At 39.3% G+C, this 72,089-nt stretch overlaps 2 protein-coding genes across 3 annotated transcripts in view; both read right to left on the reverse strand.

The window, feature by feature from the left end:
* dhx36 (DEAH (Asp-Glu-Ala-His) box polypeptide 36) overlaps nucleotides 1-17,032 on the reverse strand; it is a 29,882-nt gene extending 12,850 nt beyond the window's left edge. Inside the window, exons 1-12 of the mRNA XM_042775040.1 lie at nucleotides 16,542-17,032; nucleotides 16,096-16,235; nucleotides 15,746-15,983; nucleotides 15,624-15,662; nucleotides 15,285-15,455; nucleotides 14,765-14,844; nucleotides 8,460-8,534; nucleotides 6,680-6,846; nucleotides 6,256-6,337; nucleotides 5,361-5,501; nucleotides 4,958-5,063; nucleotides 58-145 (exon numbers count right to left, since the gene is read on the reverse strand). Of these exons, the coding sequence (XP_042630974.1) occupies nucleotides 58-145; nucleotides 4,958-5,063; nucleotides 5,361-5,501; nucleotides 6,256-6,337; nucleotides 6,680-6,846; nucleotides 8,460-8,534; nucleotides 14,765-14,844; nucleotides 15,285-15,455; nucleotides 15,624-15,662; nucleotides 15,746-15,983; nucleotides 16,096-16,235; nucleotides 16,542-16,820 (1,606 nt within the window). The 5' untranslated portion in view covers nucleotides 16,821-17,032. The remainder of the gene's footprint in view (nucleotides 1-57; nucleotides 146-4,957; nucleotides 5,064-5,360; nucleotides 5,502-6,255; nucleotides 6,338-6,679; nucleotides 6,847-8,459; nucleotides 8,535-14,764; nucleotides 14,845-15,284; nucleotides 15,456-15,623; nucleotides 15,663-15,745; nucleotides 15,984-16,095; nucleotides 16,236-16,541) is intronic.
* Nucleotides 17,033-28,390: 11,358 nt separating this feature from the next.
* LOC109079129 (probable G-protein coupled receptor 149) lies at nucleotides 28,391-55,192 on the reverse strand. 2 transcript variants are annotated; one of them, XM_042775042.1, is made up of 5 exons: nucleotides 54,603-55,192; nucleotides 53,794-54,524; nucleotides 52,843-53,026; nucleotides 52,144-52,583; nucleotides 28,391-31,362 (listed from the first exon to the last, which is right to left on the reverse strand). In XM_042775042.1, the coding sequence occupies exons 1-5, from the start codon at nucleotides 54,730-54,732 to the stop codon at nucleotides 30,754-30,756; spliced, it is 2,094 nt and encodes a 697-aa protein (XP_042630976.1). In that variant the 5' UTR covers nucleotides 54,733-55,192; the 3' UTR covers nucleotides 28,391-30,753. The 2 variants fall into 2 exon arrangements, with proteins under 2 accessions (XP_042630976.1, XP_042630975.1); XM_042775041.1 differs by having other exon boundaries at nucleotides 53,794-55,191.
* Between the last annotated feature and the right edge of the window lie 16,897 nt (nucleotides 55,193-72,089).

Below are 72,089 nucleotides of genomic sequence, written 5' to 3' on the forward strand. Positions count from 1 at the left end.
AAATGTGTCTACATATTACAAACAGGGGCTAAGTGACTAAGAGACTGAAACATCTACCTGACTTAAAAATCTGGTCAGCCATGAGCAAATCATTCAGGGTGCTGATGTTGTCCCATCCAGGCAGAAACACCAGAATCGCTCCATTCTGTAACACAAAGCAACGTCAATGTGTCTACAATTGCACATACTTTCTTTTTTCAGAAGTTCAAAAAGTTTGGAATCAGTAAGATTTTTTGAAAGAAATTAATTAAATTGATCAAAAGTTACAGTAATGACATTAATAATGTGAAGATTTTTATTTTGAATAAACACTACTGTTCTAATAACTTTTCTATTAGTCAAAGAATCCTAAAAAGTATCACAGTTTCCACTAAAATATTAAGCACAACTGTCTTCAACAAATGGTTTTTTTTTTCTTTCTTTAACATTAATTTGTTCGTTTAATCATCTTATCACTTATAATACTCATTTAACCCATTCATATACTAATTTCTTTGATTCATTCATTGATCAGTCATTTGTATTATATTATTAGATTTAATATTATTTTTACTTTGTTATTTAATCTTATGATGGTTATTATGGTTTTTGAAGGGATATTTGTCCTCGAGTAAGAGATAAGAGAATGTCTTCATTTCAAAGTATGTCTGATAATGTTGTCAAGCAGTAATTTTCTTGTGGTGTTTCTATTGCTTGTGGTGTAATAACACTTGTATTTATGCTGGTCAGACGAAGTCTGAGAACTGAAACATTTACAACCTTATTTAATACTCTGTCTTTCTGCTCTTTCCTGAATGATTTCTAAATGATCATGTGACACTCAAGAATGAAATAATGGCTGCTGAAAATAAAGCTTTGTTAACACAGGAAAGAGTTACATTTTATATTTTGACAAAATGTACACTTTTTTTTTTATAGATGTTATAGTTATTTTAAACTGTAATAATATTTTAAGATATTACTGTTTTTACTGTATTTTTGATCAAATAAATGTAGCCTTTGTTAGCAAATGAGACTTTCAAAAGCATTAAGAACAAAAACTTACCAACCACATAACAACTACTAGAATACCCTGTCGACCACACAGCATGGCACTAAAGTATAAACCAATACACTCGCAACTGCATAACACCACCTTGGCAGGCACCCACAATATCCTAGCATCCCATGAGCACCGCAGCTATTCGTGTCATGCAATTGTTAACAGCTTAATCACTCCAACCACACAGACTTGGTTGCACGCAAAGACACCATTAATGAACTCACAATAATGAAGTCTTTTCATTTTATGTCGTTAGGCAAGTTCAAGAAAATTTCTGACAGTTCTTAAATAACCACAAGCACAAATTACATTCCCACACTGTGATCTGAGGGGTAATTTCCGTCCTAAAAATTGAGCCGCCTACAAAAGTCAGATAAAATGAATCAAATCTATTACGTTAGCAAAAGAGATCTGAGAGGTTACCCTCATAAAAATGCAGTGTGCGTTGATGGAGGGGAGGAGGGAGATAAAACATGAAGTGTTCCCAGGCGGCCCTGGTTCTATATTTAACACCCTAGCAACGTCACAGCAAGGGTACATGACAAATTAAACAGAATCTACTTACTCTTGCAATGTGGGCATGAACATAAGCATGTCACCGGTTGTGCATGCCAACAGAAAACGGTGCGTGTATGTATGTGAATGCGTTTCAGAGCAATCTGTGACCCAGAATCCTCTGTGTAGAGCAACAAACCTGACATTAAAATGTCAAATATTCCCAAATGTTATGGTTAATTAAGAATACGTAATCTCCCTGTTCCACTGTGACATCCAGGACTGTGACACTGATGATGCAAGTGGCACTTTCTAAAAACAACTTGTTCTTCATCTTCCTCTCCCAAACAAAAAGAGCAGACATAAACAGAGACTTTGAGGCAAATGTGATGGGACTATTTCATACTTCATGATACAGATTGGGTTATTTGCCTGCCATTTTAGGGGTTACGCTGTCAGCCCAGACCTTATTTCTTCTTAGACACATAAATTCTTGTCTTTAAGGTAAGTGAAGAGCCAGTCAGAAGATAGTGAAGTCAACAAGGGTGCTTAATCTCCAGACATCATTAATTAAATCTGCTTTTGATCTGTAATTTGATGGTTTGACTTCTTAATTAGCCGATCACAATATTTTCCTCCTCTCTCTCTCTTGCTGCACTCTTCTAGTAAGGGTCAGAGGACTTTTTTCATACAGCAATTATGTTCTTAGGTTTTTGACTGCATAACTCTAGGAAAAAGTGTCTGCCATCAAGACAAACCAGTTCAGGGTCTGTGTGTTCTCTACAGCTCTATACTTGTTTGGACAGTTTGCAACTTTTTAATGACAGCACAGTAAGGAGGAAATGATGAGAAGAAGAGAGAATGAGAGACGATGCAAGCCAGATTCAAGCTTAGTTCACAAACAATGGCACCAATGTGGCATAGAACATGTACTTTGTATAATATGTACATGTACCACTAGGCCACATCTCCAGCTGATTAAATCTGGAGAATGAGCTACAATAACAAGTACAATTATCAAACTATAGGAATTACATACTAAATGTTTTACAAAGGACTCTTAGGAACAAATAGAGATTTTGATTTGTTGTTAAATGTTGTTAAAATTAAATAAATCAATAAATCTAAAATATTTAAATTAAAAATACACTAATCAGCCACAACATTAAAACTACTGACAGGTGAAGTAAATAGCAGTGATTGTACTGTTACAGTAGACACCTGTCAAAGGGTGGGATATATTAGGGGGCAAGTAAACAGTCAGTTCTTGAATTTCATGTGTTGGAAGCAGGATAAATTGGCAAGCAAAAAGATCTGAGTGACTTTGACAAGGGCAAAATAGGACAACTTCTGAACTGGCATCAGTGTCATTGATGAACGTGGGGATCGAGGCAGTGTTATGGGAAACCTTGGTCCTGGCATTCATATGGATGCTACTTTGACATCTACCTAAAGATTGTTGCAGATTACAGACACCGCTTCATAGCACTGATGTTCTCTGATGGCACCCACAGCTTGCTGCACTGCAAAAATAGTTCAGGAATGGTTTAAGGAAAATTACAAGGTGTTGTCATGGCCTCCAAATTTAAAATTTTTATATGATGTGCTTAGTCCAGCACATTCCATACAACCTGACAAACCTGATCCATGGAGGCCTTACCTTGAAACTTGCAGGACTTAAAGGATCTGCTGCTAGTATTTTGGTTCCGGATACCACAGGATACATTCAGAGGTCTTATGTAGTCCGTGCCTCGACACATTATAGAGTTGTTTTGGCAGTACGAAGGGGATCTACATGACATTGGGCAGGTGGCCCAATTCATTTTGTGGCTGATCAGTGTAAATTAACATTTAAAACCATATATTTTATTCCTGCTTAAAATGTAGTTAAATGAAACAATAAAAAAGTAAATTATAACAAATAACTTCTAAAAAATTAAATGCAATTGAAAATCTATTTGCCAGTTGATTTCTTTGACAATTTTTCAAATGCTTTTATTTTATTTAACTACATTTTAAAACACTGAATAATAAATTGACATTTAAAACTTCTTAATTTAAATATGATATTAATTTATTTCATCTAAATGCATTTTAAAACATGAATTAAATGTACAGTTCTACATATGCCTATTAATTTGTACATTTAAAAAAAGGGATTTATTTCCATTTGTATACCTGAATTATTAAATTTATTCATTTATTTTTTTTTAAGTGTCACACCTAGTCCTCCATAGTTATGGCATCACTCCTATTTGATTTTTTATGAAATATATTTTCTGAAGCAAGTTATACATTTATAAATGTAAGAGTCTCAAAAGCAACCCTTATTTATATTTTTTCCCAAGGAAGAAAGATATGAAAGATGAGGTTAGAATACTTCCCTTGCATAATTTCTGATTTATACAACCACTGTCTGTTTTAAATACATATTCATAAATAGGATCATGAAATCTACAGCAATGTCTCAATTTCTCCTTAGTACCCTCTATCTGTTCCCAAAAAATTTTTTTTTTTTAAATAAAGATATTCAAGTGTTTAAAATATATTCCATGACTCTTGCTTATAATACATAGGCTGATTAATATTAAATAGATAGCTGACTGAAGTCTCAAATTTTATAACACATTCACCCTCAAGGACAAGCTGACAAGCTCCCATGGGTCTGCACTGGCTTACGTCACCAAAGCATGACTTGGAGGATAACCACAAGGGCTGACGATGTCATTTGAGACAGTGCCTCAAAGGCACAGCAGCCCATTTAAGTCTAAGGGTTTTAAGTTAAATCATGACTGACATTATAAGTACACCACAGAGAGAAAAATAAAATAAATATGAGCTCTTTCAGGGGTATGAAAGTAGGTTATAATATTTGAGTGTTATTTCTCATATTTGAGGATTCGGACTAATTTTATCCATGCAGAGTATGAATATGTAGTGATATGAAAAGTATGTGAATGTGGTATTGAAAAAGAGAGATACCAAACAGAACTGTCTTTTATCTCCCCCTCTCTGACATATCTCTGCAATCACGTGACACATGTGCCAAATTTTTTCCACATAAAAGAGCTGACTGTAGGAAGAAACTGTCCCAGAATTATAAAGAGAAGCATGGGAAATGGGAGTTCATGTCATGTCAGTTAGAGGAGAGGAGAGGAGAGGAGAGGAGAGGAGAGGAGAGGAGAGGAGAGGAGAGGAGAGGAGAGGAGAGGAGAGGAGAGGAGAGGAGAGGAGAGGAGAGGAGAGGAGAGGAGAGGAAGCTCCGCTAAGCAGCCGTATTAGCACACATTTCATGCCAACATGTTTCTGCTTTATAGGAGACTCACCATCTGTCCCTGATTTGGCCAAGTCACATGGACACACACTCACATACACACCAAAAAAACAAAAACCAGCCAGGTGTACAGGGAAAGCACTCACATCTTCTTTCATCACGATGTGTCTGATCAATGCTACGATAAGCTCCAGGTTGATCTTGTCATCATCATCCATCATCTCCAGCGCATCAATGGTGCTGTCTGAGTACCTGCCAATCACACAGCACACAAACCAAACCACATCAAATCTCACTGACTCAAGCACTGGTAAATATTTGCTTTAAGAATTCACCTTTATAAGCTCCAAGACAAACATCAACACAATCTAACATCAGCCTCACCAATAGTTTTATTTTAAAAATGCACTAACCAACTTTGCCATAGTAGCTGACATGCAGGTTTGTAAATCTAATGCCTCACCGTAAGGTAATTTGTCAAGTAGTTCATTAACTTTAATGTGCTTGTACACTGGGCCACTATGAGATTGTTTATCAAAAAAGACTGACCGATCTCTGAGCGTACGGGCGAAGCATGGCCAGCTCTCGCGGTATTCAGCCTCTTTCTGTTCTTTCTCTGGTCGTACATTCTGGCCGTGCATAAATCCTCTCCTATAGCGAGGTCTGCGGTCCTGATGTTGTGGCTTGAACCTAAAAACCAAAGTTAAATCCTCCAATTAGAAACTCCTACTGCTAAATTCAGTCAGTCAAGTTCACTTTAGTGCATCTACTGCAGTCACTGCGCTACAACATGATGGGAAAATCTAAAATGGAGATACCAGCCTAAAAGAATAATTCACCCAAAAATGCCAATCCAAAAAGACATGGTCAGTACAAAATGTAAAACTGTATGGACAAGAGCCATTTTTTAATTTTTAATTGGCATGTAAACACCTTGGATCAGCTTGAACCATTTAAAACTACTATCTTAAGTTGGTTTTAGCTGGAACCAGCAGTGCAGTGAATTTGGTATAAAATGCACACTAACATTCAGATAATTTGAAATATTATTACCATTTAAAATGACTTTTTTTTCTATTTTAATGTTTAATATGTACTTTATTCCTGTGATGAAATGTTTTCTCAGCAGCCAATGCTTCAGTGTCAAATTATCTTTCAGAAATCACTCTATTAAGCTTATTTGGTGCTCAAGAAACACTTCTTATTATTGTTTTACTGTTGAAACAGTTGCTGCTTAATATTTTCATGGTAATTGTGATCTTTTGATTAATTTGATTAAAATGTTTTACATTATTCAAACATTATAAATGTCTTTACTGTCACTTTTAATCAACTGAAACCTTGCTGCATAAATATATGAATTTCTTTGAATTTCCTGCTGACCCCACATTTAAGAACAACACTGTATTTTGTAAATATTCCACAAAACTGTAAATGAGCTCACCTAAGTAATTCCACCACATCCTCCAGTAAGTACTCTTTCACTGGGTATGTGTATCCAGGAATATGGATCATGGAACAGTTATCTGTAAGAGTAAGAATCTGCCGTCTTCAGTGATACCCATAGAAACATGCATGTTCCTTCTTGCATGGTTGGATTTCCATTAATCTGACCCCCCCCCCCCCCCCCTCCCCTTGAATGCTAAAGCTATTATTCTGGTCATTAACACTATGCTAGTCATACTGTGTTCCTTTGAAGAGTACAGAGAGCTTTATTAGATATTTACATATTATACATGTTATATTATAAACAGATAGTTAAACAAATGCTGCAAAACAGCAGATCAATCAATCAAATATCACCTAGCATGATATTGTCATTTTATTTTCATTATCATTATTTGAAGACGTTATGTTATTTCTCTTACTGAAATATTTGCTGAATTTTTCCGCGTTAAGCGTGGCACTCATGAGGACTACTTTTAGGTCCTCTCGAGCAGTTAACAGGTCCTTCACGATGCTGAGAAGAACATCAGACTGAAGACTCCTCTCATGAATTTCATCCAGGATCAGATGACTTACGCTTGAGAGATATCTGGGGGAAAAAAATCATAATTTCAACACAGGACAGACTTTCCATATTTGTGAATGGGTGAGAAGAACTAACTAGAGCAGAAAATGAGAACGATTCCTGAAGCCCTGATGCTCTGCAGCTACCCACTCATAATCATTGTTAAGCCACACATTCACGGATATCGCAAGAATCGAAAAGAATTTTCATATTAGTTACTTGGTCATAGAGACAGTATTCAAGCCATTCCTGTAAGATTCTGTATGATCAGGGCAATTTTAGAGTCGCAGCTGTTAGTAAACATTGTTGTCAATCCCAAACACTGATTCTGTAAACGTAGTGACAGCATTCAGATCCCTAACAGGCTTTTATCTGGGACTTCTGTGTGTATGAATATGTCAGCAGCAAAACAGAAGGGATCAGAGAATGAAAGAAAAAATAAAAACACGACAGTGCATAATGCGTTTTCCATCTGGGTTGCAGTAAAAGCTGTCTGAGTGGATGAGTCAAGCTTAGAGGCATGGTGAACAGTACTGTAGGCATCTCCCCTCTGCAGCCGCTGAAGCACAGCTGATGTGAATGAGTCAGTCAGTGATACTGAATGTATGTGCAATTATCAGGTTCATATTCATTGCTACGCAGATGACACCCAGCTCTACCTTTCTACCAAACCCAACTCCAAACTCCCACCATCCTCCCTCACCAATTGCCTCCTTGACATAAAATCCTGGTTTACTTCATACTTCCTCAAATTAAACAGTAATAAAACAGAACTACTTCTTGTAGGCACAAGCTCAACATTAAACAAATTTAAGAATTTCTCTAATCTCATTGATAATTCCTTCATCTCCCCCTCCCTTCAGGTCAAAAGTCTGGGTGTCATCTACGATAGCACACTCTCTTTCACCTCTCATGTTAATAATGTTACCCGGTCTGCTTACTTTCATCTTGGAAACATCAACCGTTCACATCTTTCCCTCACGCCTCACTCCACTGCCATTCTCGTTCAAAGTCTAGTCACTTCTCGTTTAGACTATTGTAATTCTCTTCTGTTTGGCCTCCCACATAAAACCCTCCATAAATTACAACTGGTTCAAAACTTAGCTGTCCGTATTATCACTTGCACCCCTTCTATCCATCACATCACCCCCATTTTACAACAGCTTCATTGGCTCCCCATTAATTACCATATTAACTACAAAATAATTTTTAAAGCCATTCATAATCTCGCACCTCCATATCTTCTTGACCTCCTCTATACTGCCACACCCGCTCACATTGTGTTTTGAATTGTATTTTATCTGTTTTTTTGTTTGTTTTTTTACATAAATATTGTGATTGTTTTGTTAATGATGTACTGTGACCTTGAGTGTCAAGAAAGGCACCTATAAATAAAATGCATTATTATTATTATTATTATTATTATTATTATTATTATTAAAGTGAATGAGTGTACCCAACACAAAACATACATACATATAAGTGAATGAGTGTACCCTGCACACCAGCTGTGTCCTGATTAAACACCGGCTCCTCTCACAGGGTAAAGAAAAGTCAAATCAGACAGATAGAGGATGGGGGGGGGGAGGTTATGAAACAGCAGAAGGGAGTGGAGAAAAGAGGTTTAGAACACTTACGGATCTGAGCGGAGCCACTGAAGAATAATGCCCGTCGTACAATACAACACTGAACCTTGTTTCCGTGGTAACCGACTGGAAAGCAGTGCCAGAGGATGAGGGGGGAGAAAAGGAGGAATAAAATAGGAAAAGTCATTTCATTTCGGTTACAATGTTAAAATAAATAAAAAATGTAAAATCATACTACAGACATTAAAAGCAACTCTGTACAATAGTTTGAGATAATGCAATACTTTTAATATAACCGAAATACTAAATATATAAGGCTTAAAGATGCAATAACATATACTATATAAATAAAGATAAATCAATCAATGAATAAATAAATAAATAAATGAATTAAAGTAATCAAAATAAACAAATGAAATGTTTTCAATAATTAATGAAAATAAACAACTGAATGAAATGTATTCAATAAAGAAATTCTAAAAGAGAAAAGAAAAATACAGAATATTCTGGCCACTCTTCTGCAACCTTAAAGCATCTTAATAGTGGTCAATTCAACACATGCCATAAAATATAGTCAAATTTCCTAAGGTCCTCACACAAAACTACTGTATTGCTTCAAAAGACTTTGAAATACAGTAAATGTGTCATATAAACCACATTTGAGATACATTTATAGTGCTTTTGTGAATTTTTCAAAGCTTTGTTGTGATAATTGCATGGAAAAGACTAACACATACTTCAATATGTTTGCTTGTGTTGCACAAAACACACAACATTTGAAAGCCATATTAGTAATCTGAAACAGCACGAGGGTGAACAAAAAAATTATTGAATGATTGAGGTGAACTATCCCTTTAAGAAAAAAAATGTCTCAGGCAAATTATTATTATTATTATTATTAGAACACGGAGCAAACAGGAAAAAAAACAGCTTAATGAGGTTTGTGTCAGTAATTCAAAAAAACAGCTTAATGAGGTTTGTGTCAGTAATTCATATGAATTTTCTATTTTACATAATAACACAGATAACAGTTCATAAGACTTCAGAAGACTGTGCTAAACCTCCTCACCTGCTCCCACAAACTGACACACACCAGACACTCGCATTAGGGAAATAGGGAAAGGTGTCTGGGAGTGCCAAAGGCTTTAGATTGATGTACAAGTGAGGAAGAGCAGGCAAAAAAACACACACACAAAAAAAAATAAACCCGGAAAAATTAGAGGTCCTGCACATACACATCTGTAATTCTCTTCACCTCTCTCCTCCTCAATTTTTTCTCTCACCCTCTGCCCTTCCACCTTATTCTCTCAGGTCCAGTACTCCACACTTCCTCACCACAGCAAGACAAGTTTAATAACCTATTTCTCTTCTCCCCAGCATTCCCATCCACACCTTTTCACATTATCACTCCATCTCTTCTCTTAAACTGAACTGAGCTGGATGATGACATCACTGAATTCAATGATAAACTGCCTTTAACTGAAAATTGAGTGTTTACTATTGTAATTTTGCATTATTGACACACTTTTTTTTCTTATTCAGTACTGTAAAGTGCTTTGACACAATCTGTATTGCTAAAAGCACTAAAAGTGACTTGACTCTTTCGGCACAGCAGAAGCAACCGATTCCCCACTGACTCACTTCTAAGAACCCACCATTCTACCTACTTTTATTCTCTCGCCTTTTGATGACAACTGATGAGCCGAAGTCTTCATTCCCTTCGCTAACTCCTGTTTCACTAATAGTAGGGTCTTTTCTAAATAAATGTGACTGTACTGATGCGTGTTGAAGCATCAAAGTTTTGGAGAAATAGACTTTCATTGGAGGGACAGAAATTTAATTTAAATCTTAAAGGGGTCATATGATGCTGCTAAAAAGAATGTTATTTTGTGTATTTGGTGTAATAAAATGCGTTTATGCGGTTTAAGGTAAAAAAAAAAAAAAAAAAAAAAAAAACACATTACTTTCCACATGCTGTACTTTATTTTTTCTCCTCTATGCCCCGCCTTCTGAAACGCGTCGATTTTTACAAGGCTCATCTCTCTGAAAAGCAAGATGTGCTGTGATTGGCCACCTATCCAGCGAGTTGTGATTGGCCGAATGCCTCAAACGTGATTTCTAGTCTAGATGATTTCTAGTCGTGTTTTCTTTTGGAAGGCAAAAACAAAGTAGTTTCACTTTCTCAAAGTAACAGCTTCACACACCGTGGCCTTAAGTGAGCAGAAGCTGGAGGCCTAGAGTGAGCCCGCGGCCGGCTTGAGTGAGCAGAGGCGGGCGGCTTGAGATCGGTGCGGCAGGCGGATTCTATGAAGAAGTGTACCTTGGTCTAGCAACTACATGTGACGACCCCGGTCTTTCACAGTGAAACACACAGCGTCTATACGACATGGCGGCAACAACAATACTACAACAAGAATAAAAGGTACGCCTTCTTTATTTGCGTGAACATCTGTGTGGCGTTTTGCAAATCTTTCCACATCCTAACGTAGATATGTGGGGGTGTGTTAGAACGAGCCGTTTCAGGGGGGCGTGGACCAGTTAACTTTTATAAAAAAAATATCTCTTTGGATTTGAGACTTTAGTCTTTGCAACTTCACAGATGTTCTTTTTTCACCAAGAGCTTGTAACACTCCAAAGAGAAAGGAACATTTGAAATCGCATCATATGACCCCTTTAACAAATTTCATCAAAAATATTTGTTTTAAAGATGTACAAAAGTCTTATGGTTTCGGAACAACACAATGGTAAGTAAATGATGACATAATTTTAATTTTTTTTCTCTTTAACCCAAAAGTTTAAGAAAAGCAATTGTAATTCTTGCCCAGATGCCACTGATAATAAGAAAAAATTAGGAAAAAAGAACTGAGAGAAGAATAGTTGTGAGATGTTTGGCAGCAAGCTCTAATCAGCCTCCTCTCTTCCCCTTCAGAAGAGCCAATTATCTGCTCTTGGACATGTTCCAGTGACCTCGCTGCTTAATCCACTTTTCTTTCTCGCTTGAATGAAAACACACACACAAAAGAAAAAAAAAAAAACACTAGTCTAAATCTATACTGGGCTGGCACATTTACCCTGCATCTTTCCCTTCCTGACAGGGAGAAATAATATATATAGGCTATGTATATATATAAAAATATTTCAGAACTCAAAACTTGATCCCCTGTCCAAATTAATTAATTAATTAATTGAAACTAAGCTGCATAAATGTCACGCTCAGAAAAACTGGTGAAAACACAAGGATAAATACACACCACTGGAAACATTTTCACATCAACAACACTTCACTAAGTGTTGGTGAACTTGGAGAAAAACACTTTCAAGGAGAAAACTAGGACAGATATTATTACTCCTAAACACAAGATGACAATGCTGTTTTTAGAGTTGGTATTTATTCTAACAATAAGATATGAGGAAAACGCTGTATCTTGGTTGTACCCATCTGAGAGGTATCTCCAATTAGCCTTCTCAAAGTTGAAAAAGTAGATTATTTTAACAAGGTCCCTGATCCTGTCAGTCTGATCTTAACAGCTCAAACAACACATTTTGGCTCAGAACATTTAACAACCCTGTTGTTGGTAGGGGTCGACCGATTATCGGCGTGGCCGATTATCGGCGCCGATATTAAGCATTTTTATTGTTATCGGCATCGGCCATTTTCAAAACCGATTTGCCGAAAAAAACCATTTTATTTTAAAATGCGCGATCTGGCACTGATCCTTCTGCCACCTCAGTCAGAGCGCACCGCTCTGTGGCCTTAGACTAAGCCCCGCCCACACGTCCGTCTGATTTGTTGGGAGTCACGAGCCTGATCAATACGGCTGGCGCGGCTGGAAAATGTTCCGCTCTCACACCGAAAGCACAGGAGCTGCTTCAGTGATCACACATCAATAACTTATCTCTCGAAGGTAAGAATGCAGTAAACGTTCCTGAAGTTGCAATAAATCATACACTGAAGTTGCAAAACACCTAAATATAATCGATTTATGATGACAAAGCGTCGTTCAGTTATTATACTGTGAATTCCCGGTCATATGTCCGTCATTGCAGTGAATGCTTTAAAAGATCATTCGTGCTTTATAGTGAAACTAAAACCTACCGTCTCACCATTCGGCTTAACGTTATATTGTGAAAAGATTATCAACACGAATGAATTCACTCACGTCTGCTGCGGTTTTTTTTTTTTTTGTGTTTCACATAGCTTCACCCCAAAGCTCCGTTCCGTTAGGGGTCGTAGTCAAAAAAAATTGCGCATATTTGGAGAAATATTGCTTTATTCTAACATTTGCAAATAATTTATCATACAGATTCAGAATTACCATTTGCAATTTTGAAGAGCTGAAAGGGCATCAGAGCGCGAGCTTCTGACGCCCTGACGCGACGCGAGCTCCCTATTCCTGATTTAGTTATCTCCGCGGCCCGCGCTCTCTCATTTGACTAATAACCAGGATGGGGGGCAAATTTCCCCCCTTCTGGTCTATGCATCCCTGCCTCTGCTGAATAACTTTTTAGAAGGTGGGGATAAAAAACATCATGCAAACCCGCTCTGACGTCCAGATCTGAATCAAATGATTCGTGATACGCGATCCGGATTTGCAGCGCTTCGAAACAGTGAATCATTTTGCGACGCAATGTTTTAACTGATTCAGAGTTTCAAAAGCTCCGTTGTGTTCTTTGCTCGCTTTCTCTATGTAATTTGTTGTTTGAATAACCGTGGACATTAAATCATTACAATTAATGGGCCTACGTAGGCTTACAATGTTTTTATTAAACTGAGATCACACTAAATACAATTTCCGTCGTATTAAAAACATTTCATAAAATTTTTCAAAAGCATCCCCCCCCCCCTCTGTTTATTTTTACAAATCGCACCCTGCTAATAACCCTATGCTAATAACGTAAATTGTCAATAATCTCACATTGCACGTTTCTGGATGACGCTGTCCTGTATACTTCCTAGTTTGATAAACAGTCAAACAAACATTTTACACATCAAAAAAAAACAAAAAATCACTATTACAATATTTTTGTGTGTGATTTTAATGCAATTCTGGGTTGCAAATAAAATGCTAAATATAACACACACACAAACAATACACACATACATATATATATATAAAGAGAAAAGAGAGAGAGAGAGAGATCCATTATTTGTTCATTTGTTGCTGTTTAAATTTGCTTTTAAGTTTTATTTGTTTTATAGTGATGCTGCTGATGGATGCAATTTTTACTTAGTTTACAGAATGCTGCTGATGGATATGCTTATGTTTGTTGTTATTATTAATATTAATGTTGTTATTATGAACAGTTCTCAGAATTAAAGATGTGTTAAAATAATTTAAAGAGAGTCTTTGTCAGAGGCGTTTTTATTCTAATTTTGACATTAATTTTCATTTTTACACTAGACAACATATCGGTTTCAAAATATTCGGTTATCGGTCTCCTTGATCTGTAATAATCGGTATCGGCCCTGAAAAATGCATATCGGTCGATCCCTAGTTGTTGGACCCAACAGTAAACCTGCAGCCTGTGAGTAAGTGCCGTGACTCATTTCACATGCTAAAAGTCAATCAATAAACAATGTTAACAAAGACTTCTTAAAAGAACAGTAGATAATATAAATAATGCTTTTCTACCCTTCTGAAACACCCAGATTTGAAATCAGAAAATATTATCATCAACACAACACACAATATCAAAAATCAAAATAAACAAAAACTAAAAAACATAATATAAAAAATACAAAAACCTGAAACTGCATTTCATGACCATCATGTGTTTATTCATTAGTTAATCAAGCCAGTGACTTTACAATAAACTTCACACTGTTCCTGTTAATAGAATGAAGACTCTCTTTCATCTATATTCTAATCTATCTATATTTTATATACAGAAAGCGATCAAAGAACATTCGCTTTATAACTGCTGGAGAAGTCCGTTTAAGATTAGCTTGATTCTATCAGTGATTTGATTTCTGCATTTTCACCAAAACTCCTATTGAAATCCATGACACAGTTTACAATGCTCCAAAATCTCTCCAAATCAGCGTAGCACCATTTTGGCAAATCTGAGCAGTATGCAGGCGGCTTACGCTCTTTTGTATCATCCGCGCCAAAACAAAAACATTTTTTTTCTTTATAGAGCCTAAGGCAAACCTAGATAAGAATTTCTGAGGGCACAAAGCATAAATTAGTTAGGTTTCCAGCCAGTTACGAGGGAAAACTTTCTGACAGGCAAAATAATACTTGGGGAAAGAATCTTTCCACCTCTCTGTTAGAAGCTGAGTATAAAAGCACAGCTTCCTTAGAACCAGGATGGTGATTACAAGATTAGGAATGACTCCGATCTGATTCACTCACCACTGCAGACGGATCTGATACCCACAGGACTTCCCCTCTCCCACCGATTCTGCCCGTTCTGCAGCCACCCTCTCTGCAACCTAAGCACAAGTACATCCTCTTAACCTTACACTGTTTTAAAAACAGAAAAATACTTTAGTAGGAACACAAATACTCTATAAAATATGTAGGAAGGGTGGGATAAGCTGTGCTACTTTTTACTTTATGTTTTCCTCTAATCAAAAAATAAAAAAAAAGAAGAGGAAGAAGTTTAATTTTAAATAAATGCTGTTCTTTTGAGCATTCTATTAACCCAAGTTGAAAATGAATCAGAATTTCCACAAAAATATGTATCAGTACAACTGTTTTTCAGAATTGATAATTATAGAAAAAGTTTCCAAATCAGCAGGAATAAAATTACATTCTGAAAAAAAAAATTTAAAATAGAAAACAGTTCTTTTAGATTGTAAAAATAACTTACAATATTACTGTTTTAATTGTGTTTGTGATCAAATGTATGCAGACAGTATCTTGTACTTACAGATATGGCGCTGATACGCCTTGGCTGTGTGCAAACCACCCTGCAGAGAGAGCCCATGCCCCTCTGAATGAAGTCATCAAGGATGAACTGAGTAACCTGGGTGGTCTTCCCACAGCCAGTCTCTCCACTGATTACCAGTACCTGGTTAGCATTGATTAGCCTAACCAGCTCCTACAGTAAGACAAAGACAGAAAAGGGCATGAGAGAACTAAAAACTATAACTTCAGCTAACTATTTTTTCACATTAAAAATAAAGAGTAAAAAAAGATGCAAAATATCATCCATACACATAGAGATACTGTACATGCACAAACAGCAATCACAAAAGGTGACATTTACCTCTCTCATGCCATAGGAAGGCAGCTTCTCTCTGAATTTCTGAAAAAGGAAATGCCACAATAAAGCAAAGTCGTAGGGCAAAAGTGTTTGGGTTTAGTGAAATATATTTCTGTCTGTCTCACCAGCATATCAAGGTATCTAGCATTATCTTTTTTCTTCTGCTTATCTTTCTTTAGCTCCTCATCCAGGGAGGGTATCCGCACAACATCTTGGAATAAGTACTCCAGGTCAGTGTCATTAAGTTCCTCTTTCACACTTGCTCCCAACTCATCCTCATTCTCCTGTTTCTCCTCTTTAGGCTCAATTTTTGGCACTTTTACAATGTTCTGAGGTTCTGGAGGATCATCTCCATCAAAGTAACTGGAAGGCAGACACAATTCTGTTAAATTACCACAATTTTATAATTCTTTGATAGATCTATGATTTCCATGACTATGTGAACCCTGACATGTGTACAATATTGTATTTGCACCTGTGGCCACTGGGCTCCTCCTTCACCCTCCAGTTCTGAGATGTGGAGGGGTGCGGATCTCTGCTTGCATCTCTCTGGACAGAGTTCAGCAGCTGTGTAATGTGCTGCTCTCGTTGTTCATCCATCTGAACAACAGCCCTCTGAAATGACACAAACATTCTCAGACTTTCTCTGTCTTAAAAATCATTTTGATCAAAAGGCTTTTGCTTAAACACTAGAACTAGGAATTGTGCTCAAGAATCAATTTCTTACAAAACTGAACTCTGAATTAAATTCTGAAATTTTGTGTACATATTATTTGCTATAAAAAAGTATTACAAATATCAATATTATGTCAGTCACTAATGTATTTGTAGCTGTCTGACAGCACACTTATAGAACACATTACCAAGTACTCTAATTCAACTAACTTATATTACTTAAAAAATTAACCGCCTCCTACTCACAGATTTCCTCTCTGCCTCAGATCTTTTAATTCCTCCATACTTGGCATACCACAGTCCTATTTCTCGACCCTTCAAATGGGGTGGATGTTTGCCTCTTCCTCCTCCTCCTCCTCTTCGTTCCCCTCCATGTCCCCGCTCTTCCCTTGAGTCCCACTCGGAGTTCCTCGTGTATCCTCCACCTCCACTGGATCCAGCCCCTTCATCCCATCTGGAACCTCCATCTCCGAAACGCCGACCTCCTCCTCTCCGACCACGTCTATTACCATACCCATGATTCATGCCGCTGGACTGATAAAGCACCGGGCAACAATCACATTAACGAGAGCCGCTGCTGTAGTTCTGATGCAGGTTTAAAGATGATAAAGTGTTAAGATTCCACTGAATGTCATTTATTACTCCGTACTACATTCCAACATAACGATATTTTCTCAAATATCTGTACTGTCGTTCATATATGACGAACACGTTTTGGCCGAGGCGACTAATAATGACGTCTTGGTGTGCGATTGGTGCTGGCTGCGCATGCGCAGTAAATCAAAATACCAAGCAGCGCAGCTGTGACATGCTTTTTCCCTCTCATCTCCCAAATCCTAATCAGTTACAGACTTGATGTATATATATATATATATATATATATATAGATATATATATATATATTATACATATATAATATATCTATATATGTATATATATATATACACATATATATACATATATATATATTATATATATATATACACATATATATAATATATATATATATATATATATATATATATATATATAGATCTATATATAAATTCCTGAACCTACACATAGAAGCATGATAAAATGCTAATTTTAGAAGAAAATTTCAAACGGCACTTTTTTGCATCTGAACTCTTCATATTATAAATGTATATATGTATATAACGGCACTTATGAGGCTTATGCATGTATATGTATATCAATATATATATATATATATATATATATGTATATATGTATATATATATATATATATATATATATATATATAATCTATATATATATATATATATATATATATATATATATATATATATATATATATATAGTAATCTTGTCTTGTTTTATTATTATTTCAATTCTTATTCATTTTTTATTTACATTAAGAAAGTTGCTTAATCGAGCATTTAAATATAAAATGAAATAATATTGCTGGTTTCAGCTAGGTTTAACGGGTCTCCCATTCTGACCAGCAGAAAAGTAAGTGATAAAATTAATTACTAATTGCATCATAATACCATCGAAACACTAGAGTTGCATGTTCAACAAAAGGAACAAAGGATGTCCTTTTGTATTGGAAGACCAGTGGCTGCACTCACCCATGTAAGTGACACTCACCCATGTAAGTGACCCATGTAAGTGACTTAGAGACTGAATGCTGCACTCACCCATGTAAGTGACTTAGAGACTGAATGTATTATCCAAGAAGATCACCTCAAACCACATCCTTGAAAAATCCCCAATTTTATCCCACTATCAACTGGCTGCTGGACAGCAAAAATATAAATAATAAAAAAAATAAAACACAAACACCGAAAGGTGCTGTACTCCTAGGAAGGCAATTGCTTGTTTTTTTTTTGCTTTTTTTAGTGTTTGTTTAAGGGCGGAGAGAAGAGGCAGGGATTAACAAAAGCAATGTTTTAACAGAAAGCAAGGAGATTTAGAACCCTGTGCAAACACAGAGTGGAGGACATGGCGAATTCCTTTAAAATATGTATTATCCTCATCACACCCAGAGGAACAAAAAATATATGTTAATATACTGCAAAATATAATGTACGTTCACATATATGGGAAACATCTTCAAGTCAAGTCACCTTATTGTATAGCACTTTAAACAAAACAGATTGTGCTCAGATAAACTTTGATCTTAATTAGCCTAAATGCAAAATGAAGTTAAAGGCAGTTCATCATTGAACCCTGTGAAGTTATTCATCCAGGTTCAGTTGTATCTTGGGGATATCGCGGTGAAATTAAGTTTTCCCTAACTGGAGGCGACAGCGGCAAGGTCCATCGGTGCGGAGGACTTTGGGATCCAGGCTCAGAGCGGGGGTTGCAGTTCTTCCAGACCCTGTCATTCAATTCCAGGCTGCAGTATGTATTAGACCTTTTACATATCACATCAACCCTGTATATGGCTAATATTGAGACAAAAAATATATGTTCAATATACTGCAAAATATAAATGTGAAATATTTTGACATTTAAAAGGGTATATATATGTAATTTGTGGGGTTACCATATATATATATACACATACATACACACAAGTAGTACCATCTTATCACATGTACATCTATATTTTATAAATTACACACAAGTAGTACCATCTTATCACATGTACATCTATATTTTATAAAGTATATTACTGAATATAAAATTATATACACTGTGATAAGTAAATATATTTTCACATTTTACAATAAATGAAAGTGGCAACTCTTTATGAACTATTCAATATATTGTAATATATTTACTCAATATATTATTATGTATATTTTGTAATATAATGTTATATCATTTAATAAATTGATCGTTCATATATTAGTAGCTAAATATATTTTCTTTTCATAAGGGAAGTCTTCATTTTTAAATAAACCTGCACTCACCATTCTCTCTTCTGCACTCTTTGTTGCTCTGTCTGCGCAATGTAGGCTGCCACAAACATACTCGCACATTTTACTTGAATTCAAGAAAGTGTGTAAAGTATCTCCAAGCAAAAATAGCACTGGATATCTGTTTGAAACTAGACGTTTTTGTTGTTGTTTTTTTACTCCAAGGCCCCCACATTGTCCACAACATTCTTCAAATAAAAAGTGCATATTCTTTGTAAAATCTCATTATATTTTAAGATTTTATGAATAGTCTGCCAAAACACTAGCACAGCACAGTTTATGTTTTGTTTTGGATGCTTTTGCCAACTAGACCGACGTACGTTGTTTATTACATCGGAGATGAAATGTCACATCCAAGATGATATCATCGCGCTAATCGGGATCTGGCTAATTTAGTTCTTCAAACGAACCTGTTGTTGATGAGTATGGCTGGATTGAGTTATCTGAGATAATTGCGCGTTCATGGGTTTGTTTTAAAAGGGGTTATATATCGATACTCGAAACCACGATCAGCAATGCAGCGATTGGCTGGCGGCAAGACAGCAATGTAATGACATCAAATAATTAAAAAAACACACTGGACTTTTATAAGGATACAGCCAACAAAACTACATAAATGTTATAATAGATAAATATAATGTGCACTGTTTTTTATTTTATTTACATTTTTTTTTACATAATTCCCAATTATTTATATTCACAGTCTCTAATATTTGTACAGGCTTAACTTTTTTTTAATGTAGTAATTAGCGGTTCATTTAATTTTATATTTTAACAGATTTGTTACATGACAGCATTAATTCAAGTTTCTTAAGGGTCAAGATCATGTTCTCTGCATCTCCTGCTCCATCAAGCCACTCCCATAATAGCTGTCATCACTCAAATTAATGCAGACTCTAAATTATCTGTATAGCATCTGTGTAAGACTCGAATACAATTATGAAGTAATCATTTTATGACAAATAAATCTTTCAGTGAGTAAAACTGGCTGTGTCTATAGTATTAAAGACCACACAACGTTATTATCTTGACATAAATTTTTTAATGATTATTATTTAGTGTCCCTGGTTCAGTAAAATGATATAAAGACAGATTTTGTGATGACAGATGATCAGTAACAGGACATGGGAGATGTAGTGCAGAGAGAATTATCAAAACTCTGGTGATGGAGCCCTCTGCTGGCCCAGAGAGGGAGTTTCAGAAATGCTCTCTGTGACAGAGCCCCCTCCCTGCGAGCGGCTCTGGAAGCGAGGAGGCGGACGATGCCGGGGACTCCCACGGGGTCTGGGGGCCGTTCTATCCAGGTGGTCGCGGTGAAACTCCTCCACCAAATGAGGGTCCAGGATGTCGTCCGCATTGACCCAAGACCTTTCCTCCAGACCATAATCCTCCCAATCGACCAGATATTGGAGAATTCTTCCCCAGGGCCTGGAATTGAGCAGCTCTCGAACCTGATAGGTCTCCTCGCCTTCCACTAAGGTGGGCTGGGGACCCTGGTCCTGTGGCGCCTCCTCTCCCCCCTCACTGGGACCAACAGCAGGCTTCAGCAGGAAGACATGAAAAGTTGGAGATACACGGAAATGATTAGGTAATGGCAATTCAAAGGATACAGGGGTTATTTGTCGAATTATCTTAAAAGGGCCCATGTACCTGGAACTGAGTTTGCGACATGGCAGGCGGAGACGGAGGTCCCGGGTGGATAACCATATCCATTGGCCAGGGGTGTATTCCGGAATGGAGCGGAGGAGTCGATCGGCTTGTTCCTTTTGTCGTCTGACTGCACGCTGAAGTTGATGATGAGCTTGGTTCCATGTCTCCTCGCTCCTCTGAATCCAATCATTGACTGCTTGGACATTTGTCCATTTTCCTGACCAGGGGAATAGGGGTGGTTTATATCCCAGAATACATAGAAACAGGGTTAGACCAGTAGAGGGTTTGCGAAGGGAATTTTGAGCGTACTCTGCCCACATCAGATACCAGTCCTACTGGTTCTGACTGCAATAGGAAAGGAGGAATCTGGTTAGTTCTTGGTTGAGTCATTCTACTTGTCCATTGGATTCTGGATGGTAGCCTGACGTCAAGCTTACGTTTACTTCCAATGCCTTGAAGAATGCCGACCATAACCGAGAGGTGAACTGGGGACCCCAGTCAGAAATTATATTCTTGGGTAAACCATAGAAGCGGAATACAAATTCACACAGATTTTCAGCTGATTTTCATCAGATAAGTGGTGTCCCTCCTAAGAGATGGCCACCAGAAATGATTCTGTAGAAGCTGGACGGTGGCGTTGATTCCTGGGTGGCCTGAGCTGAGAGAAGAGTGTACCTGAGATAGTTCTTTCTTGAAGATTCCCAGGAACGAATAGCTTGTCCTGGGGACATTCTGGTGGCACCTCCAGCTCCTCATTGGCCAGCTCAATCTCAGTAGTAATGTCCCATTGGATGGGTGACAAAATGAGAGATGGGGAAATTATGGTTTCTGGATATCTTGGGGCTGAGATCCTCCTCAAACTGCCTTGAGAGAGCATCTGCCTTGATGTTCTTAGAACCTGGTCGATATGTGACAGTGAATACAAATCTGGAGAAGAACAGAGACCACCTTGTCTGCTTGGGGTTGAGTCGCTTGGCCGTTTTCAGGTACTCTAGATTGCGGTTATTTGTTTAAGACAGTGAATGGATGTTCTGCTCCCTCCAACCAGTGACGCCACTCCTCAAATGCCACCTTCACGGCCAAGAGCTCCCTATCTCCCACGTCATAATTCCTTTCCGCAGCATTCAATTTACTTTAGTATAAAGCGTAGGGATACATCTTGGCAGGCGAGCCCTGACGTTGAGACAGTACGGCCCTATCTCAATATTGGAGGCATCCATCTCGACTATGAATGGTAACTTGGGGTCTGTATGGTGCAGGATGGGTGCCGTGGTGAACCGGAGTTTGAGTTCCTCGAAAGCCTCACAAGCAGGCAGTGACCAATGCAGATGACTTGAACCCCTCTTAGTCATATAAGTGAGTGGAGCAGATACTGAACTGAAGTTTCTGATGAATCTGCGATAGAAATTGGCAAACCCCAGGAAGCGTTGCACATCCTTAATAGTGGTAGGTAGTGGCCAATTCAGTACTGCATCAACCTTGCTCTCATCCATGGCAACCCCCTCTTGACTGATTACATATCCTAGGAACGAGATGGCCGTTAGGTGGAACTCACACTTCTCTGCCTTGGCGTAGAGTTGATGTTCCATTAGGCATTTGAGAACTGCCCTGACATGCTGGATGTGCTCCTTCAGGGTTCTAGAAAAATTAAAACATCATCAATGTAGACTATAAGGAACCTATTGAGCATGTCTCTGAATACGTCATTGATGAATGACTGGATACGGACGGACTGTTTACCAGGCCTAAGGGCATGACCCTGTATTCATAGTGACCAGAGCTTGTGGAGAAGGCCGTCTTCCACTCTTCTCCAGCTCGAATCTGAATGAGGTTGTATGCACTCCGGAGATCGAGTTTGATGAAGAATTTGGCAGTTCTCAATTGTTCTAAGGCAGAAGGAACTAGCGGCAGGGGGTAGCGGAATTTAAGTCATCTTGTTGAGACCTCGATAATTAATGCAGGGGCGGAGGCCTCCATCCTTTTTCACAAAGAAGCCCGCTGAAGCTGGAGAGGTAGAAGGTTGAATGAAGCCCTTCACCAGTTCCTCCTTGATATACTCTTCCATGACCCTGGATTCGGGTTGAGACAGAGAGAATATACAACCCCTGGGAGGGACGGCATCAGGCAAGAGATCAATGGCACAGTCAGAAGGTCGGTGCGGGGGTATTTCGTAGGCCCTGATCTTGCTAAAAGCCTCACATAAATCCTGGTAGACAGGAGGCAGCCCGGGGATGTTTGTCTCCCGAATGGAAGCTGCTCGGAGCGGCCGTGGGGTGATAGCAGAAATACAGCGAGGAAAGTAGACCTTATTCCACTGGATTATGAGCTTCATTCCAGGAGATAGTGGGATCGTGCTTGCGCAGCCAAGGCAGTCCAAGGATGATCGGTGCAGGAGATGTTGAGATGATATAGAATTGGATGGTCTCTTGATGTAGAGCTCCAGTCCTCATCGTGAGTTCTGTAGTTCGAGGAGTTATCTTCCCGCTGCCCAGCGGTCGTCCATCTACCGCCTCGACTGCCAAAGGAGACACACACTTGATTAGGGAGATACACTGTTCCGTAGCAAACTCCAAAGACATAAAATTTCCTGCAGCCCCAGAATCCAACATAGCCACTACTGACACAGTTCTTGGGGAGAGTAATTGTGACAGGGACATTAACACAGTTCTCAGCACTGAGGGCTAAAACGGGTACACTCAACGGGTCTTAGGATCTCGGCGGCTTTGGGATGAACAGGTTGATATCAGATGACCGGGCTCACCACAGTAGAGGCACAACTTCAAAGTTAGAGATGTGGTAAGTATCCACTTGCATGGGCTCAGGATGATCCGTGGTTACTGTTGATAACCGTGGAGAAGGACAGCGTGATTGGAGGAGATTATCAATCTAAATGGTAAGTTCGATGAATTGATCCAAAGATTTTACCTCATCTCGGCATGCTAATTCAGACTGCAGATCGTGACTCAAGCCCCTTCGAAAGAGTACTTTTAAAGTGTCCTCCACCCAGGTGGTTTGAGCTGCGAGGGTTCAAAATGATAGTGCATACTCTGCCACTGATCTCCTTCCCTGTGTTATAGCCAGCAAGTGATCACCCTCACTCCTTCCATCCCTTGAATGATCGAAGACTGCCCAAAAGCATTGGAGGAAAACTTCAAATGATGGAAATGGTGAGCCCCCATACCGCTGTCATCCACTCTAAAGCCCATCCTCTGAGTAAAGAGCAGACAAAAGGAAATCCTCCCCTCCTCAGTGGCGTACAGGGCTGGTTGTTGATTGACAAACATAGTAGACTTAAGTAGAAACCCCTTGCACTGAGTTGGATCTCCATCATATTTCTCAAGAAATGCTAAGCGGGGACTTACGCTGGCATTGGGTGCTGTCGCCGCCATGACAGGGATGTTTGGAGGAGGATTGGGAGGCTCGGCTGATGAGATACACAGTGCTTGCAGCATCCTGACTAATTCCTCTGTGAGAGTGGTGAGTTTCTGCAGCTGGTGTTGGTGAGCAGCTAGCTGAGTTGCCTGGGCTGACAGTTCCAATGAGATATGGTACATCGCTGCTGGATCGTGTATTGGCAAAGTCTTCTGTAATGATTCATCACAACAACAGGAATTCATTAGCAGCTTTATTAGTAAACGTAGTCATACAAGCAGAGGTCAGTGCACAGGTAAGGCAGTACAGTAGATCAGACAGAATCATAAACAGTTACCAAGCGCAAGGTCGGGGCAGGCAGCAATTAAACAACAACGATAATCCAAAGAGAAGTACACAGTCCGAAGGGCAGGCGGCAAAGGGTCAGAAACGATGGCAGACAGGGTAATAACAGAAGGCAGTCCAATGATACAGAAACAAATGCTCAGAAATGTTCACCAAGGCAAAACAAGACTTCGCAGAGAGCCTGAGCGTGAGCCTGCTATAAATAGCCGAGTTAATGAGGCACAGGTGTTCGAGATGATCAGTAACAGGTACGGGGCTCATGGGAGATGTAGTGGAGAGAGAATTATCAAAACTCTGGTGATGGAGCCCTCTGCTGGCAGGGAGTTTCAGAAACGCTCTCTGTGACAATTAAAGACTACACAACATTACTATATTATCTTTTAATTAATTTTTTAATTATTATTATTTTAAATTATTGTCCCTGGATCAGTAGGATACTCTTGTAATAAAGTATTGGTGGTAGCGTACAGACTTTAAATATCAATTCTGCTTAAAAAGATGCAATCTTATCCTGTTTACATGAAATAAGCCTGCTCCCAAGCAGGTCTAAGCTTACGGACCTGTTGCTATGACAGCAACTCCAGAATGAGCTTCGAAGAACCAAACAATCCAAGATCATGCCAAATCGTCAACAAATAATCCAGCTAACTGAGTTAGCGACATACGAAGAACGGGCCCCTGGTCACCCAGCTTCACAACAAAGATTGTGCTAGCTGTCCCGCCTAGTCTAAACTTATTTTAAAACAAGAGACTAATTAAACACACCTGATCCAGCTAATCAAGTCCTTCAGGCTTATCTGAAAATGACTTGGTATGTGTGTTGGAATTAAACTCAGCAGGGCTCCGGCCCTCCAGGAACTGAGTTTGATACATCTGGATTAGAGTGACAAAAGCAGTCTTTTAAAGGAACATGATCGGCAGAATAGAACTGATGGTGGTGAGACTCCTGTCCTCACTTTTTCAAATCAAGTCAAGTAAATTCACCTTTATTTATATAGCTTTTTATACAATAAAGATTGTGTCAAAGCAGCTTTAAAGTGTTAAACAGGAAAAACATGCTGATCATCAAGAGGACAATAGAAAACAGTCAGTATTCAAGTCAGTTCATTGTTGATACAGTGATGTCATCATCTAGCTCAGTTCAGTTCTCTTCCAATAGTGTATGTGAACAGTACTGTCAGAAATTGTGTCCCCAGCTAAGCAAGCCGAAGTCAACAGTGGCAAAGAACCAAAACTCCATCAGTAGCAGAAATGGAGAAAAAAAACCTTGGGAGAAACCAGGCTCAGTCTGGGGGGGGGGGGGGGGGGTGCAGTTCTCCTGAGGCCAGAGGAAACCAGCATGGTGTGGTTTAATTCCAAACTGCAATGCACGTCAAACTGAGCAGAGAACTCATCTGGTTCTCGTGATCTTGTGCCGATAACTGACGAGGTCTTCACAGGGGATCTGTCTCTAGTTGCCCAGACAGCAACATAGTGTTGGCCCAGATCCACACAGGCCAGATGTGGGCCGGATCTGGGCCAACACTATGTTGCTGTCTGGGTGAGATGGTCTCTGCTGACATTCAGGGCTGTAGAGGTCATCTCTATGTGCTGATCCACCATCTGGACTGGATATGGACTGGATCTGGGTGGCTACGGTGACCTTGGAATAATAAATAACCATTCAGGGCTTTATAAGTAATTAGAAAGATTTTAAAATGTATACAATGTTTCATAGGGAGCCAGTGTTAACAGAACCGGGCTAATATGGTCGTACTTCCGCTGGTTGTAGTAAGAACTCTAGCTGCTGCATTTTGGACCAGCTGGAGTTTGTTATGCGTGCAGAGCAACCACACAATAAAGCATTACAATGCACAAACGTGCGTTGAAGTCTGTAAAATCCAATTCCCAGTCCAATTCAATCTAGTCCAACCTTATGTAAAAGCTTCTTCGCACGCTGGCTAACTAGATTTACTCTCCACCCACAGACCAATGGCAGTACTCTGAAGCTTATGTTTTTACATTATAAAGCAGACAAGGGATTTGGGGCCTCTGACATTGATGCCTTTGGCAGGATGTGACAGGCTTTGAAGAGAGAGAGAGAGAGAGAGAGAGAGAGAGAGAGAGAGAGAGAGAGAGAGAGAGAGAGAGTGTGTGTGTCATGTATTTTCACATGTCTGTCAGTGAAGAATTAAAAGGTTTTTTTTTTTTGGAAAGATGTGGTACAGAAGCAGGAAGTTATAGGAACTTGTGACTTGCCTTCACATAAGAAACCATATAAAATGATATAAAATGATAAAAAGTCAGTATGACTGTTTTGTTCCACAAAAGCTTTTTTTATTAATGTCGTGGATCATCTTGTTCGTACTTTTACTCTTTAATCACCACCTCAGGTGTTACTAATTTAACACCCCTATTTTCAGTAGCCTGTAACTCTTTCTCTCACCACACAACATCTCCTGATAGCTTTAGATATAACTCACAGTTAATTCCTTTAAAACACATGTCAGGCAGTTGCCTTGTTTTTGAGAGGGAGGAAAAGATGGGGGGTGGGGTGTCAGACTTCAAAACAGCAGTAGCTGAGATGAAACACAATTGGAGGAAAGAGAGTTTTTATTTCCGTCCAGCGGCTCTGCTGTAAACATAAGATGAGTGACTCCCAACAGCCTGCACAGTCCATGGAGCCGTGGTTATATTTCATACATTTCTGAAAGTTTTAGCGAGTCCTGTGGATAATAACGGTATACTTGTAAGAGTTGAGTCTCACAGGGAAATTTAAAATACTATTAAATTATAATTTAATAATAATCCTATTAAGTTAATGTCAAGGATTCTGAAGTGAAAAATGAAATAGGGGCGATTAGGGCTAGTTGTCACAAGTTTTATAAATATTTCTTAAAGCGTTTTTTTTTTTTTTTTTCATTTGTTTACCCAAATTATTAAAAAAATGCAAAATATATAGTTTTGAGGAATTCTATTTATATTCAAATTCTAATTAAGACAATCTAAAATTAAGAATATTCTAATTCAGACAATTAAGAAAATGATTAAGAACAAAATAAACATTTGTGTACCCTTGTGAAAAAGAAGTCCTTATTATGTAAATAAAGAATATTCTTAAATATAAACCGAATGTAATGTTTTTATGCACTTAATTGTATGTTAATTGCAATTAAATGAAAACTAATTTTAGTTTAAATGCAATTAGATTATTTTTGTGCTTTCTGACCCAAGTAGGAATTAAGTATATTTACATATGTAATTTCATAATTAATTTTATTGTCTTGAAGCATCTATGAAAAACTAAAGTATACGTTAAAGTCATTTCTGTTGAAAGTTGTATGTATTTGACAATATTTGTAATTACACATTTGTAATGATGAAGTTGCAATTTAGTAGGTTTAAAATATATTTATAAATGAAATATCAAATAACACACTACAATTATGTTGATCAACACATTCAAATATAATTTAATTTTTTTTTTATTAAAATAAACCTTTAATTTGACTTTATTACAAAGTTTACTTTTTAAAGAATGTCATGAGTGTGCTTTCTTTAAGTACACTTAAATTACATTTTATTAATATTACATTATATGCAAGTGCAGTTTTTTTTAATTTGATGTACTATTACTTAAAATTTGATGTACAACAGATTTATTACATTAAATTCACCTTTTTCTTAAATGGAATGACTGAAAACCTTTTTAATTACTGAGATATTGACTGTTTCTGGTCTTACATAAAATGGAAGCTATAACTTTGCAAGAGAAGTTATTAAGTATCCACACATATTATATTATATTATATTATATTATATTATATTATATTATATTATATTATATTATATTATATTATATTAGGTATTTCTGTCTCATTTGCAGATGTGGATCATTTATATAGAGGCCATGGGAGTTGGTTCAATGAAGAGCTGTAGCATACAAATGGGAATAAATCCATCTTGAATGAGGCTATTTTCTGTAAATAAATCTTTAATGAGAACACTAGATAAATGAAAATATTTTGTAGCATTATGCCTCTTGCCTCTATGCTATTTTTGCTGATTGACAACACAAGGCTAAGACAAATAATATACTATACTGAAAATAGAACACACACACACACACACACACACACACACACACACACACATATATATATATATAAACATTGATGGACATTTAAAAATAACAAGAAATAATGTCAACATTGAATTATTAGATATTATTGTTATTAGAGCTACATGAGCCTCCATGAATGGCCTTTGCATTAAGTTTTCACATTTTAAAATAGTAGTTTCACATACTGATACGGCAGAGCTCAAATGAAAAGCAGCGTAACCATGCGACCATGCCAAGCGAGTGGCCAGGGTCACAAAAAGCAGTGCGCTGAAAACTCTTAAGTGGCTCAAAAAAGAGCACATTTGCACACAAATTAACACCTAAAATAGGCTCATGCATCACGCTCATGTCTACATTTTGTGTAATGTTCCATTGACTGAATCTCTTTCGCTTTTTCTCAGCAGTCATGTCAGGAATTCATATAAAGCAAGAACGTAAGTTCAGGGCTTTAGTACAACAAAAAAAGATGTATAAACACCCACATACATAAGCAAGCATACATACAACTATCAGCATTTTCATATATTGATACATACTAAAATTGCAATTAAAGGAATATTCTGGGCCTAATGCAAGTAATCAACAACATTTGTGGCATAACATATGACATGTTGAATAATTAATTTCCACTTTTTTCCCTAGGTTTCATTAAAAAAAAAATAAAAAAAATAAAGACAAAATAGTCAGGGTTACTGTGAGGCACTTGCAATGGAAGTGAATAGAGCCAAACAGATGCAGAAATGTGAAGGTTATAATATTACAAAAGCACTTACAGTACATTAAGTTATGTTTTCATTGAAGCAAAATTTTCAAAAGAGATTTGTGTATTGTTTATGCCAGGTTAAAGAGACTGACAGAGTGTGTCTGCCTCCCCAACAATGCTAGGTAGATTGTTCCAGAGTTTGGGCGCTAAATAGGAAAAGGCAGTTGATTTTGATATTCTAGGTATTTTGAAATGGCCAAAGTTTTGAGATGTCTGCCGTTTTATCACACTGCTTAGTTTTTTGGTTAAGTATTTTAACATTTACATTTTAACATTCACTTCCTTTTTTGTCTCTCTGCAATCCATTTTTTTTAAAGACTAGGAGAGACAAAATCAACATTTGCCACAAGTGCAAGTTAACTTGTGCTGAACCCTGAACATTCCTTTAAACATTCACACACACACTGTGTGGGAAAATACCTTGACTGTTTTATGCAGCAACATAATAAAACATTTAAAAACATTTTTTTTTTTTTTTTTGTGATGTATACATTTGGAATGTTTTATTTCAGTATGCCATATGGTTTCTGCCTGAGCTAGAATACTAAAATACATTTCTTGCACACATGCCCTCGCAATCCTGTTCTTTGTCCATCTCACCACAAACAAACATACACGTAACAGTATTTATCCTTCTCTATTCAACTCTCTCCTCAAGCTTTTCTATGCACTTATATTTACATTCAATGAATGACAGAACATCTGAGAAGCATGTTAACTCCATTCCTCCTTCTTTGTACCCAATAAACTTTATTTCAGCATATACGTGACTTTCATCCACTCAAGTACTTCAGCTTTATTCTCCAGTGCTTCATTCAAACCAAAACATCTCCACTTCTAACAATCCGAGAGTCACCATTTCTGTCGTAACCCCCTAATCTATCATTCCCGAGGCTTGAAATCAAGGGCAAATCCAAAAAACCAACTCTCTGTCTCATCTTGAGATTTGTTGCATCTCTGATCACATTTTAGTTGCATGTTAGCATATTACTCCCCTTTCCAAACCTCCAGCTCCATGCTAACCTTGAATTTAAATTCTACAGGCATTTACTCTCATGTTTCCAGCCTATTTTATCCCACAATTGCTTACTAAAGGAAACAGCTTGTCAGACAAATGCCTATCTTGTGATTCCTTGAACCAGATTTTCACATTGCAACATCTGATCATTCTGCAAACTCTAGTTGTGATTAGATGATAATATTTTTAGTTCTGGGTGTTTTAATCTACCATGAACTTGCAACTCTATGAGTGTTCAGTACAATATTTCATCCAAACCTTCTATACTTCTTTCTTGGGATTTCGCAGCCCATTGGCACAGCTTGGTGTTTCTAGTTATTTCAGTTCCCCTGATCACCTGCCTGCCTCCTATAGCCTTCATTAAGCAGCTGTATCTCTTCCTGGTAACCTCCAGCCTCCTGGTGCTGTCTCCGGCTGTTCTGTCTATGCGCTTCCACTGTATCTGGAATGTGGATGTTAATGTTGTCTGCATCCGGGTTACTTGTGGGGATCAGCAGTGAGTACGAGGCTGTTTCACCTAGGTCACACGAGACAAAACGGTTCTCACGACGAGAGTAGCGTAGTGAAGGTGAGCGTGCGTGTGTGGATGACTGGCTGATGTTGGAGACAATAGACACACTGTCCATGGCCTCTTCATTGTCACAGATCTCCAGAACCTCCAGGTGAATTTTTACGTTGGTGTCTGCGACTCCACACCCTACTCCAACTCCACCACCCCCATTGCTAGAGTTGTTCTCTTCAGCACTAGGTTCGTGACCCACCGATTTGGAGCGATACACCTCGACTTTCTTTGCATTGTTGGGAGAGATCTTAAAGCCATCGCTGCTGACTTCATAGGTGGAGAGGGACAGTGTTTTGCCTGTGGGGGCATGGAGGGAAACGGTACCCTGGAAGGCACATAATGGAATGGCCAACCCAGCTGTCGATCTCTGTTAAGAAAAGACAAAGAGACATGCTTTTAAGAGTCAAACAGTGTGATACACATAAAGACAAACACACACACAAAACAAGGGAAACCTACATTTAAATGCTGCTTTAAAATGTAATATAATGAAAATACTGGAAAAAAAGAGAAATTTTCTGGTTGGTCCATTTGAGTAGCACCTGAAAGGCAATTTTTTTATCTACCCACCCTCATATCACTCCAAACTTGTGACTTTTCCCATGGAAAGACACCTCAAAGCTGCTTTTTTTCTATGCTATGAAAATGGTGATCACCAGTTCAAATTCTGCTGAAATGTTGGTTGGTTTATTAAAAACAAAATGAAAACCTGGTATACAAACTCAGATATCTTTTTTCAAGCTAGACCACTATTCTGCCTTACACTTACACACTGCTCAAAAAATGAAGGGAACACTTAAATCACATATTGGATCTTGATTCAAGTTAAAAATCTTTACTTGTATACATTGTGTTATTAGTTGAGGACAAAATTATGTGACAATGGGTCAGTGGAAGTCATCAACCCACTGAGGCCTGGACTTCAAAATCACACTGAAAATCAAAGTAAATTACAGGTTCATTGAACATGCATGAATTTCATCAAAGCAACTCATAATGTAAGTCAGTAGTGTGTATGGCGTCCATCTGCCTGTATGCACTCCTGACAACATCTAGGCATGCTCCTGATGAGATGGGGGATGGTGTTCTGGGGGATCTCCTGCCAGACCTGGATCAGGGCATCAGTGAGCTCTTGGACAATATGTGGTGCTACTTAGCGGCTTCGGATGCTACACTACATCAAGTTCCAGAGGATCTCAGTTCTATTCAGGTCTGGGGAAGATGAGGGCCAGTCAATTGCATCAATGCCTTCGTCATCCAGAAACTGCCTACAGACTCTGCCTTCATGAGGCTGGGCATTATCATGCACCAGGAGGAACCGTGACCCACTGCATCAACGTAATGTCTGACAATGACAGCTGATGATTTTAACACCAGTAACTAACAGCAGTAGTGGTACCGTTTGCTAGTACATGGAGGTCTATGTGACCTTCCAAAGATATTCCTCCCCAGACCATCACTGACCCACTGCCAAAATTGTCATGCTAGATGATGTTGCAGGCAGCATAACATTTACCACAGCATCTTACAGACACTTTCACATCTGTCACACATGCTCAGTGTGAACCTGCTCTCGTCCATGAAGAGAAAGGGGTGCCAGTGGTCGACCTGTCAATACTGGCCAATGCCACTCGAGCTACATGGTGCTGGGCTATGAGCACAGGCCCCACTAAAGGATGGCGGGCTCTTAGTCTGTTTCTCACAGTTTGGTCAGAAACATACACACCCATAGCCTGCTGGAAATCATTTTTGAGGCCTCTAGCAGTGCTCCTATTGTTCCTTCTTCCACAAAGGATCAGATACTGGTCCTGTTTTGATGAAATACCTCCTTCCGAAATACGAATTGATTAGTTAGCTGGCCCAGTGTGTTGTGATTGGCGAACTGATTAGAGCGTGCTGAGCGAGTTTCATCTACTCAGCTGTTTACTTAATGATGGAATCAGTTTTGCCATACCAATTCGAGCCCGATTCAGATACTGAGAATGTTTACAAACAAGAGAATCATGCAAAACCATTTAAAGCACAAATAAAGGGGTTTTGGAACTGGGGTGGAAGAAATAGCATCTCTTCATATTGTGACTTCACAATATCCAGAAGAAGCTAGCTGTAGTCCAAACGAGCCATTTGGAGTCGTTTTTGAAAAGTTTCTGTTAAAGAGAATATCTCCTTTTAGATTGGACTATGACCTTTGTAACCTTACAGATTTTTTTAATGCTCAAAAATCAACATTACACACTGACTAAAGTTGAAAAAGTATAATAGGACCCCTTTAATTTTTTGAGCAGTGTTTAAAAAAACTACTAAAAAGTGTTTCTCTCTCTCTCTCTCTCTCTCTCTCTCTCTCTCTCTCTCTCTCTCTCTCTCTCACTTTCTCTAAGTTCTTTTCTCTAAGGCACAAAGCAAGCCAGGACTGCTACTGGTGCCCCTTGAAAAATTAGTGCACTATGCCCCTGGTTAAAATATTATGAAAACATTTCTATACTGCAGATAACTATGCCAGCTATGTAACTACCAAACATATTAACATTGTTTCATCATTAAATGAGCTTGTAGTTTATCTAGATAAATGGCAACGCATTTTATTAATGTTTTTAGTGCAATGATGTTTAATGAGTATGCAATTTAGCCATACAGGATGATACTATGCCAGACATGGATATATATATATATATATATATATATATATATATATATATATATATATATATATATATATATATATATATATAGTAGCGTGGTGGTAGCGTCGCTGCTTTCTTAATCAAATAGCTTTTCAGTAGCTAAGCTCTTTTTTTGATCAAGTAGCGTGGTAGCGTCAACAAAAGCTGACGTTACATTATGCAAAGCATTTCTGAAACTCAAGCTCAAATCGGAAATATAACTGCTAAGGATCACTGATCCTGGACCAGTAAAAGTGACGCCACCACCACTAAACCTCGTAACGTCATTCGCTCCTCAAACTGTCAGTCAAACCTCATTATTCTTCCCGCCTCTCTCGTGAATGAAGTGCGGCGCGCAGTTTGGAGGATCTTAGCTTGTTTGCAGTATGAACGTAAATAAAATAACTGTTGATTGAATAAGTACAGCGTTCTCTTTACTCAAGAAACACTATATTTATAAAGGCTAATGTTTTTTGTATTTGAGAAGCGGAGAAGAGTGTCTTAGCATTTGTTGTGAAGTCACAGTCAGATAGCTTGTGAGAAGCGAATAATATAATAAAATACAAAACCAACGACAAATAACAGAAAAAAAAACTGAGCGCCCACATAGCGACAGAAAACTGTACAACCTGCAAGTTCATGATGCCCGTAGATGCCCGTACTGCCTTCGAATGTGGAGTTAATGACGGGGGAAAACATTCGAAACATTCAAAAACTTAGTATTTAAACTTGATTTTGGTGAAACGTTAATAATATAATGAATGACACATGCAACGATGCAAATAAATGTAGCCTAAGTTATTTGAAGGCCTATACATCTGTACAGTAAGATTTCATTAATGTTAGCTAATGTAACTAACATGAACGTACACTGAACAATACATTTATTACAGTATTCATCTTTGTTAATGAAAATACAGTCGTTCATTTGTAGTTCATGTTAGTTCACAGTGCATTAATTAATGACAACAAACACAGCTTGATTTTAATAATGCATTAGTAAATGTTGAAAGGTATTGTTCATTCTTAGTTCGTGTTACCTACACTAGTTAACTAATGTTAACTAATGAACCTTATTGTGAAGGGTTACCATTTACATTTAGTCATTTAGCAGACACTTTTATCCAAAGCAACTTACAAATGAGCACAATGGAAGAAATCAAAATCAACAAAAGAGCAATGATATATAAGTGCTATAAAAAGTCTCAGTTAGCTTAACGCAGTACATGTAGCAAGTTTTTTTTTTTTTTTAATTTAGTTTTGCTTTTGTTAATTGTATAATAAATAAAAAAAAAGATAGAATACAAAAAGATTAGAGAAGCAAGTGTTAGTTTTTTTTTTTGTTTTTTTTTTAAGAAAACAAGCAGTAAGTAAATAAATAGTTTTTTAGAGTGCAAGTCTTTTATTTCTTGATTCTTGAAGACTGATTTTTGTTGCCAAATTGATTTGGAACAGCTGTTGAATAAACAACTAAAGCTGAACTATTATGGCTGTCTATCTGCTTGACTGACGGTTGTATTGATCACACTGAGAGAGCATTGACTTGGTATGATGTTGGTTCAATATAAAAATAATTTTTTTTAAAAAAAATAGCTTAGATGTAGTAAACTACTTTTGCCGTGTTGCTGTAGCTTAGCTTGCTACATTTCACAGGGCTGTAGCTTAAGTGTAGTGAAGCTTAGGCTGATTTATACTTCCTGTTAGCTTAGCTTACTACATTTTCCAAGTAGCTTGCCCAACACTGTATATATATAGAAGTAAATATATATATATATATATATATATATATATATATATATATACATTTTTATATAATTTTTAAGGTCCAAAGCTCTAAATTATACACAACGTCAAAAGCATTTAAAATCAGTCCAATAAATGTGACTCCTTTTGTCAGACTTTTTCTGTGAGTTAATGAGCCCTGTGTATATATTAGGCCCATCGAGAACAAAAAGCTCTGGTCAAATTACAACAAGGTCCATAAACACCCATGGTTCCATTGTGCTATCTTTCTCCCATCAGCAACTTCATTCATATACAGTAACGTCACACTACAGAAAAATTCAGTTTAGAAGCGTAGTCATTATCATTGATATGCTCCTTTCACAATAAAGAGAGACAGTCGGCATGGAGCCTGCACTTAATAGATTGAAATGCCACTCTTGACTGAGGACTGTGAATAATTCAGGCATTTTGATCTGATTTCATCTGACCATTCAGCACAGCAGCCATAGATAAGGATCTCTCCCTATACCTTCTTTCATTCCTTCTCTCTTGTTACATTAGAAAGGCTGAGGAATGAGATGTCAACAATATGACATGTGCCTCATGTAGGCTTTGCCCAAAACACAGCATATCATTCAAATGAAATAATGCTCATCAAAGGCTCTAGAGACCATGTGACTGGGGAAAGGGCATGACTTGCATGTGAGTTCACCCACCGGATGAGTTAGAGGCACTGGGGTGATGGAAGGATAATAACCACATCAGAGTTGAGGCAGGAAAGCAGACAGAGAAAATGGCAAAATGCAAACAAGGCCCAGGCTTTTTATGATGTTTATGATTATGTGTCCTAGTGGCCTAGTTTCCCCATAATTCCCCTGCGAGTCGGTCTATATGCAGTGAAGAGTGTATATGCAGATTCCCAATCACATGAATCCTCCATTACACCTACATAAATATAGTCTCGCATTGCCAGACCTTCAGACTAACGGCTGAAGGTCTGGAAATCATGGCAGCTTTCATTGGTCAAGGCCCGCCCATGAGGCCGTTTGACCGACATGTCAAACAATTAATCACAGTTCGTTTCACTTAGCATCATGTTTCGGGGCGTGGAAATGTCGGACAATAACAGACTCTCGGACATATTTGAAACATTCTATGCCGCAAACTTTAAATATTTCACATACTTTTGAAACTCCAGTGTTTAGTTGATACTGATGAGCACTCGTTGTCACAGTTGTAAACACTACAGCTTTCTTCTTTAGTGATGGGGTTTGGCGTCACGGCATCTTTGTTTCCAGGCGGAACATTAAAGAATGTGACACGCACGTCTCCCGGAAATCCTGTAGAATTCAACCAACCCGATGACAACTTCGACACTCCTGAAGTGTTTCCACTTTTGTGTCCCATATGCATCAGACATTTAGCCAACGGTCCATAGGCGTGATCTCTGAGGCTGAGACTAACATAAATAAAATGCCTCGCTTACTCATGAAAATTTCTGATTTCTGTTTATAGAACAACTCATCTTAATCTTACACAAATGACCTTTTGCAATCATAAATATGACCTGAGTTCTCAATATACTCGGAATTACTAATCAGCCCCAGGTTAATCGGTGCTAGCTCTGACCTCTCCGCCTACTCTGGGTCATTGCCACTGGAGGATCTGAAGGTCTAAGCTGTGATCTAGCTTCCTTCTTTCAGTGGCAGATACACAGTGACAGTCATAGTCTTATGTGCTGCAGCAACCCAGTGGGGTTTCCAAATCACAAGACGGTATTTCATAAACCTGCTGTTTTGGCAACAATTCCTTGCTACATGCTAAGAGCTTAAAGTAACCCAACTGTATTTTTCTCTTTGCAACTTACAATTATCCGCTGTTTCAAAGTGATGGCTTGCAGTATAGCCCACTGTAGCGGGGCACAAGGAGGAACTGCCTTTGTTGTCATAAATCCTATATTCCTCATAGCAAAAAGGCTTTTAAAAGAGAAACCAAAAATTGTTTTCATCATACTGAATGGTACCAAAATAAGTGAAAGAAGGACTGTAATGAAACAAATTTTCTCTGATCTTGTAAAATAAATGGGTTCTATGTACTATGAAAACTTATAATATGTTCACCAATACAAAAAGACCATCTACAGAAAGACCAACAAACCTGACCACATTTAAGCATCAACAATAATTGTGTACTTTCAATAATTGTGTAAATCGAGATCACAAAAAAATATGTATGCATGGATGGATGAAATGTTTTCTCTAGATTTTGCTGTGGTTCTGTGGAAATTTTTCATATTCATCCAATAGAGCATTTTGAGGTCAGCCACTGATGTTGGACAAGAAGGCATGGCTTGCAATTTCAGTATCAGTCCATCCAAAAGGTGTTCGATGGGGTTGAGGTCAGGGCTCTGTGTAGGCCAGTCAAGTCATCCAACCATTTCTTTATGGACCTTGATTTGTGCACTGGGGCACAGTCATGCTGGAATAGAAAAACACCTTCCCCAAACTTTTTCCATAAAGATAGAAAACTGCCAAACAGAGAAACATGATTCATCTATCCACAGAACACGTTTCCACTGCTCCAGAATCCAGTGGCAGCGTGCTTTACACCAATCTATCTGATGCTTGCCATTGTTTTTGGTGAAGTGAGGCTTAGCAGGGATGAATTTTCACAAACTAACTTATTGCAAAGGTGGCATCCCATCATAGAATCACACTTGAATTCACTGAGCTCTTCAGAACAACCCTTTTTTCCCACAAATATTTGTAAATGCAGACTACATGGCTAGGTTTGTGATTTTATTCGCCATATACAGTATACTGGCAATGGGTCTGATTGAAACACCTGAATTCAATAATTAAAAGATGTGTCTCAACACACTTCTACTATTGTCCATATAGTGTAGACAGATAGACATATAGATAGTTAGATCTTTACTGAAAAGTGTTTAAATTATACTTTTCATACTTGTTCAATGAAACATAAACAGTTATTGCACATGCACCTGTGGAACAGTCCTGAAGACACTTATGGTTTGCAGGCGATAGGCAATTAAGGGCATATTTATAATAACTTAGGACAGGAAAGAGACCTTTCTCTGAGTGCCAGAAAAAAAGATGCCCAAGCTCCTTGCTCACCTACGTGAACATGCCATAGACCTGCTGCAGAGAGGCATGAAGACTGCAGATGTGACCAGAGCAATAAACTGCAATGCCTGTAATGTAAGAAGACAGTGCTACCGGGAGACAGGTAGGACAGCTAATTCATCTTTACAGAAGCAAACCACATGTTACCATGTGTGCCCCCAGGCATGTTCAAGAACTTGCAAGAGCCTTGGTGGACGAATGAGGCAAGGCAACATCTCACAGCAAGAAGGATGAGTATTCAGTTTTTTCTCAGTTATTAAACTTCTTATTTCTAACAAATATGAATGTTTTAACACCAATTTGCTGGAAATGGAATTTGAAAATGAAGAGGAAGTTTATTTTTTGTTGAGTTTATAATACAACACAACCAAGAAAAAGATGAAATCATGTTTAGCTTGTTGCTACTTCCAGTTAGAACAGAGGTGCCTAATCCTGTTTCTGGAGATCTACCTTCCTGCAAAGTTCCCTGAACAAAGACACCTAAACCAGCTCATTAAGACCTATGCCACATTCCAGGCAACTCGTAACTCGTGGTTTTCCAACCTTCTACCATTGAAAGTGCACTAGATCGGCAGTCAAACCCGTCACTTCCCACCCGTGAACTCATACTAGATCGATGTACTCCTAGTTCCGAGCTCTGACGTCACATAGCCTGTGCTCAACAATGGCAGCCCCTAAGGATAATATTGCCTACGGATGCATTGTTTATGCAAGTGGTACACAGTGAGAAATATACTTTAGTACAATATAACTTTGCAATAAAATTAATAGTCTAGCTACAATTCCTTGCACTCAGGCAATTTGGCATGACTTGCCTGGAACGCTACAAAGTCATGAGTCGTGGTTTTGAAGTTGTGACTTACGGGCTCAAAAGCCTGCCTGGGACACAGCATTATTACAGACAGGTTTTTGGGAGCAGGGATGGAACTGAACTCTGCAAGCAGGTAAATCTCCAGGAACAGGATTGGGCACCTCTAAGGTAGAGAAACATTAAAGGGTTAGTTTACCCAAATATTAAAATTATGTCATTAATGACTCACCCTCATGTCGTTCCAAACCCGTAAGACCTCCGTTCATCTTCAGAACACAGTTAAAGATATTTTAGATTTAGTCCGAGAGCTTTCAGTCCCTCCATTGAGAATGTATGTACGGTATACTGTCCACGTCCAGAAAGGTAATAAAAACATCTTCAAAGTAGTCCACATCAGAGGGTCCGTTAGAATTTTTTGAACCATCGAAAATACATTTTGGTCCAAAAATAGCAAAAACTACGACTTTATTCAGCATTGTCTTCTCTTCCGGGTCTGTTGTGAGTGCGTTCACAACACTGCAGTTTAGTGATATCCGGTTCGCGAACGAATCACTCGATGTAACCGGATCTTCTTGAACCAGTTCACCAGATCGAACTGAATCGTTTGAAACGGTTCGCGTCTCCAATAAGCATTAATCCACAAATGACTTAAGCTGTTAACTTTTTTATGTGCCTGACACTCCCTCGGAGTTAAAACAAACCAATATCCCAGAGTAATTCATTTACTCAAATACTGACTGAACTGCTGTGAAGAGAGAACTGAAGATGAGCACCGAGCTGAGCCAGATAACAAGCGAAAGACTGACTCGTTCTCGAGTCAAGAACCGGTTGCATCGGTTTTTTGGATCACCAGTAGTGATGGGAAGTTCTGTTCTTTTCCGTGAACTGGTTCTTTCAGACAGTTCGATTCAATAAACCGGTTGAAGAAAACTGTTCACCAGTTCTTTTGCGCTCGACGTAATGACTTCATTGGCGATGATTGCCCTTGATTCAAGCCCTCGGTTTACCCGCGCTCATAACATTAGCACAGAATCAGTTCAGAATCAATCATCAAGAGAACCAGTTCGGTTCAGACGCACTGTGTGTCAGTCTGCTTCACGCTGAATCATGCATACGCAGTATCATCAGCTCCTCGGTTCTCGAACCGGACGCGTCCGACAGAAAAGGTTCTTGACTCGAGAACGAGTCAATCTTTCGTTCATTATCTGGCTCGGCTCGGTGTTCATCTTCAGTTCTCTCTTCACAGCAGTTCAGTCAGTATTTGAGTAAATGAATTACTCCGGGATATTGGTTTGTTTTAACTCAGAGGGAGTGTCAGCCACATTAAAAAAGTTAACAGCTTAAGTCATTTGTGGATTAATGCTTATTGGAGACGCGAACCGTTTCAAACGATTCAGTTCGATTTGGTGAACTGGTTCAAGAAGATCCGGTTACATCGAGTGTTTCATTCGCGAACCGGATATCACTAAACTGCAGTGTTGTGAACGTGCTCACAATAGACCCGGAAGAGAAGACAATGCTGAATAAAGTCGTCATTTTTGATATTTTTGGACCAAAATGTATTTTCGATGCTTCAAAAAATTCTAACGGACCCTCTGATGTCACATGGACTACTTTGAAGATGTTTTTATTACCTTTCTGGACGTGGCAGTATACCGTACATACATTCTCAATGGAGGGACAGAAAGCTCTCGGACTAAATCTAAAATATCTTAAACTGTGTTCTAATGATGAACGGAGGTCTTACGGGTTTGGAACGACATGAGGGTGAGTCATTAAAGACATAATTTTAATATTTGGGTGAACTAACCCTTTAAAGTACTTAAGCATGTTTCATATTCAATTTATTTCAATTAAATATTTGAATTAATCCAGTAATGATGAAAAATGTATTTAGGTGGAAAAATTTTATTAAAGGCTCAAAGTTTAATACATTGATCTAAATGATGTTAGTGGAGGAAGAGAGTCAGATCAATGCCAGTCCTCATATTCCACTATACACAATCTATAAACCTTTTAATACACAGGCATACATCAAAGTTGCTCCAATTATTAAATGAACTGTCCTTGTATATTTGCATTTACAATAGAATTGATCCAATACTGAAACAGTGAACTGGATGTGTGAATGGTGAGACCACGCCTGTACAAGGCAGCAGGGCAAATCTTAGCAAAACAGCAGTCAATCATGTCAATGTGTCTGACTAAGAGCCTCTGTCTGTTCCTACAGTCTGAATTGTATTCCTGACACAATACATCCATTGTGGAAATACACAGAAATGGCTTGTTTGTTTGTTGTAATGAAAATAATCTACATAATAATTTGTCCAGTTGGAGGGACTTTCTATGCAGGGGCACTACTGTAATTTTAATCGAATGGCTTATTTTTGCATGGCTCTGTTATAATTAGATAAATCTGTTTTGGAAAGCATGAGGCCATTTATTTTCTATTAAACTCATCAGCTCCATTAACAGTCAAGATGAATAATCCTTTTACTTCCAGCACAGTCCAGCTCCTGAAGAGCAGTGTGTATCTAAGCTTTATGATTTACCCTTGTAAACATTAAATAAATAAGAGATATAGCCAATACAGCTGTCTATAAGTGATTCAAATATTTAATAATAACCATTTCAGGATGTTGTGGTGGTGAATATCTAGTTTAATGTTATCAGCATAATTCAGAAGAGGCAGAATATTAACAATTATTAGTAGTACTAAGTGAAAGTTTGAAAGAAAGTTTTTATCAAAGAAAATTTGATAAATTCATAATAATCTACTTAAAATTATGATGAAACAGAAGCGGAGAGATTGTTTCTTCCATATTATGACATACAGTACATCTGAATGTGACAGATTATCTAAAATGAAACAAAATGTTGCAGAGGGATTTAACAGGGTTTTATCCATCGGTTGCTAATTAGAGATTTAGATTTTATATTGTATTACACTCAAAAATTAATGTAGATATGTAAAACTGCACTGGAACAGCTATCAGCGTGGACCATAGTCACCGATCACGTTTTTATTGCAGTCCATGAGTAGCCTAACCTATTCGCTCCTCATATGAGTGAGAGAAGAAGCGCCGCCAGCGCGTCCAGTTTTATGTAAACAAAACTGGATGCTCTCCCTCTCTCTCAGATATTACAAGTGCACGTTATGCATTGGGCAGTGGGCACCAACCGGCAGAAACATAAATCTGCACCTATGGCATGGACAATGAAACAAAACCTTATTAGAGTCGTAATGCGGTGCAGAAGTGTGCAGTGTGTGTGCTTGCCCACATCTAAATTTGAAATAATGAACCTGAGCGTGTAAAAGAGGCGATGTGAAAGGCTAATTTTCATGTGTGCGGGGCTCCATTTTTATGGTGAGAAGAGAGGAAAGGTTGAGAAAGCACTCCAGGTTAATTTTGAAATGTACCAGATTTACATATAGTGTCACAGTGTCTGGTTGTTGTGTCCTGGACTGGCCACATGATGGGGTTCTCCCCTTTCACTATTACATGCTATGACCTCTACTTCCCATAGTCCTTTGCCTAGTCTTTTCTGTTCTGATTGTCATTACCTGTAGGTCATTTACTCATTATCTCATCAGTATTTAGGCCCTGTCCACACGGAGATGTTACACTGTATACGCATAAATTTTGTATTGTGTAGGCGTTTAATCCACACAGCTCCGGCGTTTTGGGAGAGTGAAACCGATATTTTTTGAAACTGGGTCCCAGAGTGGATAAATCTAAAAAACACCGCCCTTGTGTTTTCGTGTGGACAGCGAATCTGTGTATTTTCTGAAACGATGACATCACTAGCCTACGTTTCCCCCTAGTCAGACACCACTACGTCACATAACAGCAACAACAACATGAACAAACACTGATAGATTGTCTTTTTATTAACTAACATTAACACAGATTAATAAACATATTGTTCCATGTTTGTTTGTATACTGTGCGCAAGGTTTATGCCAAGTCTTTGTCTCCATTTTTAGTGTATCTCTGTGGCAGAATTACAGCGCCACATACTGGTATGGAATGTATACTACATAGTTTTGTGTCGGTTTTGTGGTTTCGTGTGGACGCAGATATTTCTTGAGATGAGGAAAAAAAGACTGGATAGGGAAAGCTCTGGCTTCATGTGGACATAGCCTTATACCATGCTCTCTCTGTCTTTTGTAGCTGCAGTATTGAATTCGTTACTTTGTGTTTCCTGGTACCCTGTGCTTTTGGATCATATTTTTGTGGTGTTTTTTCTTGTTGCTTTGTACTTGATTATTGTTTGTATTTATTTAAACTGCATTTGGATCTAATTTTGCCTTCTCCTGGTATTGCATAACAGAATACTGCAGCCATCTCTAGATCCAGTAGTTTTTTGTTTTGTGTCTCTCCCTTTATTTTGGACTATGGATCTTCGGATTTCCCCTCCTGCCATGTGGAAGGAGCAAATGGACGACTTTGATGGCTTTGAGGCAGCAGGGAATGGAGATAGGAGATTTTGCCCAAACTTTTTGGAGCCTTGCGTTGGGGCTGAAATACAATAATGGGGCGCTCAAGGATTTCTTTAATGCGTGCCTGGACTATCCTCTATCCCATTGGGAGATGGAAGGACTTGGACTCCTGGACTACTGGGGCTTCGCCAGATAGTCAGATGGCGAAGTCACTGGGCTACACCAGGCCAACCAGAAACCTTCTGCAGGCATTTTCCCACCAACCCTGGCCTTTCGACTCCCATGGAGAAGTGGAGGACGAGAAGGAGGAGGGCAGCAAAGACCCCTCTAGTGGTCCCAAATCCGGTGGTCCTGGAGGACCCGACTCCGGTGGTGCAAAGTCTAGTGGTCCGGGAGGACCCGACTCCTGTGGTCGCAGGTCCAGTGGTCCTGAGTCCAGTGGTCCTGGAGGACCTGACAGGTCTCTAGTCCTGTGGTCCTGGAGGGCCTGGCTCCTGTGTTCCCAAGTCCGGTGGTCCTGGAGGACCCGACACTGGTGGTCTCAGAGGTTGCCACAGAGCTGCTCAATTTCACTGCTGCTGACATAATCAAGAAGGCCATTTTTGCCTTTGGCCTCTAGACTGTTCTGCATGTATGGGAGCATTCAAAGTCCACTCCAGAATCTGCTCCAGTCCAGAAGCCCTCAGAGTCCACTCCAGAGTCTATTTCAGTCTGGGAGCTCTCAGAGCCTGCTCAAGAGCATGGTTCAGTAAGGGAAACTTCAGAGTCCCCTCAAGAGCCCACTCCAGTCTGTGAGTCTGCTCTAGAGCCCACTCAAGTCTCTGAGACCACTCCAGAGCTCGCTCCAGTCCAGGAGTCCTCAGAGTCCACGCAAGAGCCTGCTCCAGTTCAGGAGCCCTCCGAGTCCACTCCAGAGCCCGCTCCAGTCTGGGAGTCCTCAGAGTCCACTCAAGAGGCTGCTCCAGTTCAGGAGCCCTCAGAGTCTGCTCCAGAGCTCGCTCCACTCCAGGAGTTCTCAGAGTCCACTCAAAATCCTGCTCCAATCCAGGAGCCCGGGAGTCCACTCAAGAGCTTGCTCCAGTCCGGGAGTCCTCAGAGTCCACTCAAGAGCTCGCTCCAGTCCGAGAGCCCTTCAAGTCCACTCCAGAGCCTGCTCCAGTTCGGGAGCTCTTAGAGTCCACTCTGGAGCCTGCTGCTGGCCCGGTGGCCGGTTCGGCGTCACCTAAACTCCTTTCCCTGCTGGCGCCGCCCAGACGTCGCTCCCTGCCGGCTCCAACCAAGTTCCTAGCTCTGCCTGCTCCACCCTGGCCACCTTCTCTGCCAGCCCCGCCCTGGCACCCTGGTTTGCCTCTGTCTCCAGGTCCTCTTCCACTACACGGACCTGGCCCACTATCCCTCCCCCTGATGTGCCTCCTTTCCACCTCCCTCCTGAACTTTTGTGTTTTCTGGTGGAGGGTCTGGTATCTGCTCCTTAGAGGAGGGGTAATGTCACAGTTTCTGGCTGTTGTGCCCTGGACTGGTTGTTCTGGATTATTATTTGTATTTAATTAAACTGCATTTGGATCTAATTTTGCCTTCTTCTGGTATTCTGTGACATATAGGCTATATATAAAGTTGATAAGCAGTTAAATGTGTTGGTTTACACACAAAGAAAAGTGTAAGCTTTTAATAGGTCCAAGAATAAAATGATTAATTTACTTAGCATGTTAAATTTGATTTACAGAACTTTTGTACTGTTTTCTAACAGTTTTGACTTGAATAAAGAGAGAAAACTTGCACGTAACATTTTCATAAGCATTTTGTTATCATAGACAAATATTGTGATGTATCATTATAGAATTGTTTAGCAATATAACAATTATCGCAGAATCGCTGCATCATGATATTATCGTTACCGAGAGCCATGTATCGTGATTCATATTGTATCGTGAGGTACCCTGCAATTCCCACCCCTGATATATATATATATATATTAGTGGTGGGCCGTTATCGGCGTTAACGTGCTGCGTTAACGTGAGACTCTTATCGGGCGATAAAAAAAATATTGCCGTTAATCTATTCTCAAAGTTGGCTTGGGAGCTGGGTCTATAATACGCAAGCTATGATGACTTTCACCGTGATAGTTTAGCGCGGATGTATACCTGTATACAGTATTGCACTGTAGGGGGTGAGAACGAGTCTTCGAACCTGTGTGTATGCCTACTGTGAAATTACCAAGATTCCCCAAAAAAAACCTTGACAAGGCTCACGCCTGTTTCACACATACTCCATCTGCAGTGCGTATGCAGTCCGTGTACTTTACGTATGTGGTGCAGAAGCAGCACGGGCTCATTGTGCTTTCACACAGGACGCGTTTGCAGTCCGCTACTGATCTGCCGCTGTTTAGTCCACAAACACAACATTTGTTCATCATTCTATATTTCAAACTGTAAAAAAATAAAAAATTGACTATTATCACAGAACAGTAACAGTCTTTCATAATCATAGACATTAGTTTAAACTTAATAAATATAAACAACATATTATTCATGCATTTGACTTCTAGGTTTGTATAATAAGCTGCTCAAGAAAGCAGCAAAACATTTTAAACACAAACAATTAGCCTACTTTTCTTGTTGGGATATCGCAAATATTTAAAATTAAAGCACCACTGACAGAAACAGTCGACTCTCGTGCCTTTTGCAAAAATCTTTATTATAAATATTATTATAAATTATAAACTATTATTATAAATCTTTATTACAAGCAATCGCACGGTTCTTAATGAACTTTGTTTTTCTGCTTCCATAAAAGTGCATAGGCCTATATCATGTTGCCTCGTTTATCTAAAGGTGCTCTTTTTCTTGTTTTAAACCTAGCCAAAAAAACCATGTGTTGCGTGGTGAAAACACAGTAGGCTTTAATTAGTATACATTTATTGTGAAATTACTGCATTTCCGTGTCAATCCATGTTCATTTTTCCCGCGAACAATGCGCCATCATTGTAATTCAGCGCATGCAGCACAGCAAAAATAGACTTGGTAAGTAAACGATCGCTGCACTGCTGCAGACGCACTGCTCCTGGAACGCACTGACGGACCACAACCACGTGTTCCCTTATCAAAAGCTACACTCGATGCTGCGCTCAATAGCGCTAATGAGAACATTCTTTGTTCGCGCCGGTTGTGAAGCATGTGTGTCAAACACGCCAAGAATTGGCTTTAAATAACCTCGGTAGGTGACGTCATTGGTTACGTGCACCTGCAGGTTATAAATAGAGACGTGAAACGGACACATCTTCAGGTTTCTTTGTCTTCAGAGACCGCATTGGTGTGTGTGTGTGTGTCACGCTGCTGAAAGCATTATAGTTTTTAAAAGGAAGCATGTTGAGAGAGAAAAAAAAAAAAAAAAAAAAAAAAATGATTTAAATAAAAATATATATAATATATATATACAAAGACAGCAATTGCTCCCTGCCAAGCTATGTAGCAACATCTACACTTGGATGGAACGCATTTTCATGCTGTGGGTCAGACTAGTGCTGCCATGCACACCACGGGTTCTGCAGGCACATCAGGCTGATCTCCTTAAAGATCTGAGCGCCAGAAGGAGACTTTTAATACGTTTCTCACTCACTGTGCTCAAGTGTCGGGGCTGTCAAAGAGAAAAAAAAATAAAAATCCGGCTCCTCTGGGGCAGAAGGCTCAAAGAAAGAGTGTGGCGAGTTGTGCGCCCCCTTGTAAGACTGGGGAGCAGCTTGTAGCACTTGGCAGCCGCAGATGGAGCTGGACCTAAGTAGGGTCATTACGACCAAAGCAAGGGCCTTAAGCTGTGCCCAGGACAAAAAGGGTGTGTCCCCCTCAGGGAGGGCCATGGAAAATTCCAACAGAAGTGTAGGGCTCCTTCCTGGCACCCTTAGGGGATCACTGAACAACCTCCGTCACCACCGGTGTTTCGGAGGGCAGTGGCCTCCAATGAATTGTTACATGCTCTGTTGTCTCCTGCCACGTACCAGGACACCAGACATCTAACCCCCCCCCCCACAACAAACAAACAAAGTGTCAAAATTAGTGCCCTTTTCGGAGAAGCTGGCAGCGTGGAAGCTACTGCCAAATATCTCCCCATGAGTGGAAAGGACTGTAACGAAAGGTTACAGGATTCAGTTTGCATATCGTCCTCCGCGTTTCAACGGCGTGGTCTCACTTCTGTGAAACCGGAACGTGCATATCTGTTGACACAGGAATTGTAGACTCGGTTGGTCAAAGGGGCCATAGAATGTGTTCCCCTGCCAGACAGAGAGTCAGGCTATTACAGTCGGTATCTCTTGATTCCCAAGAAAGACGGGGGGCTGCGTCCAATCTTAGATCTTCGTGGGTTGAACCGCTGCCTCAGAACATACAAGTTCAACAGGCTGACAATCAAAATGATTGTTTCTCAGATCCAATCGGAGGATTGGTTTGTGACAATTGATCTAAAGGACACGCATTTTCATATAAAAATATATGCCACAACTCAGGAGGTTCCTGAGGTTCGCTTTCGGGGGCGAAGCTTACCAGTATCAGGTTCTTCCATTCGGCCTAGACTTGTCATCCCGCACTTACACAAAATCCATGGATGTACTTCTGGCTCCTCTACGACTCCAGAGCATCCACATTTTAAATTATATGAACGACTGGGTGATTCTGACCCAGTCTCAAGAGCTTGCGCTTCGACATCAGGATGTCGTCCTAGCTCATCTCGAATATCTGGGGTTGAGACTCAACGCCAAGAAAAGCGTTCTCTCTCCTGCTCAGAGGACAACGTATTTGGGGGTGGTATAGGATCCGATCACAATGCGGGCACAGCTGTCTCCTGCACGTGTCGAATCCATTCTAACCACCCTAAAGAACATCAAGCTAGGCCAGAAAGTCACGGTTCATCACTTTCAGAAAAGTTTTAGGTCTCATGGCAGCTGCATCCACGGTGATACCTTTGGGCCTCCTGCACATGAGATTGTTTCAGTTGTGGCTCAGAGCCAGGGGATTTCATCCAAGGGCCAATCCCTAGAGGCAAATAAGGGTTACGCGCCAGGGGCTTCGTACCCTATCTATGTGGTTCAGACCCCGGTTTCTGACTTTGGGTCCCACTCTAGGTCCGTGTTGTCATCGCGAGATGCTAATGACAGACGCTTCCCTCATGGGCTGGGGAGCGGTCTTAGATGGCCGTCCAGCCCAGGGGATCTGGAGAGGTCATCTTCTCGAATTGGGCACATCAATTGCCTCGAAATGAAGACTGTATTTCTGGCCCTGAAATACTTCCTCCAGTAGTTAAGAGGCTACCATGTCCTAGTGCGGGGGGACAACAAATCTGTAGTCTCTTACATAGATCGCCAGGGCAGACTGCGGTAGCGCCGCTTGAACGAGTTAGCGCAGCAGGGTCTGCTTTGAGCACAGGACAAGTTCCTGTCCCTCAGGGCGATTTACATTCCTGGGCATATGAATGTGGGAGCACACTTGCTGTCCAGACAAGCTGTGAAACACGGGGAATGGAAACTCCACCCCAAAGTAGTCAGTCAATCTGGGATTGCTCTGCTCCCGGGAGTCCTAGCCAGGGTCCGTCGACAGGGGTCTCGCCTCTTACTGATAGTGCCCCGTTGGCCGACCAGAGTCTGGTTCTCAGATCTAATATCCCTCCTCGATGGCTCGCCGTGGGCGATTCCGATCAGGAGAGATCTTCTCTCTCAGGCGCAGGGGGACAGTATTTCATCCCGGCCCGAGCTCTGGAACCTTCATGTCTGGCCCCTGAGGGGGACCAACTAAGAGATGCTGGCCATTCAGCAGATGTAATAGAAACTATTCTAAGTGCTAGGGCTCCCCTCCACTAGAAGAACTTATGCCCTCAGATGGCGTGCTTTCGAGGGCTGGTGCAAGACACACCATGTAGACCCAGCTCACTGCCAAATTGTTTCAGTACTGGAGCTCCTGCAAGAGAAAATGTCCTCAGGCACATGCCGTAGTACTCTCAGAACTTACATGGCCGCTAGTTTGGCTTGCCATGTTTTGATTGACAGGGTTTCTGTGGGAAAGCACCATCTAGTCGCCCCGCTTCATTCTTGGGGCTAAGCGGTTGAGGCCACCCACTAGAGATACGGTCCCTTCATGGGATTTAGCCATAGTGCTCGAAGGGCTGGCTGGCACCCCTTTCGAACCATTAGAATCAGCGCCTGACAGGCTTCTGACTCTAAAGATGGTTTTTTTCTTATGGCCATTACCTCTCTAAAGAGAATTGGGGATTTACTGGCTTTGTCAGTCCTGCCTTCCTGCTTAGATTTTGCCCCTGTGCGAGTCAAAGTTATTTTGCATCCTCACCCTAATTATCCCCCGAAGGTTCCTTTCTCGACCATACATCCGGTCATTCTCGAAGCCTTCTATCCTCCGCCATTCACGACAGCGGAGCAGGAAAGACTTCACTTACTGTGTCCAGTACATGCTCTTCAATTTACGTCCACCGCATTAGCCAGTGGCGTAAGTCAGAGCAACTTTTCACATGCCATTGGGGGCCGCAACCGGGGGGCAGCTGCCACCAGGCAAACAATTTCACATTGGGTGAGGGATGCTATTGCCCTAGCCTACGAGGCGCGTGGTCAGACTTCGCCTCTAGGAGTTAGGGCCCATTCAATCAGGGGGGTTGCATCTTCAATGGCTTTAGCAAGAGGTGCGCCCTTGCAACAAGTGTGTGATGTGGCAGGTTGGTCCTCTCCGCACACATTTGTCAGATTCTATAGCTTGGATGTCCATGCTACTCCGGGCTCGCATGTCCTTGAGTCGACATCCCAGAGTCATGTCTGAGACCTCTTCGATGTTGTGCGCACACACTACACAACCCTGGGGGTCCAGACAATTACAGTGCGGCGGCGTTGGTATTCTCGTTCCCATTAGCGCTATTGAGCGCAGCATCGAGTGTAGCTTTTGATAAGGGAACGTCTCGGGTTACTTGACTGTAACCCTGTAACCCTCAATGCCGCACTGTCGATGTGCCTGGACGTCTCTTCAGACAAAGGGGTAACCTGAAGATGTGTCCGTTTCACGTCTATTTATAACCTGCAGGTGCACGTAATCAATGACGTCACCTACCGAGGTTATTTAAAGCCAATTCTTGGCGTGTTTGACACACATGCTTCACAACCGGTCGAACAAAGAATGTTCTCATTAGCGCTATTGAGCGCAGCATCTCGTTCCCACTTTTTCAGGGAACAGGGTTACAGTCAAGTAACCCGAGACAAACGCTGGAATCCGTTAACATGGGTGCGTAAAAAAAAAATGAAAAAAAAGCAACGCATACGCACTGCAGACAGAGTATGTGTGAAACAGGCGTAATGTTGTTTGCAACTTGTGCAATGCGGATTTAGTTTACTAAAGGAGTTCTTCCGGTCTCAAGTACCACCTAAACGCAAAGCATCCCTTAGCTAATGCGGAAGATGCCGAGCCAAGCAATATAGCGCAGTGGAAGAGTTGTCGTCAAACTACTATGTTTGAGTGCAGCACAGCTCTATCAGTACTAACAAGTACTGTAGTAACAAGTACTTAGTTAGTCTTAGTCTTACTGAACATAATTTGAATGCCTTCGGCAGAATTCAAATGAGCCATTTTAATCTAGATTAATCTAGATTAATTCCAAGATTACAGTGAGATTAATCTAGATTAAAAAAATTAATCTATGCCCACCACTAATATATATATATATATACAGTATATGAATTTTGAACTATGAACCAGCTTGTTTATGTTTACAATAATGAGTTAAATTAAAAACAAATAACAAATACCAGTTTCTACCATGAAACAGCATGACAGACTGCTTTTGTACAGCTAAAATAACTGAAAGTGGCTGACACCAGAAGCTTTGCACATTCAGATTGAAAATGGTTGTGTCAACTATTACATGAAAAATAAGGTAGATAACATGGATTGACAAAATAGATTTAGGGCGAATTTTCATTTCATGCAAACTTTCCTGTAACACTAACTGTAAGCAGTTAATATAGAAAGGCCAATAACAATTAATTGTATTCAGATCAAGCTGAGACAATTGGTTTATCATAAATGAAGAAACTAAAAAAAAAAAAAAAAAAAAATTAAGATAATCTTAATCTTAATAATCTTAATTAATAATCTTAAAATTTGTATGTAATATTACTTTGAAAATTATTCATAGTTTTGAAAAACATAATATTTTTATAAATAGCTCAAATTATCTGATATTTTCAAGAGACTTTGTTTCTCATTGGGGTCTGCAGTGATATACACAATGTGATATAATTTCCTGTTACTATAATATTCTTTTTACCTGACAACAAAATGAAGTAACTCCATCCCTTAAATTTGTTAAATGGGTGTCATCTTACCTGTCTGGGTGTCCTTTCTGATTTACTCCTACACCACTCCCAATCTGTCAGCTCGATTTTACAACATTCCTCATGAGACAGCCTCCTCTCTGGACCATCAAATACAGATGAGTTGTCGAGGTGAAGATCCTCACAATCGCAGTTAGAAACTTGAGGTGAGACACTGCACGGACCATCCCTTTCTGTGGAGCTCTGAGGCTGGCTGTCTGCTTTCTCTTCGAGCAGCAGCTCGCTGTGGAGGGAGCTGTCCTCTGCTGCCGTGGTGCTGAACTTACGGATCTGACCGCTGTTCAGCACCGCCACTCTGCTCTCAGAGAAATCGCAGCTGTATAAACTGTTAAAAGAGGGTTTCTCGATGGATGGTGACTTGACGTGGGAGATCTTGTAGATGCCATAGGCTTGCTGGAATGAGAGGTTGAATTCAAATCTCCTTTTCTTTGCTGCAAAGAACACAAATAATAATGTGGCAATGTGGAAAGCTATTTTGTTTCTGTTTCTCACACACACATTAACAAGACATATTTATGTAAGATATATATAAAAATATAAAATCTAATACATTTTTAAATGGATTGTTTAAAATATTTTTTTTTTTTAGTTTTCTATAAACCTATATAAAAATCCATAAAAACAAAATGGCCAACGTTAGGCTGATGGGTTTTATTTATTTCTTTATTTATTTTTTATCAGTGTACCAACCGTTGGAAAGCTCAGATCCTCCGCCTTGACGGCAGTTGATGAAACAGCCGCACGGCAGATGGATCCAGCGCTCCGAAAGCATGAATACAGGGGTGACTGCCGCGGAGAGCAAGGTCAGGAAAAAACAGAGAGTCTCCAAGGACGAGCTGTGCATATGAACAGCATGACTCACCAGGATTTGGGTCTGCAAGGGCAATGTTTGCCAGTGAAAAACATAGGTTAATCACCAGTCATTTCATGATGTTTAAACAGACCAAATAAAAAAAAAAAAGAAAATGAAATGAAAAGAAACATTTACATTGACAGGTTATATTGAAAGGTCAGCCTATATCATTGCCTTTAGGCCTTCCCAATGTCGAACATAAAATATATCTGTGAATACAGTTGAACAAGACATTTTAGACTGGTGCAAGTTTTTTGTTACACTGTAAATAAGACACTTTCTGTGGTTTCTCAGATTCTCAGACTAGCGAAACCCTTATGAAAACTCTTCCAAAAAGGCCAGTTCTCTGAGGAACTTACATCTTTGAGTTCTTCCTGTCAGCATGTTCCCCAGTCACCCACTGTAAGGGGACTGCAAAGGCTTGGAGGCACTTAAAATATTAAGTTCCTTGTCTACATGTTAGAATGAACTCCTGAGTATTCTGACAGTGTGGCATTCTACAGTGTGATTGTTTTTTTGGCCAATAACTGATATGAATATAGAAATAAAATAATTATATTCTCCGCTTTTCAAACAATAATCAACAATCATTAGACTACAACATTAAACCATAACATGCATTCTTAATATAATGAAGAATTTTTTTTTTTTTTGCAATATTGACAATATTGGTCAGCAATGGTTATCGGTCTTTCTAATGAGGCCTCGCGTACCTTTACATTTCGACAGTGTAACAATAAATAATAGTTAAGTGTAACAATTAAATTATTTTTCAATTTCAATCTCACCATCATTGGCATCCACAGAACCATTCGCGCCATGGCCAGAATCATCGCGAAGCGCTTCTGAGAGAAAAACACAGGGGAATGTCGTGCACTCTGAGCTTCATCTTTCTGGAAATGGCCGGTTGCTGGAGAGTACGAGAAGGAATACGTCTCCGTTTTGTTCTTAAAACTGCCAGTGTTTGGGCTGAATTCTTTGTAGGCTCCCAAACTTTTCTCCAAGCTATCCCGTGACAGAGAGGGGATCTCACACAGCGGCGCCGACCCGGCAATTTCAAAATAGCTCGGGTAAAATGTTCTCAGGGCCTCCGTGGAGCACATAAGCTGGTAGATGAGAGGAACCGAGCAAACTACCAGCCCGCAGAAACACAGTGAATAAAGAGCGAACAGAAGTAGCACGTACAGGCTGTCGTTCTCCGGGAGACAGCCGAGAGAAGTGGGGGCGAAGCGACCCCAGCCACACACGGGCAGGACGCTGACCGCGAGACTCACCGTCCACACCGCCACCACCGCCACAACCACCCCGAGAGGTCGGTTAGCCGTCTGATACACTCCAAAGCGTTTTGTCACGTAAAAAGTGTAGGCAACTATGAGACAGACTTTCATATTGCTTGCCAACCCTTGGAAAACATACAGGAGTCCGGACAGAGTGCACATTGTGCCCGACCGGTTCGCGTCTCCGCTCCTCCATTGCAAGATCATGAAGAGCGTGAGCGGCACGACGCTGATCAGGTCGTCTATGGATAAAGAAGCCACTATCAGACAGAGGGAAGACTTACTTCTCATCCTGAGCAGTGACATAAGCGAGTACAAACCTCCCAAGCAAGTGACAGTGGCGATGGCGAAGGATAAACCAAAGAGAAGCTGCCAGTTGCCCTCGACCGCGTCCTCGTACTCAAATTGGGTGGTTTTGTTGGACAAAGGTGAGGCATCTGTCGCCGACATTTTCCTTCAGTCTAACTTTCTCGACTTCACTCGTCTCATTCCCTCTCAGAGGATCCGGTGATCAGACCGAGCGCATGGAAGTTTCCTTCTACAGTTACTGCGCGCCACGAAGTGCTTATAAGTACCCATCCGCTGGTCTTCATGCACTTGTGTTCAACAAATGCAGTGCATAATATAACCATTTTCCGTTCAAACTGCTACTTGCACGATGTGGTTTCTTCTCCGAGCATTTGTGGATAAATGTGCCGCGCGTGCATAGGTTGAGCGCGGCTCGCGCAGCACATCTCTTCAGTATGAATGAGCTCTCAGATGGGAGATTTCAGTAGAGGGGTGGAGCCACCTTCATCTGTCACATATGCTAGACGAGAAACGTGCGCTTTGTGTAAAAGACTAACATTGTATTACATTTGTTAGGTAGGCTACTTTAATGAATTGCAGCGCCACATATTATTCGCATCATATTATTCGCTACGTGTACTTCATTAGTATTACAGAATACTCATGCATGTATGTAGCCTATCGCGAGCCCAAAATGTATTCTCTAAAATAATCCGGTTAAATTTACGGGAAAACATGGCATCTGCGGTTACCAGAAACAGTATTTTAGCATTAGGGGATGCCATGGTGTTGTCTGTGTATTTTTTAAATTTATAGTAATAGGATATGTTTTATTAAGTGATGCCCAAAATCAAATTTTTACTTTAAAATATACTAATAACCACCATAATAATACATATCAAATTAGGCCTTTCCTTAAACAGTTGCTAAAAAGCATTGACAGAACAAAGTTTTGCTACAAACATAGAACATAATCAGTTACACACACAACACTAAAATAATGCTATAAACATCAATGACATATAATGTATATATAAAAAACTAAATGCATACAAGATAACAAAACATAAGAGACGAAGTGAAAATGTGAAGTGTCAGGGAGGGATCTCTGGGCATGTCCTTTTTGCATTGCGTTGCATACTTTTTGCATCCAAACATTATTTTTAAGTGCAGCTTAATCAAATATAATTTATATTATAAATTTAGACTTACATGTTTTGATCAAAATGTATAAAATATAATTAAGACAATGTGTGGTTAAATATAATACAATGTTTCACCACAGTAAGGTTTGAACAGCATTTTTACATATTCTTTCTGTTAAATCCACTAACATTTTTCAGTGTAAACTGCAATCTAAATGACCAATATTTACAAATTAGCTATCACAACATTTCTAACTTACTTGCTATAACAGAATTAAATGTCTCTGATGCTCAGAGAATTCAAGAGAAATTAATCAAATACAGTTTGGCTTGTGCAATAAGTTGCAATCTTAGGATAAGTTCTGAAAAGGAAAAATACAAACATTGATTCAAAATGTCGCCTTGAGGGAAATGTATATGCACTGTTGGTCAGACATCTGTCTTTTGCTGTATTGTTTACATAAAAGTAGCTATGCATTAGCTATGTGATTTAGGGTTCAGTAGATGTACATAGTTTATTAGTATAATAATAAATATGCAGCTACACAAACACAAAATTAAATACAAATATATCTTTAAAGAAAAACATTGCATTCAGTGATTTAATGTATATATGCCTATATGTCCTTTAAAAAACATTCATATTTGTGCTAAATGTTTTTGTATAAAACCATACTTTCTGTCTATGAGTCAAACAGATATCATAAACTTAACTTTGATCAGCCTTCACCTTCAGTATACAAGCTCAGACATCCACTTGTTAAATGCACTTGTCCTGGAAGCAAATAATCATCGCCCTGTTTTTAAAACAGACTCCTGTATCCATCCTTAATCACTTTTAGGGGGCAGTGAGAGAGCTATGCAAAATACCTCTTTCCTAAAGCTGGATTTAGCTACTGCATTTTTTCCCCCCTGTTATTTATTCACAATAAATGTAATACAATAATTGAAGCATATGCCAGTTTGCATGTGCAACAGTATGTACTGTAACATGGTTAAAGTTAGTCTCATGACCTCTACAGGCAGACCACAGACACAGCTGGACCAAGGGGCAGAATTGATTAGTGGCTCCGCTTAGAAAGCTTGCACACATCAACAGGATTGATTTTTTAATTATTCTGCATGAGATGGTACCAGGGTGTGATCGTAATCTAACCTTGGCAAACACAATGGGGAAAAAGAAAGTTTCTCTAAATGGCCACTATTGTTTATTATTGTACAAAGAGAGCAAGGAAGAGAGAGTGATTTAATTAATTAAATCTATCTATCTATCACTGTAAGAAAAAAAACTGAAAAGGAACTGAAAGGAATGTTTGACATCACCCCAGTGTCAACTTCTTTTTTTCTGCTCTGCTTTGTGCTGTCTTAAAATCCTGTTGGCTGGACTCTAAGGAGACTAGTTCTTATCCTTGTCCATTTGGAAAATTAATTTTTCTTGAAGTATATTTGATTCATTCATGTAAGTGAATTTGGATTTTCATAATTTACTTTTGAGTGATTTTCTGGCAAGGTTAAGTGTGTGGGGGGATGTAAATGTGGTACAACTCTGTCCCTGCCATAGAAACACCACCTCACACACAGACATGATTCACACCTACTGTCCCTGGGGCTGGAATATATTCCGAAGGTTACATAAAGTGTGTGAGAACCAAGAGGTACTGAAGATTGTAATTATTGTGTGAGAGATCTATTCTTATATAAATTCACATTACAGTGCACTAAAGTGGAAGATTTCCAAGTAAAACTGAAGGAATGATTTTGATAGCCTCTTTTTCAGCAAATGTATCCCAGCTCCTAGGAGCATTCTCTGCCATGTTAACCGTAACAAATCAGCTAATGATTATGTATGATAAAAACTATAGGCCAACATGGAACATCAGCATGTATGTAGGTATTAAAAGGAGACAAGTTTTACTCCATTCAGGTTGCTGTAAAATAATTATCTTTTCTTTTGAGCATCAATGTGAACAAAGCAGTCTAATTTAAACATAAGACACTCTATGCTGAGTGTGTGGCAGGGTGCCAGCATGCATCTATACAGAACATCTCTACTTACTTCTACAGCTTAAATGACAGCGTAATAAAGGTCCTGCAATTTTATACTCATAGGCGAACATTTCTTTTTGAATGAAGCATCTCTGATGGAGAAATCATACCTCTGACTCTCCCTAGCTTTCACTCTCTCAAGGTTTCATGATTCTTTTATGTATTCAGCAGCCATACTTACAGCTGTCACTGCTCGACTGAATATGTGAAGGTGTCTGAAACACTTAAGAATCATATTTCATCATTTCATCTATCTCTCTCTGCCTGTGTTATCATGGACAAGGCTCTAAAATAGATTTGGGAGATACAGCATCAGAAAAATAGCACCTTTATACACTTTATAGATCTTTATCATATGCAATCCATTTCTCTACTTTCTCTCTACTTGCACCTGATACACACACACACACACAAAATCAACATCACTCAAGAAACAGATTCATGTGTGTTGCCTGGCTGCATCTGGAGTCACTTAATCAAATTCTGAATCACAGTTGGTGGGTTAGCCAAAGGAGCATGAGCGAGGGGAAGCCGGTTGATGAGCACCATGCCCTGGGTCTTCAAAATCCCTCTGGTACTCAAATTCAATTTGAGATGCTGGGGCAAAAAGCATCTTGTGGTCTCCTGTTGCTCTGGCCCTGTAGTCTGAAATGGGGCCACGATTCTCATCTAAAAACCAATCACCTGCATAGACCTCCTATGTTCGGGCACAGCAGTGCGTATGAGCAAAGGCCTAGAGGGATAGCTAAGTTTAACCAACAGTACACTGGGTGGCTTGGCATGCTAGCAACAACATATGACATTCCACATGATACAGAGAGTGGGAGAGGTAATCCTTTTGGCTCATACGAGCTTGTAGAGGGCAGTCCTCTGCATGAAATATTCACCATCCCAGCAGTCTTTCACACGCAGACGTCTTGCAGACACATATTTCTGCCAAAACAGATGGTTTTGGACCACAAAGTTTGACACTGTAGATGAAGAGTAGCAGAATTATGTGATGCGTGCTGAGGAACATCCAGTAAGACCAACCTGCAGATAAATTATTGAAGTATACAGGCAAAGGTAAAATAAACAGATATGATTTTTTTAATGGGAAATGTCAAGTTTTACAGAAAGTAGCGACTGTGGAAAATGTGAACTGAAGGAAGAAGAAAATGAAAGTAAGCACCAAGAGGTGGCACTTAATAACACTGAGTGTAGAAGCCAAATCACACTAAAGATTCAAGTGACCTCATGTTCATGGACACAGACTTGCATCTGCCATTATAGTTTAAGGCCAGCCAGTGTGTAAACAGTGTCACTGCCAGCATAGCATGATGAATTGGGACTTTAACGTCAGCCCACGTGTGAGTTTTTGTGAATGTGTGCTATAAAAAGACCAGTCAGCTAAAAATAAGATGTGTTGGGTCAAATATATGCATGTAGTAAGTAATTTCCAGTGTGCAGTTTATGAGATTATGATACTATTAGAATACTTTTGTTGTTTTGTTTGCAAAACATCTCTTAATCTAGCTGTAAATCACAGAACAACACCCACATATGTCATGTTAATGTTTACATGTGAGGAACTATATGTTCAATTGACATGATGAATTTTTATGAAAAAAATAATCTAACTTTTAGGAGCCATCCATAAAAAAAAAAAAAAAAAAAAAAAAAATATATATATATATATAATATATATATATATATATATATATATATATATATATATATAACATATTGAAATATTTGTATGTTGCTTACAAAGATCAAATGTTGGGTTATATAAAGAAGATTTATTTCTATTTATTCAGCAAGAATGCATTAAATTTATCAAACAAGACAGTAAAGACATTTATAATGTTACAAAATATTTTTTATTTTATTTTATTTTTTAAATGCTGTTCTTTTGTACTTTCTATTAATCAAAGAATACTGAAAAAAAAAATTGTCATGGTTTCAACAAATTATTAAGCAGCACAACTCTTTTCAACATTGATAACAACAAATGTTTCTTAAGCACCAAATCAGTATAAAAGCATAAAACATTTCTAAAGTCTAGTGTTTAGCTAAAATTGGCTGCTAAAATTTCTTCTTTGCCATGAAAGGTATAAATTCCATTTAAAAATATTTTAGCAATAAACTCCGCACACCTGACTGCAATAGATAGGTGCGTAGGAGACAAAGACCAACAAGGTCAAAAAGCAAAAAACAAATCACGCATACTATCTCTGCAAAAAATCTAATTATTTAGATAATAACTGTGTGACGTAGGCACCTCTGTTTAAAATCTCTCCCTTAACATTTCATAATGCCATCTGCTCTTTCTTTTCTTGCACTCTGTATGTTTTCATTTTTCACAATATGTAACTGGAATATCTGTGTAGTTAAACATAACAGTACATGCTGTTTATTAGAGTATGTTCAACATGTCTCTCTGAAGCACTGCATGTGTGTTAAACAGACACACACTGATAAGATAAAGAGGCACGTTCTAACTGGCCTTTAGAGGTAAATTATATGATGGTTAAAAACATTTGGACAAGAGCAGTGACAATTCAGTTTTCAGTGATGAGAAACCCTCACCTTGTCTCGTCTGCATAGTTTTTGTGTGTATGTGTACTCTAGAAGTGTGAAACTCTAAACGGTATGTGATATAAGAGGGCCTCCTATCACCCTGACTAACACCAAAGACTTGTTTCTATGGATACAGTGAAGTCACTGAACGCAAACATGGGAGTGTTTGATAGTGGGGAATGGATGAGACGTCATTCATTTAATAAGAAAAGTGAATGAATATGCCATCTGGCACAGCCTTATCTATCCACATCATACCTTTGAGGACAAGGCATCATAATAAAACCATACTGAAGCAAGAGTGGTCTGCTTGCAACCCGTCCTACTCTTGTTTTTGGAACACTATCAGTTACCATGGAAACTATCCATTTTATCTAACACAGCCTTGTGGTGTTAGAAACTGCTAATGAATTTGACCAATTTGTCAGCGGTCAGGGCTCGAGAATCCAAGCCTTGTGACATGTTGTCTTGAAGGTGCTAAACTTCTTGTGACTTCAACCTAATGATTAGATCAGGCTGACTGCATGTTATTCACTAGCCTAATTACACTGTGAGGTTAAAAAATGATTTGATCTGGAACACATCTTTGCTCTGTTCTGATTCCTGTACCTGATCATATTGAAATGAGGACATGTGATTAGAACGATTCAGTGTTTGTTTGTGTACAGGTTGATATGGTTTATGAGGACACAAATGTGTATAATGACATAGGTATTACAATGCAAACATGGTTTATGAGGAAACTTTCTGTGTTCTTGTAAACCAAATGGCTTACTAAACATGTTTCTTTTTTTTATCAAAAATGAAGAAAGTTTTCTGTGATGGGTAGGTTTAGGGTAAGGGGTGTCACGGGGTGCTACTGTGAGGAGCACGGAGTGAGATACGAGGAGAGGAAATGTCCAATTCAAAGTCTTTAATAAATCCAAAGGAGACAGGAAAACACACGTAGCACTGTAGACACAAACATTTCCAGACAAGGGAGAACAGAACGGTCTAGAACTAAAAAAGGGCAGATACTAATGGGACACACCTGGGAACAATACAAACTAATTTATCAAACACAACCGAAGAAGAATTCACATGACAAGGACAGGAAAAGGAAATACCAAATAAAGAGAACGGGAAAATACATGTATGTGTCATCATCCCGTGCCATAACAGTACCATCGGGGAGGGGGGAGCGGGTGCCCTGGAGGCCATGGCGGAGCAGGGGACTCAGGAGGCCATGGCGGATACTCCGTGGCCTTAGCCGGCTTGTCCACCACAACCAAGCCGGCTAAAACTTGGTATCATGATGGGCACTCCGGAGGAGCGGGCTCTGGCGGGCACTCTGGAGGAGCAGACTCTGGAGTGAGCTCTGGGGCTGGAGCCGAAACTGGGTTAAACTCAGGAATCAGGAGCCCGACGAGGAATCAGGAGCCCTCCCTGGGCTTAACTGGGGGTCAGGAGCCCTCCCTGGACTAAATGGGGAATCAGGAGCCCTCCCTGGTCTAAACAGGGAATCAAGAGCCCATCCTGGACTAAACAGGGAATCAGGAGCCCATCCTGGACTAAACAGGGAATCAGGAGCCCATCCTGGGCTTAACTCGGGAACGGGAGTCCATCCTGGACTTAACTCAGAAACGGGAGCCCATCCTGGGCTTAACTGGGGATCAGGAGCCCTCCCTGGGCTAAACAGGGAATCAGGAGTCCTCCCTGGGCTAAATGGGGAATCAGGAGCCTATCCTGGGCTAAATGGGGAATCAGGAGCCCATCCTGGGCTAAACGGGGAATCAGGAGCCCATCCTGGGCTTATCACAGGAATGGGAGCCAATACTGGGCTTAACTCGGGTTCGGGAGCCCTTCCTTTGCTCTACTCCAGGGCTGACACTACACCGAACCCAACTCCCTGGCCCAGCACACCACCCCTCACCCCTACCCCCATCTTCCTCATCTGGATAAAAGGAAAAGGCGTGGTCTGGGCCAACACTGGAGAAAACTCTGCGGCCTGGAGCGAACTCTGAAAGGTGCTTACGAGGAGCGGGCACTGGAGGGCGCTCTGGAAGACGCTTACGAGGAGCAGGCACTGGAGTGAGCTTTGGGGCACATTAACGTCCTTTGGGCTTGCCACATTAATGTCCTTTTGGCTTGCCACATTAGCAACCGGCAGGCTTGGGTGAGCCCCGAATGGCAGGCTTGACTTGGGACTCGGGACCAGCCGGCTGAGGGGTTCTGGATCGGGATTGGAGGCTCTCCAGACACCGGATGACTGCCTCCTTCCAGTCAAGGTTGGTTGTGTCTGGGAGCTCCGCGGGACGATGGTAGGTAATCCGGATTCGGAACAGCATCACAAGGGGTTTCCCCCTTGAGGGAGCTGGCCAGGGCGAATGGCACAAACACCCTCTTGAAAACAATCGGGTCGGGGCTAGTTTGAGCCAAGGTGAGGAACCTCACTCAATCCTCCATTATATCCAGGAGAAACGAACAAACAGGGAGAAACGGCGCCGCTTACTTTTGTTTTGGTCTGGAATTCTGTCAGTGGGCGCTACTGTGAGGAGCACGGAGGAACGAGGAGAGGCAATATCCAATTCAAAGTCTTTAATAAATCCAAAGGAGACAACACACATAGCACTGTAGTAGGGTGACCATATGCGCCGTTCATACGGGACACGTCCCGGCCAGGATTTTAATATTGCTTAAAACATCCAAAGCAGTTTGACCAATAACATGCAGGTATATACATAATCGACCAATCGTGGGGCTGCGCGTGAGAAGGTGAGATCTACAGGGAACAATCAAAGCAATGCAAATATGCGCACGTGTTCGTTCGTTCGTATTAGAAGCGTCACTGGTAAAAAAAAAAAAAGACAGCAAAGTAGGTGTGAGAGCGATCCGAGAGCATAAGGAGCTGTCTGCTCCGCTCTCTAGCTCTCATGAATGTCGCACAATGATCGACCTCCAAACAGCCAAAACCTGGATATTGTAGGCAATATTAAAATTTAAATTAGAACTGTACACACAAAATTCTGCCCGAAAAAGTAAAATATTGACTTCTTTTTGTTAATGAATTTTTGCACTTTTAACAAACATTTGAAAAATGCACAAATTAATATAGAAAATTTTTTTTGGCCAAATTTAGTGATGCTTCTCCTGCACATTCAGTTGTGAACTAGAGCCGTCTTTGGAACAATGCAGAGACTTTATATTTGTCTTTATAATGACTTTATATTATTATTATTTTTTTAAATAGACATTGCAGATTCCTGGGAAATCTATCATCACGAACTATATATTGGGATATAACATTAGGATGATTTAAACACAGGACCTCTTCCAGGCAGTTTTGTAACATTTTCTGTTGATTGAAAATTCTTAATTATTGCCCTGATGGTGCAAATGTCTTCAAGACGTCATAATGGTAACGTCCAATCAACGTCAAATTATAACGTCATTTGATGTGGATCTTTAGTTTGTTTTTTAGGTTGTGACATTAACTAACCAAAATCCAGCATCAAGACAACATCTCAAGCCAACGTCACATTGACATCAAATACTGATATTTAGTCGTCAGGTATGGCAACCATAATCCAACGTTTCCTAGACGTCATAATGGCAACGTCCACACAACGTCAAATTAAAACATCATTTGATGTTGATCTGTAGTCAGTTTTAGGTTGTGGCATTAACTAACCAAAATCCAACATCAAGACAACGTCTCAAGCCAACATCAGATTGACATCAAATACTGATACTTAGTCATCAGGTATGGCAACCAAAATCCAATGTTTCCTAGACGTCATAATGGCAACGCCTACACAACGTCAAATTAAAACATCATTTGATGTTGATCTGTAGTTAGTTTTAGGTTGTGGCATTAACTAACCAAAATCCAACGTCGAGCCAACGTCTCAAGCCAACGTCACATTGACATCAAAAACTTATGTTTAGTCGTCAGGTATGGCAACCATAATCCAACGTTTTCTCGACGTCATAATGGCAGCATCCACACAACGGTCAAATTAAAACATCATTTGATGTTGATCTGTAGGTAGTTTTAGGTTGTGGCGTTAACTAACCAAAATCCAACATCAAGACAACGTCTCAAGCCAACGTCACATTGACATCAAATACTGATACTTAGTCGTCAGGTATGGCAACCAAAATCCAATGTCTTCAAGACGTCATAATGGTAACGTCCAATCAACGTCAAATTATAACGTCATTTGACTTTGATCTTTAGTTTGTTTTTAAGTTGTGACATTAACTAACCTAAACCAACATCACGTCTCAGGCCAACGTCACATTGACATCAAATACTGATGTTTAGTCGTCAGGTATGGCAACCAAAATCCAATGTCTTCAAGACGTCATAATGGTAACGTCCACACAACGTCAAATTAAAACATCATTTGATGTTGATCTGTAGTTAGTTTTAGGTTGTGACATTAACTAACCAAAATCCAACATCAAGACAACGTCTCAAGCCAACGTCAGATTGACATCAAATAATGATATTTAGTCGTCAGGTATGGCAACCATAATCCAACGTTTCCTAGACATCATAATGGCAACGTCTACACAACGTCAAATTAAAACATCATTTGATGTTGATCTGTAGTTAGTTTTAGGTTGTGTTATAAACTAACCAAAATCCAACGTCAAGCCAACGTCTCAAGCCAACGTCACATTGACATCAAAAACTTATGTTTTCGTCAGGTATGGCAACCATAATCCAACTGTCCAACGTCTTCTCGACGTCATAATGGTAACATCCAACAACGTCAAATTAATTAAAACATCACTTGACTGTTGATCTGTAGTTTGTTTTTTAGTTGTGGCGTTAACTAACCAAAAACCAACATCAAGACAACGTCTCAGGCCAACGTCACATTGACATCAAATACTGATGTTTAGTCGTCAGGTATGGCAACCAAAATCCAATGTCTTCAAGACGTCATACTGGTAACGTCCAATCAACGTCAAATTATAACGTCATATGACTTTGATCTTTAGTTTGTTTTTAGGTTGTGACAATAACTAACCTAAACCCAACGTCGAGCCAACGTCTCAAGCCAATGTCACATTGACATCAAATACTGACAACGTCAAATTATAACATCATTATTATTATTATTTATTTTTAATTTTTTTATTTAATAAAGTGGTTTCACTTCATTTGATGGTCCCTTTTGAAATTTATGTTGTCGCACCTACAGTCGTGGCCAAAAATATCAGCACCCTTGGTAAATATGATCAAAGAAGGCTGTGAAAATTCATCTGCATTAATAATCGTTTTGAACTTTTATATAAAAAATTCACAAAAATATATCCTTTCATTGGATAATAAGAATTTAAAACAGGGGGAAATATCATTATGAAATAAATGTTTTTCTCTAATACACATTGGCACCCTTTTATTCAGTACTTTTTGAAACCTCCATTTGCCAGGTTAACAGGTCTAATTTTTTTTCCTATAATGCCTGATGCCTGAGGTTAGAGAACACCTGACAAAAGATCAGAGACCATTCCTTCATCCAGAATCACTCCAGACCCTTTAGATTCCCAGCTCCATGTTGGTGCTTCTCCTCTTCAGTTCACTCCTCTCATATTCCGTAGGGTTCAGGTCAGAGGACTGGAATGGCTATGGCAAGCAGAAGCTTGGTTTTGAGCTCAGTGACCCATTTCTGTGTTGTTTTTTAGGTTTGTGTTTGGATTATTGTACGGTTGAAAGATCCAAACATGGACCATTATACAATTTCTTACAGTCACTTACTGATTTTTTTATCTGTTGGTATTTGATAGAATCCATGATGTCATGTATCTAAACAAGATGTCCAGGACCTCCAGCAGAAATATAGGCCCACAACATCAAAAATACAGCAGTATATTTCATTGTACACATGGGGTACTTTTTTTCTCTGTGTTCACCAAACCCATCTTGAGTGTTTGCTGCTAAAAAGCTCATTTTTTAGTTTCATCTGATCATAGAAGCCATTCCCATGTAAAGTTCCATGGCTAATAACTGAATATGCTTTAGTTTGTTTTTGAATGAGCTAGGAGAATTTTTCTTGAAACCCTCCTAAACAACATGTGTTGATGTAGGTTCTGTTTGACAATTTTTTAAAGGTTTTCTGAACCAGAGACTCTGCTATTTTCTGCAATTCTCCAGCTGTGACCCTGGGAGAGTCTTTAGCTACTCAAACTCTCCTTATCACCGCACATTAGGATGATTTAAACACACGTCCTCTTCCAGGCAGTTTTGTAACATTTTCTGTTGATCGAAAATTCTTAATTATTGCCCTGATGGTGGAAATGTCTTCAAGACGTCATAATGGCAACGTCCAATCAACGTCAAATTATAACGTCATTTGATTTGGTTCTTTAGTTTGTTTTTAGGTTGTGGCATTAACTAACCAATATCCAGCATCAAGACAACATCTCAAGCCAACGTCACATTGACATCAAAAACTGATATTTAGTCGTCAGGTATGGCAACCATAATCCAACGTTTCCTAGACGTCATAATGGCAACGTCTACACAACGTCAAATTAAAACATCATTTGATGTTGATCTGTAGTTAGTTTTTTTAGGTTGTGGCATTAACTAACCAAAATCCAACATCAAGACAACGTCTCAAGCCAACATCAGATTGACATCAAATACTGATACTTAGTCGTCAGGTATGGCAACCAAAACCCAATGTTTCCTATATGTCATAATGGCAACGTCTACACAATGTCAAATTAAAACATCATTTGATGTTGATCTGTAGTTAGTTTTAGGTTGTGGCATTAACTAACCAAAATCCAACGTCGAGCCAACGTCTCAAGCCAACGTCACATTGACATCAAAAACTTATGTTTTGTCGTCAGGTATGGCAACCATAATCCAACGTTTTCTCGACGTCATAATGGCAACATCCACACACCGTCAAATTAAAACATCATTTGATGTTGATCTGTAGTTAGTTTTAGGTTGTGGCGTTTAACTAACTAACCAAAATCCAACATCAAGACAACGTCTCAAGCCAACGTCAGATTGACATCAAATACTGATACTTAGTCGTCCAGGTATGGCAACCAAAATCCAATGTCTTCAAGACGTCATAACTGTAACGTCCAATCAACGTCAAATTATAACGTCATTTGACTTTGATCTTTAGTTTGTTTTTAGGTTGTGACATTAACTAACCTAAACCCAACGTCTCAGCGCACAAACGTCACCGGACATCAAATACTGATGTTTAGTCGTCAGGTATGGCAACCAAAATCCAATGTCTTCAAGACGTCATAATGGTAACGTCCAGATCAACGTCAAATTATAACGTCATTTGATTGTGATCTTTAGTTCTGATTTTTTAGGTTGTGACATTAACTGCCAAAAAACAACATCAAACAACATCTCAAGCCAACGTGTTGACATCAAATACTGAGGTATGGCAACCATAATCCAAGTTGCCTAGACATCATAATGGCAACGTCTACACAACGTCAAATTAAAACATCATTTGATGTTGATCTGTAGTTAGTTTTAGGTTGTGGCATTAACTAACCAAAATCCAACGTCGAGCCAACGTCTCAAGCCAACGTCACATTGACATCAAAAACTTATGTTTTGTCGTCAGGTATGGCAACCAAAATCCAACGTTTCCTCGACGTCATAATGGCAACATCCACACAACGTCAAATTAAAACATAATTTGATGTTGATCTGTAGGTTAGTTTTAGGTTGTGGCATTAATAACCAAAATCCAACATCAAGACAACGTCTCAAGCCAACATCAGATGTGACATCAAATACTGATACTTAGTCGTCAGGTATGGCAACCAAAATCCAATGTGACCATACTTGTAACGTCCAATCAAATACTTTTTTTGTCATAATGGCAACGTCTCAAAACAACGTCAAATTAAAATTTTTGATGTTATCTGTAGTTAGACATTAGGGTTTCAGGTATGGCACCTACAGTCGTGGCCACTATCACAAAATGATCCAAAATTCATCTGCAACGTCGTCTTAAGCCAACGTCACATTGACATCAAATAAAAGCAAAATTTGAGTCGTCAGGTATGGCAAATTCAATCTCCATTGCCAGTTTCCAGGTCTAACGTCATAATGGAGGTTAGAGAACAACGAATCAACAACGTCAAGATCAAAACACCCATTTTGATCCTGTTGATCTGTAGTTAGTTTTCTCAGGTTGTGGCATTAACTAACCTAAATCCAACGTCAAGCCAACGTCTTCAAGCCCCGTCACATTGACATCAAAAACTGATGTCATGTTTTGTCCCAGTCAGGTATGGCCCAACCAAAAATCCAATGTCTTCAAGACGTCATAATGGTAACGTCCAATCAACGTCAAATTATGTAACAGTCTGACTTTAACGAATCTTTAGTTTGAAACAACATGTTTACTGTAGTTGTTTTTGACAATTAACCCAACGTCGACCCAACGTCTCAAGGGCCAACGTCACATTGACATCAAATACTGATGTTTAGTCATCAGGTATGGCAACCAAAATCCAATGTCTAATTCAGACGTCATAATGGTAACGTCCAATGAACGTCAAATTATAACGTCATTTGACTTTGATCTTTAGTTTGTTTTTAGGTTGTGACATTAACCAAAATCCAACATCAAGACAACATCTCAAGCCAGCGTCAGATTGACATCAAATACTGATACTTAGTCGTCAGGTATGGCAACCATAATCCAACGTTTCCTCGACGTCATAATGGCAACGTCTACACAACGTCAAATTAAAACATCATTTGATGTTGATCTGTAGTTAGTTTTAGGTTGTGGCATTAACTAACCAAAATCCAACGTCGAGCCAACGTCTCAAGCCAACGTCACATTGACATCAAAAACTTATGTTTTGTCGTCAGGTATGGCAACCATAATCCAACGTTTTCCTCGACGTCATAATGGCAACGTCCACACAACGTCAAATTAAAACATCACTTGATGTTGATCTGTAGTTAGTTTAGTTGTTTTTCCAACGTCAGGTTGTGACGTTAACTAACCAAAATCCAACATCAAGACAAACTCTCAAGCCAACGTCAGATTGACATCAAATACTGATGTTTAGTCGTCAGGTATGGCAACCAAAATCCAATGTCTTCAAGACGTCATAATGGTAACGTCCAATCAACATCAAATTATAACGTCATTTGACTTTGATCTTTAGTTTTTTTTTTTTAGGTTGTGACATTAACTAACCTAAACCCAACGTAGAGCCAACGTCTCAAGCCAATGTCACATTGACATCAAATACTGACAACGTCAAATTATAACATCAATATTTATTATTCTTTTTTTAATTTTTTTATTTAATAAAGTGGTTTCACTTCATTTGATGGTCCCTTTTGAAATTTATGTTGTCGCACCTACAGTCGTGGCCAAAAATATCAGCACCCTTGGTAAATATGATCAAAGAAGGCTGTGAAAATTCATCTGCATTAATAATCGTTTTGAACTTTTATATAAAAAATTCACAAAAATATATCCTTTCATTGGATAATAAGAATTTAAAACAGGGGGAAATATCATTATGAAATAAATGTTTTTCTCTAGTACACATTGGCACCCTTTTATTCAGTACTTTTTGAAACCTCCATTTGCCAGGTTAACAGGTCTAATTTTTCTCCTATAATGCCTGATGAGGTTAGAGAACACCTGACAAGAGATCAGAGACCATTCCTTCATCCAGAATCACTCCAGACCCTTTAGATTCCCAGCTCCATGTTGGTGCTTCTCCTCTTCAGTTCACTCCTCTCATATTCCGTAGGGTTCAGGTCAGAGGACTGGAATGGCTATAGCAAGCAGAAGCTTGGTTTTGAGCTCAGTGACCCATTTCTGTGTTGTTTTCGAGGTTTGTGTTTGGATTATTGTACGGTTGAAAGATCCAAACATGGACCATTATACGATTTCTTACAGTCACTTACTGATTTTTTTTATCTGTTGGTATTTGATAGAATCCATGATGTCATGTATCTAAACAAGATGTTCAGGACCTCCAGCAGAAATATAGGCCCACAACATCAAAAATACACCATTAGAACACATTGTACACATGGGGTACTTTTTTCTCTCTGTGTTCACCAAACCCATCTTGAGTGTTTGCTGCTAAAAAAGCTCATTTTTTAGTTTCATCTGATCATAGAAGCCATTCCCATGTAAAGTTCCAGTCTTGGCTTATAACTGAATATGCTTTAGTTTGTTTTTGAATGAGCCTAGGAGAATTTTTCTTGTAACCCTCCCAAACAACATGTGTTGATGTAGGTTCTGTTTGACAATTTTTTTAACGGTTTTCTGAACCAGAGACTCTGCTATTTTCTGCAATTCTCCAGCTGTGACCCTTGGAGAGTCTTTAGCTACTCAAACTCTCCTTATCACCGCACATTAGGATGATTTAAACACACGTCCTCTTCCAGGCAGTTTTGTAACATTTTCTGTTGATTGAAAATTCTTAATTATTGCCCTGATGGTGGTAATGTCTTCAAGAAGTCATAATAGTAACGTCCAATCAACGTCAAATTATAACGTCATTTGATTTTGATCTTTAGTTTGTTTTTAGGTTGTGACATTAACTGACCAAAATCCAACATCAAGACAACATCTCAAGCCAACGTCAGATTGACATCAAATACTGATATTTAGTCGTCAGGTATGGCAACCATAATCCAACGTTTCCTAGACGTCATAATGGCAACGTCTACACAACGTCAAATTAAAACATCATTTGATGCTGATCTGTAGTTAGTTTTAGGTTGTGGCATTAACTAACCAAAATCCAACATCAAGACAACGTCTCAAGCCAACGTCAGATTGACATCAAATACTGATACTTAGTCGTCAGGTATGGCAACCAAAATCCAATGTTTCCTAGATGTCATAATGGCAACGTCTACACAACGTCAAATTAAAACATCATTTGATGTTGATCTGTAGTTAGTTTTAGGTTGTGGCATTAACTAACCAAAATCCAACGTCGAGCCAACGTCTCAGGCCAACGTCAGATTGACATCAAAAACTTATGTTTTGTCGTCAGGTATGGCAACCATAAACCAACGTTTTCTAGACGGCATAATGGTAACGTCCACACACCGTCAAATTAAAACATCATTTGATGTTGATCTGTAGTTAGTTTTAGGTTGTGGCGTTAACTAACCAAAATCCAACATCAAGCCAACGTCTCAAGCCAACGTCAGATTGACATCAAAAACTATGTTTTGTAGTCGTCAGGTATGGCAACCAAAATCCAATGTCTTCAAGACGTCATAATGGTAACGTCCAATCAACGTCAAATTATAACGTCATTTGACTTTGATCTTTAGTTTGTTTTTAAGGTTTTAACTAACCTAAACCCAACGTTGTGACATTAACTGACCAAAATCCATTTGACATCTTTAGTTTGTTTTTAGACATTAACTGACCAAAATCTCAAGACAACGTCAGATTGACATCAAATACTGATATTTAGTCGTCAGGTATGGCAACCATAATCCAACGTTTCCTAGACTTCATAATGGCAACGTCCACACAACGTCAAATTAAAACATAATTTGATGTTGATCTGTAGTTAATTTTAGGTTGTGGCATTAACTAACCAAAATCCAACATCAAGACAACGTCTCAAGCCAACGTCACATTGACATCAAATACTGATATTTAGTCATCAGGTATGGCAACCATAATCCAACGTTTCCTAGATGTCATAATGGCAACGTCCACACAATGTCAAATTATAACATAATTTGATGTTGATCTGTAGTTAGTTAGT

The sequence above is a fragment of the Cyprinus carpio genome, chromosome A18 (genome assembly GCF_018340385.1).
Source record: "Cyprinus carpio isolate SPL01 chromosome A18, ASM1834038v1, whole genome shotgun sequence".
In the NCBI taxonomy this organism is placed as follows: domain Eukaryota; kingdom Metazoa; phylum Chordata; class Actinopteri; order Cypriniformes; family Cyprinidae; genus Cyprinus; species Cyprinus carpio.

Bases quoted from the DNA above. Each gene is read 5' to 3' on its own strand.
- LOC109079129 (XM_042775041.1), bottom strand. From the start codon at position 54,732: ATGTCGGCGACAGATGCCTCACCTTTGTCCAACAAAACCACCCAATTT. The intron at 53,027-53,793 runs GTGAGATTGAAA...TTGCCCTTGCAG, and splicing joins TTCTGTGGATGCCAATGATG to ACCCAAATCCTGGTGAGTCA. The intron at 31,363-52,143 runs GTAAGATGACAC...TTTTCTTAACAG, and splicing joins CAGAAAGGACACCCAGACAG to AGATCGACAGCTGGGTTGGC.